At 44.6% G+C, this 72089-nt stretch overlaps 1 protein-coding gene across 1 annotated transcript; it reads right to left on the bottom strand.

Moving 5' to 3' along the window:
• Nucleotides 1-47146: 47146 nt before the first annotated feature.
• On the bottom strand, nt 47147-47542 carry LOC126199596 (protein GVQW3-like). Its single transcript, XM_049936522.1, has one exon. It carries the CDS (start codon nt 47540-47542, stop codon nt 47147-47149), a length of 396 nt encoding a protein of 131 aa, XP_049792479.1.
• Between the last annotated feature and the right edge of the window lie 24547 nt (nt 47543-72089).

The following is a 72089-nucleotide window of genomic DNA, read 5'->3' as shown; positions in this document are numbered from 1 at the left end:
CCTGAAACATACCAAAGACTTGATTTCCAAGAAAATGCTTTTCCTTGAGAGTGGCGTTTCTAAAACTGCAATAAATAAGTAATAAATCCATTGACACAATCACCAACGTATTTAATTTTATAGCTTTGACTAAAGAGCATAATTACACTAGTGTTGAGTGTAAACGGCGAGTGTTTATACAAATAAATCTGTAAAAAAATCGACACTGACAATGAAATTAATAAATATGTATTATATCAGTTGACAGTACTCACTTATTTCTAAATCGTAACAAAAACAATATTGTCTGACAAAAGGAAGCACCCTTCAGGAGGTATACGAGTATTTATTGTATCTGGCATAACAAAAGACACGGCTCAAATACTGAGTTAAAACACAGAAATATGTTTCTTATAGCTGCGCCCAGTTTTGCAACAAAGGAATGACTGGCATCCCCTGAGTAAAGAAATTCTAGAGGATTATGAAGAATGTGTCAGGAAACCACACAAAAATAAAAATAATTGCCTTTCAGAAGGTGCGTAAATACATGTTTTTAGGTGTTTTGGATAAAAAGGCGGGTTTAAGTTGGTGCATGATACTTTGCATGTTCTTCGCATGGTTACTTTTATTGGACACATAGGTAGGATAATAACGACAAACTACATTTTAAGTCTGTAGCACCTGAATTTCTTCTATGGAAGAAAACAAACGCTAATCATACTTTGGAAGAGGTTCAAATGACTTTGAGCACAATGGGACTTAACTTCTGAGGTCATCAGTCCCCTAGAACTTAGAACTACTTAAACCTAACTAACCTACAGACATCACGCACATCCATTCCCGAGGGAGGATTCGAACCTGCGACCGTAGCGGTCGCACGGTTCCAGGCTGTAGCGCCTAGAACCGCTCGGCCACTCCGACCGGCTTTGGAAGAGAGCGGAGGGGTGGGGACGGTGAGGGGGGGGGGAGGAGAAGGCGGAGCCTCTGGAAGCTGCCTCATACAATTGCTGATTGTTACAACCTTCAGATTTTCAAAGTCTTTTATTTTTCTCTTGGCGTGACTTGTTTCTTCCTGGTTCAGTATGAAAGGAATTTTAATAGGAGCCAATAGAATGAGGTGGACGTGAGCAGTACTACTGATTGTAATATGTACTGATCGTACTGAAAATATCCACCGGTGTTTGAAGGACGTCGCAGCCAGAACTAAAGCTGCATGGGTGACTAAAATTAACCGAAATGGAGGCGCAGACATCAGACACAACACCACTTCAGTAAAAGCGTATTACTTCATCATTGTCCTGCTGCTTCACCGAGCGAACTTTGGTTTCGTATTCGTCAGGGCAGCGGTTCAAACAGCCTTTGGTCTTACAGATTTAGGTTTTCTGTCGCTTCACTGAATCGCTTAGGCAAATACTGGAATGTTTCCTCTGAAAAGGTCACGGTGGGGTTCATTTCCCAACATAGGCGTCTGCTCCGTCTCCGACGAACCCATCATCGATGGGCCATTAAATATTCCTTGTTGTTGTTGGTTGGCTGACCTGTGGGAGGGGACCAAACAAAGAGGTCATCAGCCGCCTTGGATTAGGGAAGGATGGGGAAGGATGTCGGCCGTGCCCTTTCAAAGGAACCATGCCGGCATTTGCCAGAAGCGATTAAAAGAAATCACGGGAAACCTAAATCAGGATGGCCGGACGCGGGTTTGAACGTCGTTCTCCCGAATGCGAGTCCGGTGTGCCAATGCGTGTCTACTGCGCCACCTCGCTCGGTCTTTTTTCCTTCATAGCACTTCAACCGCGACGTAGCTACGAAGGGACTTTGAAAATTAAGTTGAACATTAATATGCCAGGCCGAGTACTTTTATTGAATGCTCCACTACACTTGAAAATAATACATACATGACACTATATCTCACTCACAAAGCCTCTGTAAACAACCGTTCTGCCCATCGTTCAGATAGTCGACGATAGAAATGCTGACATTGCCCAGGAATCCATTCGAGAACTGTAACGTGTGAACCGTGCGCGGCTCGTGTTCATTCCGTTTGTTGTTATCATCTTCTCTTACCGTACTGCCGCCTCGTTTTCTTATTCCATTTACTAGTGTCACTGACTTTCTGCCTTACCTGCCCGTGAGTGTCAGCCTTACTATCTCTGGTGCACTGTCTTACTATCTCTGGAGCGACCGTTAGTATTTCCGGGTCGTCATCTGTCGGGAGCTCAGGCGGGGCGCAGCAGCAGTTCAGTCGGGACGCAGCAGCAATGAGGCGCGGACAGCCAGTACTTGCCGACCGCTGGCCACACACATGAACTGTGTGACGGAAGGACATTGGAGCGGGAACGACCGCCGGATGGTCGTTCGGTTGGTCGTCTCGTTGGGCGACGTGTATTTGGTCTTTTGACCGTTTCTGGGCCTCGTTAGTTGGTCATCTTGCCGGACGTGGGTCGGTTCCTTCCTTCTGCAGAGATGTCGTGGCCAATGGGCAAGAGTTACCTATGCATGGATGGGTCCGAGCCAGGGTTCGCGGGTCGTCGTGTCTCCGAGTTCCGAACGGACATGGAGTTGAGTCGGGTTGGAGCTGCAGTCAGCTTCGGACAGCCAAGATTCGCCCGACCGTCGGCGACACACGTAGCTTTAGTGGGAACGACCTGGGTTGGTCGTTCGGTCGGTCGTCTCATCGGACGACGTGCATTTGGTCGCCGACCGCTTGTGGAAACTCTCTGTGTGTCGAATTGATTCGTCCTTGTTGTTCCGCAGTGGTTGCTTTTACTATGGTTCGAGTTCTTGTGGAAGTGTGTTTACGTCGAAATGTGTGTAGCTTCTGATTTCCACTGAGTAGATGAATGCTGTCTGCGTCCTGAAATTGACAGTTTTTTCGGTTGCGACAAAGGGGAATTGATTAGGTTGTTGGTTGGTTCTTCAGCCGTCTCTAGGCCGTGCTGCCTCCCGATTATTTAGTTTTATGCTTGGCTGCCTGTCTCACCTAAACTGTTGTTAGAGTTTACTCCCCAGGCCGACCCTTGGAACACTTCTGAGCACCACTGTTTGTTGTTTGTGATTGTCATTTTATTTGGTCGCAGGTACTGTGCCAGGCCTTCAGCCGTGTATTAGTATTGTCTGTTTTATGTTTAATATATTGCCTTCAGCCGAACTTCATAACAACTTTAAGATTAGTCTTTCAGCCGTGTCTCATTTAAGATTCTTTTTGCTCTGTAATTAGGCCTTCAGCTGCGTTTCTTTCAGAATCTGTGGCTTTAACATGTAAATCCTTGTCTGTAAGTTTTGTCTTTATTTATCTTCTTGAAACGGCCTTCAGCCGTGTTCTGTAAATGTTTATCGTAAGGTTGTCTGTAATTATTCTTGAGTAATTGCTTGGGCCTTCAACCGACAAGATACTTCAAGTTTTCTTACGATGTTTTTCTGTTGTACTGTGTAAAGGCTTATCCTTTATTATGTAAAGAAACTGGGCTTTCTGCCGAAGAACTAACTTGAATTTTCCTTAATAAGGCCTTAGCAGAAATTTGTAAATGCATGGCTTTTAAAGAATTTCCTTAGATGATCTGAAATATTATTTCGGCCTTTAGCCGAGAAGATATTGTAATTTTACTTATGTAAGGCCTTCAGCCGTTGCTCTAAATCCTGGTGTTTTAAAAGCAATCATTCAGACTTATTCTGGAGAAGTTACTTGGGCCCTCAGCCGTGAATTGGTCTCTGTTGTTTTAAAGAGAAAACTGTGCACTGGTTTGAGGAATAAAGTTGCGTGTGTTCTTGTATAACTAACAGTAATTGACCTTGGCCCCTTTCCACAACCTGATCCGCTCTGTCCTGCGAAAGCGGATTTCAATGTGAACGTCCTCATCTTTGGAAAATATCTCCCCCCCAGCTTGTTCAATAAATGACAATGGCATGGTGCAAGATGTAGATTATGCGATCGTATCACACACGTCTGTGCTGCCTTGATCAAATAGTTGGCGCCATTTCACTGTGGCTGGATACGACACTGAATTTCGTCCTTGTGTCACCGGAATTTATCGTTAAATCTGTTTGCAATTTATACGTTTTCCGCTCAAGAATCATATTCTCCCGCGTATTTCGACTTTGAAATACGCTTTCGATGTTGTATCGTTTCACTCCCACATTCGTACTGCAGCAGAACTGACTCTCCAGGAAATCCCCAACATGTACTCTTCTGACAGTGTGACACTCTTGCTGCGCAATGGTCTTAGCGTGGGACGAGAGGTGGAACTTAATTTTCTGTAGTCCTTACCGGCGTGTCGCAAAAACCGTCAAGCGACTACGCCACCCGGCAACACACAGCCGTCGGGTTGGCTGCCTACTCAGCCCCTGTGACTACACGACGGTCCGACTCCGATACTCGCAGCGCGACCTGCAGGGGGGCCTTCGCGTTTAGGTTGGTTAGTTTTTAGATTCGGAGGAGGGGACCAAACAGCGAGGTCATCGGTCCCGTCGGGTTGGCTAAGGATGGTGAAGGAAGTTGGCCGTGCGCTTTCAAAGTAACAATCCTGGCATTTGCCTGAAGCGATTTGCCGAAATCACGGAAAACCTAAATCGGGATGGCCGGACGCGGGTTTGAACCGTCGTGGTCCCGAATGCGAATCCAGTGTGCTAACCACTGCACCACCTCGCTCGGTCCTTCACGTATACTGGGCCACAGTACAGAGGGCATGTAAACCAGAAAGAGAGGTCGCTCATACCACGAACCTTTAGCGGCATCTGCCGATGTCACGGACAGGCAATCAGGAAGAAGTGTACCTCCGCCGTGCGGGTATTTAGGACAGCGTCCGCGACGATCACGGCAGTTACAACGCAGCCAGGCGAGAGAGGAGGTCTGCTCCGGGTCCAGGACCGCCGACAGCACGCCGCCGTCGCCGCCGAGGGACCCCGGAATCGGCTCTCGGGCCTATTGGTATTCTGTCAGACTCACTTGGCAAGACTGTAGAAACTGTGAACTCGTGCAGACTGTAGCTTAATTATTAATGTGTTCCAATGTGCTCCGCTCGAGGAGAGCGAGGATAGTCAAATCGTAAAGAACTAACTCTGTCTGTGAAAACCTTAATTTTGTTGTTCCAAATACTTCCGTTCAGTTGAGAGATTATTTCTCTGTTAGGAAAGAGATACAAAGTTGGTTACTTGTTTCTTTTGACGGTCAAGGAAGACCATTTGTGTTGAATTCATTGTGTTCTTAAATATAGAGGATAAACTACATGGTGTAGCGTTCCATGTTCAGGATACTTCATTTATTAATTTGTAAACTAGATCATCCATAAAATGAAGGCGATTACTTTAGAATATACTTGACACTTGAATGCAAAGTAAACTCTTGTGTGTGCCGGCCGGTGTGGCCGTGCGGTTCTAAGCGCGTCAGTTTGGAACCGCGTGACCACTACGGTCGCAGGTTCGAATCCTGCCTCGGGCATGGATGTGTGTGATGTCCTTAGGTTAGTTAGGTTTAAGTAGTTCTAAGTTCTAGGGGACTGATGACCTCAGTAGTTAAGTCCCATAGTGCTCAGAGCCATTTTTGAAACTCTTGTGATCGTGTCTACCACTTCGTCTACGTACAGTCATGCTGAGAAACTGAAAGCTAACAACAGCAATAATTGAACCGTAATTTACTTTGGAACTGCGGGTGTCCATCCATACAGTCATTGCTCTAAAGCAGCTTTTCCTAATATTTTCGGCTAGTGGAGCCCTTTTTAGGTCACTTTTATAGTGGAAGAGGCATCCAGTAAGTAATGCAACACTTTTTTTGAAAGCAGGTTGGTTTTATTCACAATTCCAATACACCATATTATTCCCAACGCTTGTGGCAACAAAACAAGTTTTCAGCACAATCCTCGTTAAGTGCGGCGGCCTTACGCTACATTACTAGGAGGGTCTGTATGCCTCCATGGTACCACTCTACTGGTAGACCGCATCAATAACTACCCAATCACACACGTACTGCTTCCCGCGCAGTGCATCCTTCATTGGACCAAACAGAGGGAAACCGGAAGATAAGAAATCCAGGCTGCAGGGTCGATGAAGACGAACTGTTCAATGAAGTTTTGTGAGCACCTCTCGGGTGCGCAGACGCCTAAGAGGCCTTGCGTTGTCGTGCAGAAGGAGAAGTTCGTTTACGTTTTTGTGATGGAGAATACCCTTAAGTCATTTCTTCAGTATTCTGAGGACATGTGCGGCCGGCCGACAAGCGGGAGATCGGACAGGATTGCGCGACCTTGTTGTGATGATGACGGACGCCTCTACCAACGACTCGCCGTGGTTTTGTTCAATGCCAGGTCTCCGCAGACATACTGCAAACGCCTGTGGTGAATATTGTGAAGCTGTGATGCTCCGCAAAAAAAAAAAAAAAAACCTATAGGTGCTCAAGCGGGAACATTCATTAATATCCCACAGCAAATTTCGCCTTTTTTAAACAGAAAGTGGCCGATAAAAAACGTGTTGCATTATTTATTGAATGCTCATAACATATTTTCAAGGGCAGTTTACTACAAAAATGTCAAAACTAGCCCAAAAATACTTAAAGAAACTAAAATTTGATATAGCATAACTTGCTAATAATGATAATTGTGCATTGAGATGAATCTCTAATACAAGTAGCATGATGTAACAGTGCGAACCGAACTAAATTCTTTTGAGGCAATTTCATTAGTATGGCTCTTGCCCTACCAAAAATATCTTTGGCAAAAGTGGTAGTTGTTGAGAACGATGCAGAAAAATCAATTTCTGCAACACCAGGCTTCAGACTGTTTTTTTTGAAGCCATCTCCCGATACTGCAACAAAATATCGAAGACAATGTTAAGACTAAACCTTTTAAGGCTGAATAAAATTGTAATCTGGTCATATTGAGCTTAAAGGGAAAAAAAAGTTAAATTTTTCGTTCTAAAACGCGACGAATTCTTAAAATTGAAAACATTTATGTTTCAAATCACAAAAACAATGAACTATAAACATCCATAGAAATTTCTTAAAGACGAGGCAAGATTCCGAAATTTCCACTTTTTTATGTAACTTTCTGTGAGTTTAGATACTTGTCCTGCCCCAAGGATGTGCACACAATTCATATTACACTACTGGCCATTAAAATTGCTACACCACTAAGATGATGTGCTACAGAGGCGAAATTTAACCGACAGAAGAAGATGCTGTGATATGCAAATGATTAGCTTTTCAGAGCATTCACACAAGGTTGGCGCCGGTGGCGACACCTACAACGTGCTGACATGAGGAAAGTTTCCAACCGATTTCTCAGACACAAACAGCAGTTGACCGCCGTTGCCCAGTGAAACGTTCTTGTGATGCCTCGTGTAAGGAGGAGAAATGCGTACCATCACGATTGATAAAGGTCGGATTGTAGCCTATCGCGATTGCGGTTTATCGTATCGCGACATCGCTGCTCGCGTTGGTCGAGATCCAATGACTGTTAGCAGAATATGGAATCGGTGGGTTCAGGAGGGTAATACGGAACGCCGTGCTGGATCCCAACGGCCTCGTATCACTAGCAGTCGAGATGACAGGCATCTTATCCGCATGGTTGTAACGGATCGTGCAGCCACGTCTCGATCCCTGAGGCAACAGATGGGGACGTTTGCAAGACAACAACCATCTGCACGAACAGTTCGACGACGTTTGCAGCAGCATGGACTATCAGCTCGGAGACCATGGCTGTGGTTATCCTTGACGCTGCATCACAGACAGGAGCGCCTGCGATGGTGTACTCAACGACGAACCTGGGTGCACGAATGGCAAAACGTCATTTTTTCGGATGAATCCAGGTTCTGTTTACAGCATCATGATGGTCGCATCCCTGTTTGGCGACATCGCGGTGAACGCACATTGGAAGCGTGTATTCGTCACCGCCATAGTGGCGTATCACCCGGCGTGATGGTATGGGGTGCCAGTGGTTACACGTCTCGGTCACCTCTTGTTCGCATTGACGGCACTTTGAACAGTGGACGTTAAATTTCAGATGTGTTACGACCCGTGGCTCTACCCTTCATTCGGTACCTGCGAAACCCTACATTTCAGCAGGATAGTGCACGACCGCATGTTTCAGGTCCTGTACGGGCCTTTCTGGATACACAAAATGTTCGACTGTTGCCCTGGCTAGCACATTCTCCAGATCTCTCAAAAAACTGAAAAAGTCTGGTCAATGGTGGCCGAGCAACTAGCTCGTCACAATACGCCGGTCACCACTCTTGATGAACTGTGGTATCGTATTGAAGCTGCATGGGCAACTGTACCTGTACACGCCATCCAAGCTCTGTTTGACTCAATACCCAGGCGTATCAAGGCCATTAATACGGCCAGTGTTGGTTGTTCTGGGTACTGATTTCTCAGGATGTATGCACCCAAATTGCGTGAAAATGTAATAACATGTCAATTCTAGTATAATACATTTGTCCAATGAATACCCGTTTATCATCTGCATTTCTTCTTGGTGTAGCAATTTTAATGGCCAGTAGTGTATCTTCAAGTATTGATAGCATAGCTCTTAATACAATTAAAGAAGATTACAGTGATACCTAAACAATAGGCATATTTCAATAGCACATGCGAAGTACATTTGCCTTCATTATTAGTCCCAATTTAGCTGCCGCCTTTATTGATACAACGTTCTAAAACTGAAGTCTTAGGTATTTTTATCTGGGAAATACTAGTTATGAATTGGAAAATATTAACAAATGTTAGTTACTGTTTCAATAATATTACATATCTTAATACTGAAAATCATACATCTGAAGCTAAAAAAAAAGTGGTCGACTGAGAAAGTTTCAAGAAATATAACCAACAAAAACGTGACATCAACATTCGTCTACGTAAAGAAACAGTGAATATACTATCAAAACGGTTATTAAACTTCACGTCATTTCGTTAGGATACGCAGTGTAAGAGATGACTTGACAACACGCTACCGAGCAAGTTATTTATATGGCTCAAAGACCTCTTATGGCTGCGAAAGACTGATGCTTAAAAACTCTGTGGATAGAATGTGAAACATTACGTGTGCAATTGGCTTACTTCTGACTGGAAATTGCGGAGAGTTGGATAGCAGTGGAACTGTAATTAGTGGCATTGTTGTAAGCTGCCATATTGAACACGGAATGAAATTTTATTAATTGTGATAGTATTTCATCCCACACAAGAAGATGCTGTATACTGGAAAATTATAATTTCATGAATGGAAAAGGTACGTTCAGTTCTTTGGTTATTTTATCTCCTCGCTTGTTTGTGGCTCGGAACATTATTTGGTGTGTCGTAGCTCGTAGAGAACTTTGTCTCTTGGGAACTCAGTAGAGCCTGCACCACGATCGTTTATGCTGTATTTTAAGATATTAAATTCTGGACTTTATCAAAACTGATACACAACTTGGACACTGATTCCCATGCTGCAGAGTGAGTACATCATAGCACCCAAGAAGGCTTCCCCTTCGGCGTACGTTGAGCATCTAATTACTTTAAGAATTTTCAGAGTCGACGATCGCAGGAATTCTGCATAGCCACAGAGATTTTATTCCAGGTGGAGTAATTAACTTTATACCTGGATGATTGGGAGATAATTGTGTTAAAGTACTGGGGAAGTGAATTCTCTCTCCCAAACGTTTCCATTCAAGTAACTAATCATATTAATTGAACTTCAATTTTGTGGGGAGAGAAACTGTCCAGCCGTACCATCTGAAGTGCATAATTCGTAGTCTTTGACTGCAGATGGTCCTGTCTTGCAGAGTCTGAGAAGCCTTCAGTTTCTGTAGAGGACATCTTTTCGACCATCTTATTTCACCCTTTCGTCTTTTCCTCAGCCCATTCTATGGTTTTTTTGTTGACTGATTTGTTTGGTGCCATAGATTAAGTATATATGTATAGACCTACATTGTAGCATGGCTGTGTCCTTCAAGGTCCACTAGACTAAATCTGTAGCTAGAGTATAAAACTGAATATAGAATCAGCAATCCAAACTGATCTTACACGGCCATTGCCAAACTATAAATTACTGTTACGATTCCGTTGTAAAAGAAAGGGAAGGGCCAACATCATGGATATTGGTGATGAATGACAGGCACGTATTCTGCTTGCATTCTCAAGTTGTGCTGGGAACTGGTTTGGGAATTGTAACGCTAGGGTGTTGGGTTGGTCCGTTTATGTAATTCGATTAGGGCTATACGTGGAAGCTACAGGGAAAAGATTGAGGACACTATCTTACCACAGTTGCGTAAAAATTCACACACAGCTTGAGAGCAGTACAGCGCCGAAACTGCCGCTGTATCAAGAAGAAACCGGCAGTTTTCCGTGAACAGCTGGACATATAAGAAAACAGTGATAGCTAATGTCACAATATTTCCCGTTCTACTCGGCACTGTTAAATCTGCAGTTTGCTAAGAGTTCTTTCTTGGATAAAACATTTCTGCACAGATTCCAGGAGACGCCAAAAAATGACGGTCTATGAAAAAGTAGTTAATGCTTCTTGGTGACGTTGGTAATATGGCAAACAGTGGTAGATAAAACTCAAACAAACCATTAATAGTAATTTATAAGCAGATATTGTGTTTTATATAATTTTCTTAAACTGGTGGGAGTGGGGGGGGGGGGGACTTTCAAAATGTTATGCAGGTAGTGACCATCCTTCTCTTTTTAGGATAAAATGTACAAAATCTTCTCAAAATAAGAGTAATACAGTAGGTTTAGACAGAACCATTTGTATATGTACTAAACCTGCGAAGCATAATGTGACGCTTCTTTCTGAAGGTAGAAAACAGACATAAAGGGGTCTGCAAGGAGGGTGGTGGGAGAGGGAGGAAGGGGGAACCTTACCCGCTCTCCTACAATCAGGAATACAGAACTTACTTATTTATTTCATAGCTCAATGATTATTTTGTCAGATGCACGCCAGATTTAATTTATGGCAATATAATTTCAGATGATCAACTTCAAAAATCAACATCCATTATAATTTTAATAATAAAAAATACTGAGGATAATCATCAAATAAAGTTCATCTGAAAGTACGAAAGTGATCAACCATAACAAATACTGAGTGGCCAATGATCAATCCCCTGTAATGTAATAAGTTTTCTTTGTCATTTATAAAACGTAGTTCTTGCCTCACGGCATCTCGAAACTAACTCAGTTACATCAAATATGATAATTTTCATGTCACGGTCGTTTGTTTCGTACACTTTATGAAGTATTCAGTCAATCATATTGAACTAAGTGAATTGCAAAAAGCGGCCATATTTGGTAAACTTATTCAGTATTTGCGTATTTATGAGGACTTGTATCCTTGTATATCTAGATCTTAACCATATTTTAATATTTTTGTCATCTTTGTGAGTCACTGTAATTTTAACCACTGAGTTCTCAATTAATTAATAAAGAGATCTTCTGAATATGTATTTACCGCAGTTTATTTGGTCTACGAGAACAACAAAAATTTCACTCTCATGTCATCATTCAGAATTCATATGACAATATTGTTTTTGGTTCCTGCGGTCTTGATTCTTTGCTTACACTCATGTAATCTTACACGTAAATTTAACAGAGACGTTCCACTAAACGTACACAGTTGAACACAAATTGGGGCACGAAATTTATTTTGACGTCGCTTTCCAAACATTTATGTAGAAAGTATTGAGTCACCAAAATATGCGTCGTTGATGTTCAGCTGTAATGTTTATGTGATGGTGACTTGTCTAAATAGACAAGTGTACACAGTCTACGAATTTGTTTGGAAAAGGGCTAAAACAGATTACAGCCCCAAGATGAAACTGCGAATTTCGACTCAATTTTACTTTCAGTCCCTGTTATGGGCACGCAAAGACTAATATTTTGTCATTTTGGAAGTTAAACAACGTTCACATTCTATTTCGTGTTCTTAGAAAAGAGACAGCGCTATGCTGCATTATTACTTATTTGCTGTTGATCTGAAGACGTCAAAAAATCTAGGAGGAAGAGTGTATTTGAAAGGACGTCAGTTGCAGTAAGCAAAGAACAATGAGTATAATATAAAAAACTTTCCAAGATGTCGCACGAAATTCGCCAAAGGTTATAGTGGTGGCGCATTTCAGTCCGACGTAGATGCCAACGAGTCGTTGCTTGAAACTGCATTTGGTGGTAGCATATCTGTCGGTGACAATACTGCTGACCTTTTCTGTGAAGGGATGTGTGCAGAGGAATGCGGCGGTGCCGTGCATGCTCTATGAAAAGAGGTCCCACAAAGAACGTTGCTAGATTGACATTTATGTGTGTGGTGTTTGTACATGGATCAAATGCTTTTTTATAAGTTTTAAAATTATATAGATCTTGATAAACGGAATTCTTAAGTAAATTTAAATGTTCGGTTGATATTTGTGTAGATTACTGCATGTAGAATTTTAGGACTAAAATTAATTTAATAAAAATTTCTTTCTTTCAATTCTTGGATAATTTTCTGAACTTATCCCATGGGGTGCATACTACAGCACAATATTTTCTTCGAAGGTAGCGTAAAATTTTGGAAAAGAAATTATATTTTTTGGTCTCATCCATAACACCTCAAAAATTGGTGAGGTCAAATTTTGACTGAAGCTGTGCACGTACGAAAAGCTTCACAACTGAGCAGAAGAACAATCGAAGATACTTGTGCATTGATCTTCTTGAGATGATTGCCAATGACCAGAAATGGATCAGTCGGGTGATCACAGGTGATGAATCCTGGATTTCTGTGCTCGGTCGTGAGACAAAGCGGCAAAGTGAGGTGTGACACAATGAGACAACTCGTCGACCGCAAAAAGTTAGAATCAAATCAGAGATCAAAACAATGCTGATTTGTCTTCTTGACTGTAAGTGTATAGTGCATAGGGAATTTGTTTCTTCGGGTCAAACTGTCACCCAAGCATTTTGGAAAGATGTCCTTGAAACACTCAGGAAAAGGGTGAATTGAGTGAGACCGGACACTGCAGACAAGTGGATGCTGCATCATGACAACGCCCCAAGTCACACAGCCACTTCCATCACAGAAGCCATTCCTGTTGTTCAGCAGCTGTTATGTTCACCTGAGTCCTTGTGAGTTTTCTCTTTTCCCTAAAATGAAAAATGTCTTAAAAAGACGTCATTTAGGGACTCTTGAGGATATTCAAAAGAATGCGACATACGTTAAAGGCTCTGCCAGTGAAGCCCTCCAGCACTGCTACCAAGATTGGGAACGACGACTCCGCCAGTATATAACTGCCGAAGGAAACTGCTTTGAATGGGGCAGCATTGTTTCAAAAAAGTAAAAAAAAGATTGGTATATAAAACGTCATTACTTTTCTCACACATCTCTTAAGCTCTTCGAGCAACATCTTTTCCTAGTCACTGAGGGAATTTCATATCTTTGAGAAGTCAGTTTTTTTCTCCGAGGCAATGGGAAGCTTTCACTGGTTAAAAGCCACGAGGCGATCTTTGTTTGAAACAGCAGTCTTCATTTTAGCCTCAGTTCGAGTTCTGTACTGTGGTCTGATGGAGAGGTGCTATGTTCTGGCTTGGGGGATTTGCTCTGGGTTGCGCCTGTGTTGGTGTGGAGATTGTACGCTGATCAAAGATTAGAGTGAGATCATTTCAGTTACTTGTCGTGGTGAAGTTTAGGTGAACTGTTTTGGTTATTTTGGCACTTCTTACTGACGATTACTTCGTGGTTATGGAAGCGCCAGTATTCTTCCGCATGCTAAAGTGAAAACTCGTAGGTTGCTCAACTTGATTGAATGAGAGGTGATTATAGCGACGTATATTATCTTTTCAATCTGTCATGCTGTAGACTCAAAGTTATCATCCACTCATAAATTAAGGAAGCGTTATTGCCTTGTTTAGGGCCGTAAACTAAGAACCTAATTCTCGCTCATTCATTGTGAAACACAGTTGCTTTGAGAACCCATGTGGGCTGGTAAAGAAGATTCTTTCGTTTTGTAACAGTTCATGTTTGTTAATGAACTTTCTTATGATTTATTCCAACTTAAACGAAATATTTTCTTTGTCACATGTACCTTGTAGAGAACCACGTTGCGTGGTCTCCATCTCGTTGTAGCTCATGGATTCGATTGAAGAACCATGAATATTTTGATGTATCAGAGGTCACATATTGAACTGCACCTCACAAAAAGTTAGTAATAAGTTTGCATGCTGTCGAGCTACAGAAGCAGACAAGGTAGGTCGACGAGTTCTGCTTCGACGATCGCTGTTTACAGAATATGTAGCGAAATCATTTCACGCGTTACTATGATGTCATGTCGAAATGACATTCGTAAATAACATGGGAGATTTTGATGGGCCCTAATCTTTTTACACGTACGATAATGATTACAAAGCTGAGGAAACATCGTCATTAGTACCGCTGAACACTATGAGCAGAAGGCAAACACTTATTCTTAATCACTTTGTTGATGAATCTTTACTTAGTGCTTAGTGTTCAAATGATAGCTACTGAAGCCCATTTTCAGCTGCACTAGGTTATGTAAGTGTGCGTGTGTGTGTGTGTTTGTGTGTGTGTGTGTATTTCCATTTAACATTGCGAGTCAGACTGAATATCCAAACTGTTTTTTGGTGGACATTATTATATTATGTTATGAGATCAAAGATGCTGTTGTGTTTGATTATATTGGTTATTACTACGGGTCTATTCTGGTGTGATTGACGTCTTCAGTTATCTGTGAAAATTCCATAGTTTAGTATAGTATTTCAATAATTAACCTACTATAGAATTATGGTTTACTACTTATATCAGTTGGTCTTGATATCCATATGACATCGATGCAGATTCGCTATTCCATAAGTTCACTCCTTTGAAGTTGCTGGAGCTACAGTAGATAATTTTTATTGGAGCATTTATTTAGGTAGTTATCGAAATACGAATATTTCATAATGATGTTACGCGACAGCTGTATTGAATGTTGAATAAGCGAAGTCAAATGCTTACATGCTGTTTCCTTGTTTGCTGGTCTCTGGATCATGTATCTGTTCTTATCAGGTTTATTATATCGCTTGTATAGTTCGAGTCTTCCAGTACCTACTGCAACCTACATCCTTCTGCATCTGTTTAGTGTATTCACCTCTTGGTCTCCATCTACGATTTTTACCCTCCACGCTACGATCGTATGTAATTTTATGCTATTGTTTTTATGGAAATGGTTGCACCACGTAATGTTGTGGTTCTCGAGGTGTGTAACAGTTCTCGGATGCTGTATTCGTAAATGCATGCTTTCCAGTGGTCATTTTTTATTTCATGATAACATGATCCCTGTTCGTAGATTTTGTTTTTCAACTCATCTCTTGTCTCGAAGGATAATTTCAATAAAGTTTTCTATTTAAAATTTGTTTCAAATAGATCTGTTCATTTAGAATTTCTTGAGGGAAATTTTGTGTGTGTGAACGTCTTTCTATTTCTTCAAGAATGCACATTAGTGGTCCTTTTTGTGTAATGCGTAAAACATTGACGGCCCGCTCTATATCATCCGCTGTGTGTAGTTCTGTTTTCAAGTGGTGGAAGAAAGTTGATGCGTTACTGCCGTTATTTCTGGTGTGTTCTCGGTATCCAGTACTGAAATCTCACAAAGGTTAACGTATATAGTATTTATCACACACAAAATTATCCTCACGATGTTCTTAATAAACAGATCAATTTGAAACACAAATAATACATAAAATTTTTTATTGAAATTATCCTCCCAAACAAGAGATGAGTAGAGAAACAAAATCTACCAATATATCGCAGAATATTACCACGAAATTAATAGTAACCACTGGAAAGCACCCATTTTCGAATAAAACATCGGAAAATTTTCAAACGCCTCTCGCACCACAACATTATCAGGCATAACCAATTCCACAAAAACAGTAGGATTAAGTTACATGATCGTAGAACCACATAAAATCGAATCATACAAGCCATATAATACCGCTGATTAGAACGAAGGTTGTTGTTGTTGTTGTTTTTGTTGTGGTCTTCAGTCCAGAGACTGGTTTGATGCAGCTCTCCATGCTACCCTAACCTGTGCAAGCTTCTTCATCTTCCAGTACCTACTGCAACCTACATCCTTCTGAATCTGTTTAGTGTATTCACCTCTTGGTCTCCATCTACGATTTTTACCCTCCACGCTGCCCTCCAATCCTAAATTGATGATCCCTTGATTCCTCAGATTATATCCTACCAAGCGATCCTTTCTCTTAGTCAAGTTGTGCCATAAATTCCTCTTCTCCCCAATTCTATTCAATACCTCCTCATTAGTTATGTGATCTACCCATCTAATCTTCAGCATTCTTCTGTAGCACCACATTTCGAAAGCTTCTATTCTCTTCTTGTCTAAACTATTTGTCGTCCACGTTTCACTTCCATACATGGCTACACTCCATACAAATACTTTCAGAAACGACTTCCTGACACTTAAATCTATGCTCCTTCACTACTTTAAGTGTCTCATTTCATAATCTAATTCCCTCAGCATCATCCGATTTAATTCGACGACATTCCATTACCCTCGTTTTGTTTCTGTTAATGTTCATCTTATATCCTCCTTTCAAGACTATCCATTCCGTTCAACTGATCTTCCAAGTCCTTTGCTGTCTCTGACGTAATTACAGTGTCATCGGCGTACCTCAAAGCTTTTATTTTTTCTCCATGGGTTTTAATTCCTAATCCAAATTTTTCTTTTGTTTCCTTCACTGCTTGCTCAATATACAGATTGAATAACATCGGGGAGAGGCTACAACCCTGTATCACTCCCTTCCCAACCACTGCTTCCCTTTCATGCCCCTCAACTATTATAACTGCCATCTGGTTTCTGTACAAATAGCCTTTCGCTCCCTGTACTTTACCACTGCCAACCTCAGAATTTGAGAGAGGGTATTCCAGTCAACATTGTCAAAAGCTTTCTCTAAGTCTACAAATGCTAGAAACGTAGGATTGCCTTTCCTTAATCTATTTTCTATGATAAGTCTTAGGGTTCAGTATTGCCTCACGCGTTCCAACATTTCTACGGAATCCAAACTAATCTTCCGGAGGTCGACTTCTACCAGTTTTTCCATTCGTCTGTAAAGAATTTGTGTTAGTATTTTGCAGCCGTGGCTTATTAAACAGATGGTTGGCATTTCGCCTGTCTCATACATCTTGCTCACCAGATGGTAGAGTTTTGTCAGGGCTGGCTCTCCCAAGGCCGTCAGTAGTTCTAATGGAATGTTGTCTACTCCCGGTGCCTTGTTTCCACTTAGTCTTTCAGTTATTTGTCCAACTCTTTCACGCAGTATCATATCTCCCATGTCACCTTCATCTACATCATCGTCCATTTCCATAATATTGTCCTCAAGAACATTGCCCTTGTACAGACCCTCTATATACTCCTTCCACCTTTCTGCTTTCCCTTCTTTGCTTAGAACTGGGTTTCCATCTGAGCTCTCGATATTCATGCAAGTGGTTTTCTTTTCTCCAAAGGTCTCTTTAATTTTCCTGTAGGCAGTATCTATCTTACCCCTAGTGATATACGCCTCTAAATCCTTACATTTGTCCTCTAGCCACCCCTGCTTAGCCATTTTGCACTTCCTGTCCTCATTTTTGAGGCGTTTGTACTCCTTTTTGCCTGCTTCATTTACTGCATTTTTGTATTTTCTCCTTTTATCTGATAAATTCAATATCTCTTCTGTTACCCAAGGATTTCTACTAGCCCTCGTCTTTTTACCTACTTGTTCCTCTGCTGCCTTCACTATTTCACCTCTCAAAGCTACCCATTCTTGTTCTATTGTATTTCTTTCCCCCATTCTTGTCAATCGTTCCCTAATGCTCTTCCTGAAACTCTCTAAAGCCTCTGGCTCTGTCAGTTTATCCAGGTCCCTTCTCCTTAAATTCCCACCTTTTTGCAGTTTATTCAGTTTTAATCTACAGTTTGTAATCAATTGATTGTGGTCAGAATCTACATCTACCACTGGAAATGTCCTACAATTTAAAACCTGGTTCCTAAATCTCTGTCTTACCATTATATAATCTGCGTGACACCTTCCAGTATCTCCAGGCTTCTTCCATGTATATAACCTGCTTTCATGATTCTTGAACCAAGTGTTAGCTATGATTAAGTTATGCACCGTGAAAAATTATACCAGTCGGTTTCCTCTTTCATTCCTTACGCCCATTCCATATTCACCTACTACGTTCCTTCTCTTCCTTTCTCTACTATCGAATTCCAGTCACCCATGACTATTGAATTTTCGTCTCCCTTCACTATCTGAATAATTTATTTTATCTCACCATACATTTCATCAATCTCTTCGTCATCTGCGGAGCTAGTTGGCATATAAACTTGTACTACTGTGATAGGCGTGGGCTTCATGTCTCTCTTGGCCACAATAATGCGTTCACTATGCTGTTTGTAGTAGCTTACCCGCATTCCTTTTTTTAAATTGATTATTAAACCTACTCTTGCATTATCCCTATTTTATTTTGTATTTATAACCCTGTATTCAAGTCTTGCTCCTCCTGCCACCGAACTTCGCTAATTCCCACTATATCTAACTTTAACCTATACATATCCCTTTTTAAATTTTCTAACCTACCTGCCCGATTAAGGGACGTGACATTCCACGCTCCGACCCATAGAACGCCAGATTTCTTTTCCTGATAACGACGTCCTCCTGAGTAGTCTCCGCCCGGAGATCCGAGTGGGAGGAGTTATGACGTAGAAAACACCAAAGAAGCAAACAGTCTGTAACCATGTAGCATCGCTGACTGAATTGTCAATGAAGCTGTCACGAAATGTCATTATGAAATAAAGTTTCATAATTCGACAATTATACAAATAACTTTGACATCTACTATAGCTCCAACAACATCAAAGGAGAAAACTTATACAATAGTGTAACAGCAGCTGAGATATCTATGTCATATGGATATTAAGACCACCTGATGTACGTAGCAAACCATAATTTCGTAATAGGTTAAGCTATATATTTAAAAATTTGAAAAATTGTACCAAATTATGTACTTCTCAAAAATAAATTGAAGATGGAATTCACGCCGCAACACATCTATAGTAATAAACAACATCATCAAACACAATAACGATTTTGGTCTCCTAATATAATACAATAATTTTATTGTATGACACATACCATATAGCGGACCCAAATGAGTATAAATTATTTTCTGGTGCATAATATTTATACTTTACTAGATAGCTTAACGGTTCAGGGCTTAACAATCACTGCATGTGGGAGTACACCACACATAATTTATTGCTGTGCTTTTTGACTTGACACAGTTTAGCTGGCTGGGTGTTTATCTTCGTGCGACGACTTGGCAGGATACAGTACGAGCTGCTTGGTGTATTTGTGTTACTGTGCTCGGTGATGAAGGTATTTAATCCTGAGGAATTCATAATATACCTGACCAAGCGGATAACGTAGTTCGTATATAAGTTCTTTCATGTATGGTGCAAAGAGAAGTAGTAAGTTAAAAAATTGTGGAGATGTGCAAGTAGACCTACAGAGAATCTACACGAGGTGCAGGAATCAGCAGTTTGCCCTAAACGCAAACAAACGTAAGGTATTGCGGATAGATAGGCACAAAGACTCATTATTGTATGACTACAGCGTTGCAGAATCACCGCTGAAAGCAGTGGCAACCATTGAATACCTGGGAATATGCGTCAGGAGAGATTTGAAAGTGGAACGACAGCATAAAGCTACCTGTGAGTAATGCAGATGGCAGACAAAGGTCCTCTGGAAGCCTTCTCAGGAAGTGTTATCCGCCCCACTATGTAGCTAGCTTAAGAAACCTTCTTTCGACCAAAACTTGAACATTTCTCCTAGTTTTGGGAACCATACCAGATGGGACTTATAGATAAAACGGAGGAACCAGAGAAGAGCTGCGAATTTCGTCACAGGTTCAAGTCAAATAGTAAACGCGGAAACCCCACGGAGACGCTCGTCCGACTCCAGTGGCAGGCGCTACAACGGAGGTGTTGTACATCACGGTGCGGTCTACTGTTACAATTCAAGAGAGTACGTTCCTCGAAGAGTCGCCAATATATTGCTTCCTCCGTATGTCTCACAGAAAAACCGTTAAAGTAGAATTAGAGCAGGTGGAACTCACACGCTGGCCTACGAACTAGCATTCTTCTTGTGGGCCATTCGCGACTGGAGCAGGAAGTGGGGGAAATTGACAGTGGTGCGCAAAGTACCCTCTGTCACGCACCATAAGGCGGCTTTTGGACTGTAGGTATAGATGCAGACGTAGATTTTTTTCTTCATTTGTGTGGACATGTTGTCTGTAGTAGCTTTACAATTCCTGAGGATATTTTTGTTGTGTCATTGCAACTACAAAAATGTGTGTTTTTCTCACCAGACGCGTTTCGCTTTATTGAGGTAAAGCATCATCAGTGGTCTGTAATTAAGTTGTTTAAACTTTATATGAAACTTCCTGGCAGATTAAAACTGTGTGTCGAACCGAGACTCGAACTCGGGACCTTTGCCTTTCGCGGGCAGGAGCTCTAGCAACTAAGCTACCCAAGCACGACACTCACCCCATCCTCACAGCTTTACTTCTGCCAGTTCCTCGTCTCCTTTCTTTCAGGAGTGCTGGTTCTGCAAGGTTCGCAGGAGGGCTTCTGTAAAGTTTGGAAGGTAGGAGACGAGGTACTGGCAGAAGTAGTGATATGAGGACGGGGCCTGAGTCGTGCTTGGGTAGCTTACTTGCTAGAGCTCCTGTCCACGAAAGGCAAACGTCCCGAGTTCGAGTCTCGGCCCGATACACAGTTTTAATCTGCCGGGAAGTTTCATATCAGCGCACACTCCGCTGCAGAGTGAACATCTCATTCTGTTTAAATTTTGATTTGCTTTAAAATCGAAAAACTGTTCGTTACCGATATGTTGATTTGGACTTACGGTGATTTCCTTTGATTTCTCGCCTACATCGGGAAATGCCATCTGCATCAAAATGTTAATAATTTAATTACAAACTCTTGATGATGCTTTACCTCAAAGGGAAACGCGTCTGGCGATAAAAAACATGTGTTTTTGTATTAGATTTTGTTTTTAGTCTCAGGAAATTTCATTTTACCGCCGGGGGTAATTTTATCGGTGGGCACTGATGCGGAGTGCCGAAGCACATGTGTGGTACAGCACGCCGAACGCTGGTTGCACGTGCCGGACGCCGCCAGTGACGCAATGCCGGGGAAGCTCACGTGTGGTGCGCGATGCTCCGTGAGACCGTCGGCCTCAGCACGTGGCCGCGTGCTGCGCCTGCTTGCGTCCCATACACGAGACCAGGGAGTGTCCTCCGTGTGGCGTATGTCACCAAGTGCTGCACTCTGCCCACACGTGTAAAGAATGCTGAACACAGCATAATTTTTCAGTTACTAAACAAGCGTGTAAATCTACGAGGGGTAATGCAACACATTTTTCTTCTGAAAAGAAGTTAGTTTTATTCAGGAGTCAAATACACTATATTATTCCCCACTCATTCGGCTACAAAACCCTGGTTTTCAACAGACTCTCCGTTCAATGCGAAGGCCTTATGCCACCTTACTGGGAGGGCCTGTATACCCGCATGGTACCTCTTGCCGCATCAATAACTTTCCCATTAACCACGTACTGCTTCTCGCGGAGTGAATCCTTAATTGGGCAAAAAGAGACGAAACAGATGGAAGTCGGAAGGTGTGTAGGTGGCGAGGAATCCAGTGAGCACACACCCTTCAGTACCCCTATTATTGGGCAGGTGTAACAGCACTACCAATCGAGACGTCCAGTTGAACAGCGAAGTGTTAGATTGTGATCCGTCGATCACCTCCAGTGACAGTACCCTCACATTGCAAAATTGCAAGAGTCGCAGCTGTTTGCAGCCACGTCTGCACAACCTTGTTCTGATGGTGACAGATTATTCGCCCCACGACTCACCGTGCTTTTGTTCACTGCCGAGTAATCTACAATGGGTCGCCAGATGTCTTTCCTGTCGCCACCCTGTTATCCACTTCCTCCCCCCCCCCCCCAGGACGGAATATGTGTACTGTAACTGTCTGCTTCAGTGTTATCATGTGAAAGCGATGATTATCTAAATGTCTGAGAATCATGTAACTGAGGCGGCACTTTGGTTCCAGCCCAGTATTCTGCAAGCACCTATTCGTATCTGTGATACTCTAGTTTTCCACCAAAAGAAACCCTGTCTCGCTTGGAAAGTACCTACGTTTCAGACGCCATTTTGAAGGCTACGTATAGTTCTCCCACCTGTTAAAACTTCAAAAAACTGTAGGGGCTGAAACGGATGTGACTGAGGAAGTTGGGATGAGGGGTACACTTAGCATGGAAGGTCAAGGTCCCTATACTGTCATTCCTTAAACACAACAACTACCAAATCAATAAATTAACAATTTATTCAAAGACTAAATAATACTCAAGAAGCGAGTTTATTATTATTATTACAGTTCACTATTGCATACATAATAAGCAGTTCATTCCGAAGCTCAGTTTCGAAAATGCTATTTCGTTTACCTCCAAAGCACTCCACTCCATATTTACTTTTATATTTTTGCTTCTTACGTTGTCGATCCAGTCGTCGTTAATCTTCTCGATTCATTATTTATACATTAAGTTAGTTTTACTGGAATTCATTTTCGAGCCTAATCTTAAACATAGCTTCCATTTGTCGCTTATGTTAGCCTGCACTTTAGAGTAACAGTGTAGCAACATCAACAAAGAAAGGAGGCATAGATGTGATTCAAAAACATGTATTGCATCATCGTTTTACCAGTAGAGTTGGGTGCAAACTTGCTCTCCAGTTGTTGAAATACTTTCGGTCAGATGAAAACTTCTCGTCTGACCGCTTTCAGCTCTGAATTACTCAATATCAGGATGAAGTCTAAGGCAAGGAGTAAAAGCGATATATTCTTCAGTATATTAACATACTTTCATTACTGTCTTGTTTCCCAAGGTCTATTGGTATAGACTTTGCTGATATTTAATTCGAAGCTTTCCAAAATCTGGTAATCCCAGACAAAGTTGTAATTCATACTTCTGCTCAGTATCTCAACGGTACAAATTGCCACTTGTAGGCGCAACTACATCACAGAGGTAGAGTCGTGGAAAGGCCAGACTAAGCTTTGGTTGCAGAAGAGGGGCAGGAGCCTTCTCAGTAGTGGCAGAGGCAACTTCTGTTCAACAATTTCGTTCTCCATTTGGAAATGTCCCGTTGTGCCATACGCATATCTCAAGCAAGTTTGTATTATTATTATCTAATCTACTGTTTTCCTCTGTTATTAATGATAATTTTTGCAAATACCAATTACATAACACCTTGCTTTTTACCTTAGGTAGTCCATAAAATATGCTGTGACGAGTAAGATCTATGTTTAAGTGAAATGTTTTTGTATTGACATTTTTGGTAGACTATGTCATACCTGAAAATATATCTGAGTATTGAAATAATAGTTGCACGTCAAGATAGTAAGGAAATTGGAAAGCCTGGCATTGCTCAACCACACAGAAGTATCAACATGAGCCAGGCATCAGGCATAAACATTTCGACACAGTTAATTGGCCACCAGGGAGCTCGGTGGAAAAGCCCAAGACAAGTACACAAGTACAGACCCGCTTGCCTCCATTACTCTCGTGACATTACGTAAGAAGCATTAGGTAGGACGCAGTAACAACTATCAAGGGTTTAACGAAGCAGTTACGATTCTGAAACAAATAGATTAAGTCAATACAGTAAAACTGAAGACTGCTGATGACTCTTAATGAGTAAGATCAATTCAGTCATTACAAATGATGCACAGCAGAGTCGTTCCTTGACACCATAAATATTCCACCCCATTAGCCTAAAGGCAGTCAATAAGTGGGATCAATGACATTCTTGTCGTCTGCACTCGATTGTCTATTATTACACTTTAACGCTTGTTGTGTGAAATTGTTCCGTATCAGTTATACTCTTGCTGCCTGTAATGACGATCATTGATCCGCAGCCATGGATGACTATGGACCAGCATCTACACTCCTGGAAATTGAAATAAGAACACCGTGAATTCATTGTCCCAGGAAGGGGAAACTTTATTGACACATTCCTGGGGTCAGATACATCACATGATCACACTGACAGAACCACAGGCACATAGACACAGGCAACAGAGCATGCACAATGTCGGCACTAGTACAGAGTATATCCACCTTTCGCAGCAATGCAGGCTGCTATTCTCCCATGGAGACGATCGTAGAGATGCTGGATGTAGTCCTGTGGAACGGCTTGCCATGCCATTTCCACCTGGCGCCTCAGTTGGAGCAGCGTTCGTGCTGGACGTGCAGACCGCGTGAGACGACGCTTCATCCAGTCCCAGACATGCTCAATGGGGGACAGATCCGGAGACCTTGCTGGCCAGGGTAGTTGACTTACACCTTCTAGAGCACGTTGGGTGGCACGGGATACATGCGGACGTGCATTGTCCTGTTGGAACAGCAAGTTCCCTTGCCGGTCTAGGAATGGTAGAACGATGGGTTCGATGACGGTTTGGATGTACCGTGCACTATTCAGTGTCCCCTCGACGATCACCAGTGGTGTACGGCCAGTGTAGGAGATCGCTACCCACACCATGATGCCGGGTGTTGGCCCTGTATGCCTCGGTCGTATGCAGTCCTGATTGTGGCGCTCACCTGCACGGCGCCAAACACGCATACGACCATCACTGGCACCAAGGCAGAAGCGACTCTCATCGCTGAAGACGACACGTCTCCATTCGTCCCTCCATTCACGCCTGTCGCGACACCACTGGAGGCGGGCTGCACGATGTTGGGGCGTGAGCGGAAGACGGCCTAACGGTGTGCGGGACCGTAGCCCAGCTTCATGGAGACGGTTGCGAATGGTCCTCGCCGATACCCCAGGAGCATCAGTGTCCCTAATTTGCTGGGAAGTGGCGGTGCGGTCCCCTACGGCACTGCGTAGGATCCTACGGTCTTGCCGTGCATCCGTGCGTCGCTGCGGTCCGGTCCCAGGTCGACGGGCACGTGCACCTTTCGCCGACCACTGGCGACAACATCGATGTACTGTGGAGACCTCACGCCCCACGTGTTGAGCAATTCGGCGGTACGTCCACCCGGCCTCCCGCATGCCCACTATACGCCCTCGCTCAAAGTCCGTCAACTGCACATACGGTTCACGTCCACGCTGTCGCGGCATGCTACCAGTGTTAAAGACTGCGATGGAGCTCCGTATGCCACGGCAAACTGGCTGACACTGACGGCGGCGGTGCACAAATGCTGCGCAGCTAGCGCCATTCGACGGCCAACACCGCGGTTCCTGGTGTGTCCGCTGTGCCGTGCGTGTGATCATTGCTTGTACAGCCCTCTCGCAGTGTCCGGAGCAAGTATGGTGGGTCTGACACACCGGTGTCAATGTGTTCTTTTTTCCATTTCCAGGAGTGTAGTAAATGAGCTGTCACTGATGGGTAGTCCCAGAGTCTACCAACACCAATCCGGTTCAGGGCACCAACTGTTCTGAAACTTCATCATCGTTTTTGAGATGGGCGACTGAACTTGTGGCCCAGGATCAACATTCAGCATGACTTCGCAGCATCCGACATTACAGTCCATCTGATGGGACAATGCGGGCAGTGACCTGAGGCTAGCAGAGTACTCCAGGATGGCGTGTGAGCCAAATGCGCGAACCAATGGGTGGGCAACCAGCCGCGCTCCGGGTCACCGGCCTGTACTCGGGGCTGATGCGGCGATCTTTGGTAGCCCTGAGCCTGCCTCTGGGTTTAGAAGATTCCATTCCAGCTTACGAAGTGACCTACCATTATAATATTACTGGTATTTTAAAAAATAATGTACCATCTCAGGAGCATTACCACCAGGAAAAGTGATAAATATAGATCACTTTTCCTGGTGGTAATGCTCCTGAGATGGTAGAATGATGCATAGAAAATTTTTACTTGTTGATAATGAAATTATATTCCGCCAACCAGCATCAGATTCTCATCAGGTCGACGAGAACGTTGACTGGCGGTTTTGTTTAGAGGCCAGTGGCCGATCTCAAAATTACGCAGTTTGTGTAATTACTTTGTCCGGATAGTGATAGAAAAGATCAATAAAACTGATGGGACGCTGAAACAAAAGTTTGATAAAATAAATGCCGATTGAACACTAGTAGCGTTCGACTGTGGCCGCCAGACAAGTCGTCGGCAACTCTCCTTCGCTGCTGCCTGAAAAATTTCTAAAATACAACAAGCAAATTGATATTGGCATTAATGCAAGAGGGAAGTAAGTCCTTAATTCAAACACGGCTACTGTAATTAAATCAGCGTAATTATTTAACCAAAAGTTACTGACACGAGAGCGACACTTACATTTTGTGAAACAGCCATGAAACAAACGAGAGAGAGAGAGCTCATAGCTCCTGCTTTTATATAGTCCAAAAACAAATTACGGCGACGGCTTTCAACTTGCTTTATAGAGAGTAGAGTTTCAATATGTAAACATTTCTCTGGAACATCCTTTTTGGAACAGCAAAAAAATACATTCGTTGCATTAAATCGTGATCTTTTCTCTTTACTTTACAGATTTATTTACACAGAGAAAATTTATTCTTAATATATTTTAGTCCTAATTAAATGACTGGGACGTAGTCTCATTCAAAAAGCATCATTTCACTATCCCAGAAGACACGGAGACAAGACGAATTGTGAGGAACAAAAGAAATAATATTTAAACTGACGACGCTTCACAAGTTCGCTGGCCTCCCTCCCGACGAAATAGTGGGGGTTTCCAGCCTGGGAGTGGATGACCTCTACGTAATTTAAGCAACATATCAAAACAACTGTAACTGGTAGCGGTCTCTATAAATCCTGTTTGTAAATTTTAACAAGCTGTCACAATCGAATAATAATTAAAATGGCTGTGAATTATCCTCCTGTCAAAAGTTACACATTTGTCCTATTTGGAGAACTGTAATAGGCATTCTGTTAGTAATTTTGCAAATTCTGTTCTGTTAATGTATAGCGTTAACCATTTCTATGGAAATACCAAGATTTACTGATGCTCCGGTGCCAGAGGCCACTGAGATCACAATGTGCCCCAACAGCTTTAAATAGGGTAGAGGATATACACTTAGTTGTGCAAGAAATGGGTGCTTCATGCTGAAAGGAAACATAAGCTAAGTGATCCAACATCGAACGAAATCAACATCGCTACCAATCAATCAACGCAGACTTTCACAGCTAGTGTTTGTGACATTCGCGAGTTTTGTTGTATGTGTATCAGAAATATACTTTGGATGATGGCCTTACGCCCATGAAAGAAACATCACCAGTGCTTGTCCATCATAAGACATCAACATAATCTCTGCTAGCTTATGGAAGTTTCCTGACTTCGTGGCGTCTCCATGACACAATTCTGTCAACTAAAGACGGCTTGAACTCTTCTGGTGACACTTTTGGTGAGGTGTCTAAATGTTGTAGAGGGAGAGAAGGTAGTTATGTCTGGAGCGAAGTCTAATTCATCCCACGGGTTTCCCTCTGGGTCCACATCGGGACTCTTAGCAGGCCAGGCCGGCCGGAGTGGCCGAACGGTTCTGGGCGCTACAGTCTGGAAGCGCACGACCGCTACGGTCGCAGGTTCGAATCCTGCCTCGGGCATGGATGTGTGTGATGTCCTTAGGTTAGTTAGGTTTAAGTAGTTCTACGTTCTAGGGGACTGATGACCTCAGAAGTTAAGTCCCATAGTGCTCAGAGCCATTTGAACCATTTAGCAGGCCAGCCCATTTCAGAAATGTTACTGTCCACATACCATTGCCTCATAGATGCTGCTTTAAGGCACGGAGCATTGTCATGCTAATACAATGATCACCTCCGAACTGTTCCTCTACCGCTCTTTGTATACAGTGCTGTAAAATGTGATTATATTCTTCGGAATACAGCGTTTTCTTAAGCACAATAAGGGGACCACACTCTAACCACGAAAATCACCCCAAAACGCGCGCGACCGCTACGGTCGCAGTTTCGAATCCTGCCTCGGGCATGTATGTGTGTGGTGTCCCTAGGTTAGTTCGGTTTAAGTAGCTCTAAGTCTAGGGGACTAATGACCTCAGATGTTAAGTCCCACAGTGCTCAGAGCCAGAGCCACCCCAACACCATTGAGACGCCCTGCTAAACCCGCAGGACAGGACAGGTAGTTTAGGTTGTGGAAAGGGGCCAAAATAAGCGGCTGTCAGTTACACTCGAACATACAACCTTTTATTTGGTCAAACATTACAAGAGCCAAGAATTTTTTTTTTAAATCACAGTTTTAGTTTTGGAACTTAATTAGCGACTGAATGCGCCGTAAAATCTAAAGCCTTAAGGCCAAGACCACTTTAATTTAAAAACGGCTGAAACCCAATAACTTAAAGCTCAACCAAAATCAGAAAATTAAAAGGCAAAGCCTTATCTTAAAACAGTTCCTTAATTAGGCTGAAGGCCCAAAGAATCTGACACTTTAAGAGCAAACAAGTTAAATTCAAAATCGGCTGAAGGCCCAACACTTAAAGACTCAATAACATTAATTTTAAGAAAATGCCAAAGGCTTTACTTAAAACAGTTCCTAAATTAGGCTGAAGGCGCAAACCATCTGACCCCTTAAGGGCAAAACAACCTTAATCTAAAAATCGGCTAGAATCAATATAAGTACAAACAACAAGAACAAACAAGAGAAGGCAGTACGCCCAAGGGCGCTCAGAAGTTCCTAGGGCCGGCCTGGAATTCAAACACTAACGCTCGCTTAAGTGAGACAGGCAGTCGACCCAACCATTGTCGATCCAACGACAACCTAGCCGACAGACAGTCAATGGACCACCGACAAGATAACCTCCGCTTCACCTGACCAGCACACAACAGGGAGTTCAATGGAACAAGGTAGAAGGTATTGGCACCCACAACCAATTATACATTGAGCTGTCAAACTACACATCATGCTGGACAGCGACAACACGATGAGGAAATTACACTGTCTCAATTTACGTCAACGGCCAGGGCAGGTAACTGGAATGTTAACGGCCACAAGGCAAAGGATTCCGCTGGTGCACTTCAATTCAAATAACCAAGTACAGTTAAACTCCACTGGAGGGTGGCTAAAATTTGTCAGCTTGAAAGCACACGTTGTTGCTCGCGGGACTATCACAACAGCCGACAACGAACTCCAAACGACACAATGTGAACAGTCGTGACTTGCCGGTAGATTAAGTCAAAACTGAACTTTCGTGTCCAGGATTGGTGTGCCACGAACCTCGGAGCAATGGAACAGCACCACACACTCCGACACCGCATAGAGGCTGCCAGCGGGTCCGGCCAAACTACGCGCCACGGACGTTTCCTCGCTGCTCCACGCCAACCGACCAACAGCCCACAAACAGCCCAACCAGAAACTGTAAGCGCCAGGCCAAAGATAGTCCAAGGTGCGAATATCGATACACAGCGCTGCTGCCACCCACAGAAAGTATAACAGCATAGTCGCGATAACTGCGGGAGACTAAACACAGAATAGCAACCAAGGTTTAATCCAACGCATAGCATGAGCCAGGCACGGCCCAACCACAACACCACCTCCTCTGCACTTCACTGTTGGCTCTCACTGAACATCATTGCAAACCCAAAGCCTACCATCGGATTTGTACAGTCTACATCTACATCTACGTGATTACTTTGCTATTCACAAATAAGTGCCTGGTCGAGGGTTCAATGAACCACCTCCAAGCTGTCTCTCTACTGTTCCACTCTCGAACGGGCACACGGGAAAAACGAGCACTTAAATTTTTCTTTGCGAACCCTGATTTTTCTTATTTTATCGTGATGATCATTTATCCCTTGTAGGTGGGTGCCAACAGAATGTTTTCACAATTGGAGGAGAAAACTGGTGATTGAAATTTCATGAGAAGATCCCGTCGCAACGAAAAACGCCTTTGTTTTAATGATTGACACTCCAATTCACGTATCATGTCTGTGGCACTACTCTCCTATTTCGCGATAATACAAATCGAGCCACCCTTCTCTGAACTTTTTCGATATCATCCGTCAGTCCCACCTGATACGGATCCCACACCACACAGTAGTACTCCAGAATAGGGCGGACAAGTGTAGTGTAAGCAGTCTCTTTAGTAGATCTGTTGCACCTTCTAAGTGTTCCGCCAATGAATCGCGGTCTTTGGTTTGCTCTGCCCACAATATTGATCTATGTGATTGTTCCAATTTAGTTTCTTTGTAATTGTAATCCCTAAGTATTTAGTTGAATTTACAGCCTTCAGATTTGTGTGACTTATCCCGTAATCGAAATTTAGAGGGTTTGTTTTAGTACTCATGTGAATAACTTCACACTTTTCCTTATTCAGAGTCAATTACCACTTTCCGCATCAAACAGATGTCTTATCTAAACCATTAAGCAATTCATTTTGGTCAGCTGATGACTTTACAAGACGGTAAATGACATCATCATGTGCAAATAATCTAAGAGGGCTACTCAGATTGTCTCCTATGTCGTTAATATAGATCAGGAACAATAGAGGGCCTTTAACACTTCGTAGGGGAATGCCGGATATTACTTCTGTTTTACTCGATGACTTTCCATCTATTACTACGAACTGTGACCTTTCACGAATCCAGTCGCACAACTGACGCGATATTCTATAGGCACGCAGTTTAGTTAGAAGGCGCTTGCGAGGAACGGTGTCGAAAGGCTTCTGAAAATTTAAAGATATGGAGTCAATTTGACATCCCCTGTCGATAGCACTCATTACTACATGAGTATAAAGGACTAGTTGTGTTCCGCAAGAACGATATTTTCTGAATCGTAAATCGTTTTCTTCGAGGTACTTCATAATTTTCGAATACTGTATATGTTCCAGAACACTACTGCAAATCGACTTTAGTGGTATGGGCCTGTAATTCAGCAGATTACTCCTATTTCCTTTTTTGGGTACTGGTGTGACTTGAGCAACTTTCCAGTCTTTAGGTACTGAAGTTTCTGTGAGCGAGCGGTTGTATATATTTGTGAAATATGGAGCTATTGCATCTACTTACTCTGAAAGGAATCTGACTGGTATTCCATCTGGACCTGAAGCCTTGCCTTTATTAAGTGATTTAAGCTGCTTTGCTTCACCGAGGATATCTACTTCTATGTTTCTCATCTTCGCAGTTGTTCTTGACTGGAATTCGGGAATATTTACGTCGTCTTCTTTGGTGAAGGACTTTCGGAAAACCGTGTTTAATAAGTCTGCCATGGTGGCACTGTCGTCAGTGACTTCACCGTCGTTATCGGCACACTCCGCTGCAGAGTGAAAATATCATTCAGTGACGGTATTGGTTGCGTCTTGCCACTGGTGTGCCTTTTATATGACCGGAATCTCTTTGGGTTTGCCGGCCGCGGTGGCCGAGCAGTTCTAGGCGCTTCAGTCCGGAGCCGGGCGACTGCTACGGTCGCAGGTTCGAATCCTGCCTCGGGCATGGATGTGTGTGATGTCGTTAGGTTAGTTAGGTTTAAGTAGTTCTACGTTCTAAGGGACTGATGACCTCCGATGTTAAGTCCCAAAGTGCTCAGAGCCATTTGAACCATTTTTTTCTCTTCGGGTTTCCTGCCAGATTCCGAGACAGAGTTTCGCTGTGGCATTGAAGCACACGCTATATTTCGAACTTTTGCAAAACTTTGCCAATCACAGTGTACAGAGTGCCTCATCACTCGTTTCCAGTCGTCCATTGTTCAGTGGCATTATTCTTTACACCACTTCAAGCGTCGCTCAACAATGACTGCAGAAATGAGTGGCTTGTGAGGAGCTGCTCAATCATTGTAACTTGTTCTTTTTAACTCTCTACGCTCAGTCACTGTGCTAGTCGTGCTGGTGGTAACACTTTGGATCTCACGAGTGATTCATTCCTCTGATTTCATGAGATTTTTTAAATCCACCTCAACAATGCTCGACAGTTGCTGTCCATGAGTGCAGTGACTATGGTTGGCACTATTTGCAGCCGACCGCGGCCGTGTCAAAGATATCGTGGGGTCAGGTAACTCGTCGACACGTGATCTGAGGAGTGGGGAGTAGCAGACAGGCAGCGAATAGGAGTGGACTTTCCGTCTGGGCGACAGAATTGTGTTTACACGTTGATTATATTGAAACGGCGCCGAGAGCAGGCTATTAGCTTTTGAGGGAGTGTCAGATGGGTTCTTAATACACTCCTGGAAATGGAAAAAAGAACACATTGACACCGGTGTGTCAGACCCACCATACTTGCTCCGGACACTGCGAGAGGGCTGTAAAAGCAATGATCACACGCACGGCACAGCGGACACACCAGGACCCGCGGTGTTGGCCGTCGAATGGCGCTAGCTGCGCAGCATTTGTGCACCGCCGCCGTCAGTGTCAGCCAGTTTGCCGTGGCATACGGAGCTCCATCGCAGTCTTTAACACTGGTAGCATGCCGCGACAGCGTGGACGTGAACCGTATGTGCAGTTGACGGAGGGCGTATAGTGGGCATGCGGGAGGCCGGGTGAACGTACCGCCGAATTGCTCAACACGTGGGGCGTGAGGTCTCCACAGTACATCGATGTTGTCGCCAGTGGTCGGCGGAAGGTGCACGTGCCCGTCGACCTGGGACCGGACCGCAGCGACGCACGGATGCACGCCAAGACCGTAGGATCCTACGCAGTGCCGTAGGGGACCGCACCGCCACTTCCCAGCAAATTAGGGACACTGTTGCTCCTGGGGTATCGGCGAGGACCATTCGCAACCGTCTCCATGAAGCTGGGCTACGGTCCCGCACACCGTTAGGCCGTCTTCCGCTCACGCCCCAACATCGTGCAGCCCGCCTCCAGTGGTGTCGCGACAGGCGTGAATGGAGGGACGAATGGAGACGTGTCGTCTTCAGCGATGAGAGTCGCTTCTGCCTTGGTGCCAATGTTGGTTGTATGCGTGTTTGGCGCCGTGCAGGTGAGCGCCACAATCAGGACTGCATACGACCGAGGCATACAGGGCCAACACCCGGCATCATGGTGTGGGGAGCGATCTCCTACACTGGCCGTACACCACTGGTGATCGTCGAGGGGACACTGAATAGTGCACGGTACATCCAAACCGTCATCGAACCCATCGTTCTACCATTCCTAGACCGGCAAGGGAACTTGCTGTTCCAACAGGACAATGCACGTCCGCATGTATCCCGTGCCACCCAACGTGCTCTAGAAGGTGTAAGTCAACTACCCTGGCCAGCAAGATCTCCGGATCTGTCCCCCATTGAGCATGTTTGGGACTGGATGAAGCGTCGTCTCACGCGGTCTGCACGTCCAGCACGAACGCTGGTCCAACTGAGGCGCCAGGTGGAAATGGCATGGCAAGCCGTTCCACAGGACTACATCCAGCATCTCTACGATCGTCTCCATGGGAGAATAGCAGCCTGCATTGCTGCGAAAGGTGGATATACACTGTACTAGTGCCGACATTGTGCATGCTCTGTTGCCTGTGTCTATGTGCCTGTGGTTCTGTCAGTGTGATCATGTGATGTATCTGACCCCAGGAATGTGTCAATAAAGTTTCCCCTTCCTGGGACAATGAATTCACGGTGTTCTTATTTCAATTTCCAGGAGTGTATTTGCTGCGGTGAAATTCGAGTGCTTACCAGGTGGGAGCAGTTCTTTCCAGACATGTATTATGGCGTACGGCTGAGTGTGCCTGTGAGAATGTCCCCACAAGGAAGTAACAGCTCCATTCGGTAAGTAGTGCTGCGCTCGGGCAGTGGCGAATGGGCGCTCGCGAGTGATGCTTGTCGCGTCACGTTTGAATCTGACGATGTTATAATAAAGTGGCCCTGGTGTGGAGCCTATTTTACGGTACGTTATGGTCACGCACCACTGACATTTCCTGTATATGCTTGTACTTGTGCAACTTAGTCTTTAAGATTAATGCAGCCGCTACAATTGTAGTCTGAGTAGTAATCATTTCTGCTTCCTTCAAATTACATGACATGTATCACAGTTGCGTGTTTTGAGTGGCGTCTGTTCTTTCGGATATTCATGTATATCATGCTTACGGTGCTTCGTCAGAGTTAATTAATAATATTGTCGTGATCGTTTTGTTCAGTGTTACCGAATTTTTAATCTACTTGAGGCACCAAGAAAGATTGCGGTTTATGATTTGTAATGCCGCCGCAAATGTAAGGCTTCTCAAATAACCGTAAGGCTCGTGTTAAGACTGATGTTTCACTGTATTTTCTGAGGCGAGATTATATGTCTCGATGGGCCTTATGAATATTTATTGGAACTGTTGCGCCTCACCTTAAAGCAGACTGTTTTCTGAGCAAGATTCAAAAAATGACTGTTGCAAGGCAAGCGCTACTGTCAGTCTCTTTCTTTATGTGTGATCTACCTGTAGCCTGTTTCTAGAGTACGCATGTATCAGGAGATGGACTGCATCAAAGGAAAGACAACACGTTCAAGTGTACACCATGAAGCTGGTTCACGCTGTAATGAAAGTGGATGCCAGTGGCGCCACAGGTCGTTCAGAGATGGTCGGCTTATGCGGAATATATGACGTTAAATTGCTGTGAGTTTCACTGCCTTCAAGCAATGTGTCATTATTGTAAACTTTATCATTCACTGTACTGAATTGTTTTGCATCTCATTTACAGAATTGAACAGGTTTTAACTAACGTTTTTGCAGTTTTACTTAATATGTTGTCATCGTGGAAGATTTTCTGACTTTTGGTGAAATATCTATGAATTGTTTTGTTATATTTCTGGGGTAACTCATCTTAACAACTTCGTGACTTGACATTTTTACTAACTATTTTCAATATTTTGAAGAGTAAATAAAAATGTGTAAATTTTAAAGGTTTTTTTTTTAAGAATAAATTACCGTTATATGGAAGACCAAGAAATAAGTGCTCCGATTAACAAGGGTGTAAGACAGGAATGTAGTTTTTAACCCCTGCTATTCAATCTGTACGTCGAAGGAGTAATGATGGAAATAAAAGAAAGGCTCAAGAGTCGTATTAAAATTTCGGGTGAAAGGATGTCAATGATTGGAGTCCGAGGACTGCAGGTGTGCTCAGTTTTTGTCAAGTCTTTGAAGGAAGCACTCGGATACGAATTCACGGTATCCAGGTCCTGATGGCTCCAGTTTGCTAACACCGATACATTTGAAAGTTGTAAGGTTTTGAGGACAGAACAACAACTGTATAAGATGTAAATATTTTTGGTTTGATGTTGCAATATTATCACAGAAATACACGAATTTATATAGTTTACAATGTGACAATGTTATGACAGTTATCAAACGAACGCATCTCATCCTCAGAAAGTGAAATAATACTAAACACAACAATGGTAAATTTTAACTAGAAGTTTCTTTACAAAATTATTCTTACTACAACGTGATGATGTTGGCCAGTACTACCATAAATCATCCGAATCCGGTTCAAAGTTAGGTACTGTTTAGGATGACAATCAAGTCTATAGAGGTTACTTACTTTTGTTACAAGTTGATCAAAAGATTACGCAAGATCGCTCGAGTTTACAGTGGTCGCAAGCTGGTGAACCAACAAGTTCACGCCTCTGCTCACAGTATTTACATTAGCTTCGATGAGCTGTCTCCCGCATGGCTGCTCTCGTCCTTTGAAATTCCTATAAAAACTAATTAAGCCTTTGCTGCAGAAACTCTCCCTATGTTTCTCTTTATGCGAGAAAACATGTACTCATCCCTAGTCTTGGAATGTGGCGATATGCACGCGCATGGCTGGAGCAGTGTGCAGATTAAAATGCCCTCTCAGCCCTCGCAAGAACAATTAACTAACTGGCTGCTTCGTTTCTCCACAGTTGGAGCTCAACGACACTACAGTAAATATCTAGCTGAATGTCAGCTGCAGTGAACACAGTGTTCACACAAATTTCTCCTCTGCGTCATACAGGAGTCTTATGTGCCCCGTTCTGCACTTGACGCCAGTTCAGAGAAGAGTCCCCGAAAAGTTCGCTCTTGTCTTTCTCGTAGCCGAACTGTCTCCCAAACTGGGTTCTTTTGTTCTTCACGTCACGGGTTTTTTCGAACAATAGGAGCGTTCCTCTTATTTTTGTAGAAACTAACACTGCCAATCGCAAGGGTACTACCATTAAACAGCGTCGAAATCATGGCACTTTACTCCTTCCTAGTTCGTTTCCGCCAATCGGACGTTTTGTGCCCACTCCAGACGCCTAAAAGTTACATGCGTACATCACATGTGTATTACTCGCTGTTCACGTAATCAACAGCGTCACTGGTTTTGTTCGTATCCACTTGGAATTCCGAAACGCAGTTTTCTAAAGCTTCTGTATGTCCTTCTTCTGGTGGCCTGTTACTTACTCTCCAGTATGCATCACCTGTCCGGTCGCTGACTCCCGCCATGGGACGCCCCCTAAGAGGTTTTCGCGGTGCTCCCATGCTGTAGCCTCTGCTTCTGCCTGCGCCTGCGTCCACACAAAACGTTTCCTCTCGCTGCTTGTTTCACCTTCAGCTCATTGACAAGCATTATATAGGAGCGGTGTGTTAATACCGTCGATTGAGTGCCACCCCTTTTGCATTACATACTTATAGGCAAATCCGCTCATTACCGCCGAAGTAAGTTAGGTATCTTATTCACCTTCCCATTACGACGTATAAAACTCTTATGTAAGGTGCGAAATTGACTTTCATTTATTCTGCATCTTACAAAGTCTATGCATTAATCGCACATGGGGCTTGGAAATGGCATACTAAAATGCCGAAACTGGTTGTCAAAATTACTTCTGAAAACGTTTAGCTGTTTGGCGATTTTCTTGGTAAATACTTGGATCCATGGGTTTGTGGAGTCTGCGCCACATTCGAACCCTACCATCAGCTCTTACGAACTAAAACTGGAACTCATCTAACCAGGCCATTGTTTTCCAGCTGCCTAGAGTCCAACCGATAGGGTCAAGAGCCCAGGAGAAGTGCTGCAGGGAATGTCTTGCTGATAGCAAAGGCACTCGAGTCGGTCGTCTTTTGCCATCGTCCATTAACGCCTAATTTCACTGCACTGTTATGATGGATACATTCATCGCAAGTTCGACGTTGATTTCTGCAGTTATTTCACGCAGCGTATAACCTCCCCCTTACTAATCGACCTATCCTGCTTGCGATATAAAATATGACCGTGGATCGCGTGAATACCTAATGGAATTTTTCTAATTGGATAAGGCTATCTTTCCCGAAGAAGTGATACCGATAAGTAGGGGGAAAGTGTAAAATCGATCTTTTGGATAGAAAAGTCTACTAAAAATAAAAAAGTAATTAAACTGAACAGGGCTACAATTTGGAAAAATGAAAGTTGTTTTGTGCATTCACTCACGAACAACACTGGACAGAAAAGGGGTACCACTGATCATGAATCCAAAAGTTACACTAATGAACGAAAAGGAAATAATTACGGTCGCCAGCCCACTAGGGCGTCTTACATCCAAAATCCTGTACAAGATGGTGGGAAAGCAAAACATTTATTATTAAACACTGACGTGGCAACTGAAGTTTGTCACGTTTTTCGACACTAATTTTAAGTGAGTATGTAATGATAAAGAAAAATGAGAAGTCACTTTTACGTTAAGCTTGTCATTAAATTTTGAAAAAGGCAATCGAGTAATGATTTGAAAGTATCCACTTAAACTGTATGTTAGTATTGAACTTCGTTACGTGAACAATGACTTTCAGAGACCTCAACATAATGTCATCAAAGAAATTTAGAGAAAGGCAAGCACATTTTACTTTGCAGTTACTTAATTTTCAAATTGGATTTCATATTATTGTCTGAACAACTGAGCCTTTTTTACTGACTTGAACAGAATTAAATACGTACTACAATACGTACCAAACCAAACAGCCATGTTCTCCAAGCTATATGTAAAGTAAATAACATTTCCGCAATCTTAATTTGTGCATTTTCTTTATTTTTGGATTTTTTCGAATGATAGATTCTCAAACTTCGGTTAGCATATAAGGGAAAAATGGAACAAGGCCCCTGCTTGGTAACAATGTCTGGGGGCAATGAGGACACAATCTCCCTGAATTTAACTGATTATTATTTAAATCACATTCAGTTGTGCTGCTGGGTTAGCCGTTAATACTTTCTACAACGAACAGTCTTACTTCAGCGCTGTGCGGGCGATGAAACTCGGAGCCGACGGCGAATCTGTGTTCCTGGAACTGCTGCTGTTGTTGAAGAATGTAGCATATTGTGGAGCGACGGCTAATTACAGGAACGGGCAACTGTAATTAATACAGCCTCTTCCGCCCGTCCACTGTCCTTCCTCCTGCTACTAGTCATCTGGTGGGCACGCGTACATGATGCCGCCGAAATGGTACTCTCTACTGCGAGAGCGTAACACCACACTTCCACACACTACAAGCGCTGGAACCCGTCTCCCGCTCTCTCCGCGCGCTCTGCGCAACAACCCCTTACCCAAAGATTTTGCAACGCACAAGCACTGCTATTATCGTCGATGCAAATAACAGTTCCTTTGGCTTCTTCCCAGAGCTTATAAGTTTCACAGTAAAACACATATAAATACAATGAAACGTCAACAGACTTCTACCTAAATGTACACTTACAATGAAGCAATGTCCTTACTTATTAAAATAAAGCATTTAAATTACAAATATTTACATACAGTTCAAAAAGAAATTATGTATTTCGGTTGCAGGTGCCTTGCATCCTGCATTTTCGGTGTTACAAGCGTTGCTTGCCTCTACGCAAACGCCTCTGCTCTCGGTCGTTAAGTGAAGGCAGTCGGACACTCCGTTGTCCGCGATGAGAGGTAATGCCCGAAATTTGGTATTCTCTGCACACTCTTGACATTGTAGATATCGTTATATAGATTTCCCTAACGATTTCGGAAATGGAATGTGTAACGCTTCCAGTACTAACTACTATTGCGCGTACAGAACCTGTTAATTCCCGTCACGCTGTCGTAATGACGTCGTAAACTTTTTGACATGAATCACCTGACTACAAATCACAGCTCCGCCAGTGCACTGCCCTTTTATACCTCGTGTACGCGTTGCTACCTCCATCTGTATATGCGTATACCGCTATTCCATGAGCTGTCACCTCAGCGTACACTGTAGTGTTGAGAGCCAGTGCACAGAGTGAAGTTCCTGCCGTCGCCTTTGGCAGCAGGGCTACTGAGAACGAGAGTGATCCCTCGGTTGGCAAGGCGTGTGCTGCCGTTTGTCAGTGGGGGCGGCGGCAAGCTCGCTGGCTGGCGCGCCGGACGGCCCGCCCGGATCAATGCAGCCGCTATCTGGTGTCTGCCCTGCCCTGCCCGTGCCTCCGCCTTTCTGGACCTTGCTGGAGCGGCCTGTCTCCCACACTGACTGCTTTGCGGAAGGACGAGTGGTTCTATATATATATATATATAAAAACTGTCAACAAGAATACACTGATAAGCCAAAACGTAATGACCACCTACTTAACGGCTAAACGTCTGTCTTTTGAACGAAATACTTCACTGATTCTGCGTATCAGGGATCTGACATTTTATCGGAAGGTTTTTGGAGGTATATGGAATTAGACGTCTACGCACAGCTAATGTAATTCGCGTAAATAAAGGGCGCTGACTTGCGTACGCCGGCCCGGGTGGCTGGGCGGTTCTAGGCGCTACAGTCTGGATCCCCGCGACTACTACGGTCGCAGGTTCGAATCCTGCCTCGGGCATGGATGTGTGTGATGTCCTTAGGTTAGTTAGGTTTAAATAGTTCTAACTTCAAGGGGACTGATGACCTCAGATGTTAAGTCCCATAGCGCTCAGAGCAATTTGCGCCATTTTTTGACTTGCGCACGCGGTCATGGCATCCGATAGTGACACAAATGGGTTGCCTAGGATTTACATCAGGGGAAACTGGTCGCCGAGGCATCAATATGAGTTCACTATAATGCTCCTCAAACCACTGTAGCACTGTTCTGCCTCCGAAACATGGACAATTATACTGCTGAAAGATGACATCGCGCAGCGCGGGATTAGCCGAGCGGTCTGGGGGGCTGCAGTCATGCACTGTGCGTCTGGTCCCGGGGGAGGTTCGAGTCCTCCCTCGGGCATGGGTGTGTGTGTTTGTCCTTAGGATAATTTAGGTTAAGTATTGTGTAAGCTTAGGGACTGATGACTTTAGCAGTTAAGTCCCATAAGATTTCACACGCATTTGAACATTTGATGGCATCGCCGTGGGGGCGGATATCAAGCATGAACGGATGCAGGTGGTTAGCAGCTGTCAGCGTGTCTTCAATTACTACCACAGGTCCCAGGCAAGCGCAGAAGTATGTCTCGCGGAGCATAATAATGCTCCCACCAGCCTGCGTCCGTGGCGCGCTGGGCGTTTCGAGCCACCGTTCACCTGGGTGACGGCGTTAGACGAGACGACCATCGACGTAGTGTATCAAAAATGTGATTCATCCGAAGAGCGACGGTCTGATCCCGGTGGTCCCGTCTCCACTGCAGTCGTAACTGACGATGTCGTTGACTCAACATGTAAACACACGGGGGTGTTCTGCTCGCGAAGCTACGAAGGTGGTTTGAAAAGTTCTCGAAATCACCACGAGAAAAAAAACCAACCTTTGACGCTTTCCACATGCCAGAGACTAATCTCCAAGGTATCCATGAAAAACGACAAATGTAATGTAATGTTCACGTGATATTCATTGGAGTTGCCTGTAAACACGTGCGACGTCAGTGCTCTTGGAAGAGAGCTGTGGCGGTGCCGTGGCTCTGTTGTGGTTCATGTGTAGCAATTTGCGAAGATGGAAAAGATCGAGATTCGAGCAGTGATTAAGTACTTCGTAAAGAAAAGTATGAAAGCAAAGGACACTCATGCCAATTTCTAGAATACTCTGGGGGCCTCTGCTCCTTCATATTCAACTGTTGCCAAGTGGACAAATGAATTTAAATTTGGTCGTTAGAACTTAGATGGTGATCCTCGCAGTGGCCGGCCAAGATGTGTCACTATTCAAGAAATCATTGCAAAAGTGCACAAAATGGTCATGGGCGAACGCCGATCGAAAGTGCGTGAGTTGCTCACGTTTTCCAGATGTTATCGAACGGGTATGTCACATTTTAACTGAAGAACTAGAAATGAAAAAAATTATCTGCAAGATGGGTGCCGCGACTCTTAACGCTCGATCATAAACCCATGAGAATGAACATATCGGAACAATGTTTGGCTCTTTTTCGGAGAAACGAACAGGATTGTTTGCGCCGGTTTGTGACCACAGATGAAACTTGGGTGCACTGATTTACCCCAGAGACAAAACAACAGTCAAAACAGTGGAAACATGCTGATTCTCCGCCACCAAAGAAAGCAAAGACAATTACTTCGGCGGGAAAGGTATGGCGTCAGTGTTCTGGGATGCGAAGGTGAATTTCTTTGTAGATAATTGGGCAAACAATTACTGGAGAATACTATGCCAACCTCCTGGACAAACTGCAACAAAAACTACGCGGAAAAAGGCCAGCTTTAGCAAGGGAGAAAGTCATCTTCCACCAAGACAATGCGCGTCCGCACACACGTGCCGTCGCCAAGGCAAAATTATACGAACTAAGGTATGAATTCTTACCACACCCGCCTTAATCACCTGATACGGCTCCGTCAGACTCCCAAAACGGAAAATTTTTCTTGGTGGACGAACATTCACTTCAAACGAAGAATTGGTACCCAGAGTTGACAACTATTTTGTAGGCCTGGAGGAAACTCATTTTCGAGATGGGATCAAGGTACTGGAACAGCGTTGGACCGAGTGCATTAATCTACAAAGAGACTACACTGATAATTAAAAAAGTTTCATTGATGGAAGAACTTTTTTTCTATTCTGTTCCCAGAATTTTTCAAACTACCCTCGTACATGTTCAACAATGTACGATAAACAGTATGTTACGAAAAATTTGTGCTTGCACCAGCATTGTGCTCTTTTGGCTGAGATGCCATAGATCAACATCTACTTTGCAGAGCAGACAAGCCTCCGAACCCAACGTCCTGTGAACAGTCGTGGACGTCCAACCATTTAGCGCCTAGTGGTAGTGTCACTGTCCTAGCTCTTTCTGTAGATGCTCACGACAGTAGCACGTGAACATTCGACCAGCTTCGCCGTTTTCGAGGCACTCGTTCACAGGCTCTGCTTAATAATAATCTGTCCTCTGTCAAAGTCGCTTATCTTAAGGGATTTCCCCATTTGCAGCCCATATCTTCGCTGGGGTGATCCCCGACAGTGTCTGCTCCGCTTAAATACTTTTGCTACCACGTCACGTGCCCGCAACTCCACCAGGCGATATTCACTTTTGTTACCGCGTCACGTGCCCGCAACTCCACTAGGCGGTATTCACTTTTGTTACCGCGTCACGTGCGCGCAACTCCACTAGGCGGTATTCACTTTTGTTACCGCGTCACGTGCCCGCAACTCCACTAGGCGGTATTCACTTTTGTTACCGCGTCATGTGCCCGCAACTCCACCAGACTGTATTCAACGTCGCGGTGGGCAGTGGTCGTAATGTTCTGGCTCATCAGGGTATGACGTGATGTACAGATGAAAGTTATGTGTTATATCTAGTATGAGAGATGCTTTTGTACGAAAATATGCCGGCCGGAGTGGCCGTGCGGTTCTAGGCGCTACAGTCTGGAGCCGAGCGACGGCTGCGGTCACAGGTTCGAATCCTGCCTTGGGCATGGATGTGTGTGATGTCCTCAGGTTATTTAGGTTTAATTAGTTCTAAGTTCTAGGCGACTGATGACCTCAGAAGTTAAGTCGCATAGTGCTCAGAGCCGTTTTTGTACGAAAATAATAACAATCATTACTGTATGATGAACCAGAGACTGAACTATGCACTGCTGTTATCTTAATCGCAGGATTCACAGTTAGTTTTATTATCTGAGATCTTCATGCTATTCATATTATGAAGAGCGCCGTTAATAAAGTTCACTGTCTTTGTTAATAGTTGCCTTTTTGATTGGTATTTATAATGTTTGAAGGCATGATTAGTAAGGACTGCTGTGCAACAAAAGGTGTGTAAAAGCTACTAATAGTTTTAAAGACGTATTAAAAATATGTGTTGAAATTATTTAATGTATATTGATAACATTCCATGTCAATAACCCAACCCTACACCCGCCCGGGTAGCCGCGCGGTCTGACGCACACGAATTCCGCCCAGCGGATTAGTGTCGAGGTCCGGTGAGCTGGCCAGCCTGTGGATGGTTTTTAAGGCGGTTTTCCATCTACCTCAGCGAATGCGGGCTGGTTCCCCTTATTCCGCCTTAGTTACACTATGTCGGCGAATTCTGCGCAAAAACTGTCTCCACGTATGCATACACCATAATTACTCCATCACGCAAACATTTGGGGCTGCACTCGTCTGATATGAGACGTTTTCCGTTTTCGGGGGGGGGGGGGGGGGATGTCCATTGGGGGCCGAATCGCACAATGACACTGGGTTCGGTGTGGGGCGACGGTTGGGTCTGTGGACTACTGTGGCCTGTTGTGGGGTTGTGAACCATTGGGGGCCAAGGGACGAAGCCTCTCCGTCGTTTCTAGGTCCCTGGTTTAATACACACTACACAATACGCAACCCAACCCTTTTCAGAATTTAGCTCATTTTCCAGCAACAGAAGGAATATTTGCACTGTGCGGCTGGTCCCTGCGGAGGTTCGAGTCCTCCCTCGGGCATGGGTGTGTGTGTTTGTCCTTAGGATAATTTAGGTTAAGTCGTGTGTAAGCTTAGGGACAGATAATCTTAGCAGTTAAGTCCCATGAGATTTCACACACATCTGAACAACAAGGAACATCACTGAGTAGCTGCAGCCACCGCCATTACTAGGTGCATTTAAAATTATCTCAACTGTGTGAAAGACGCATAACTTAAAGTAGAGTAAGTTAAACACTTTCTCTTTCAAATAAAAATTTTAAACATTGTTATAGGCTGGAGTCCAGCAACCGAGCGTTAACTTAATTACAGAATATACGTATTTCCACCTCGGCTGCGTAAAACTGTTGTCAAATTGACAATGATTTCGACAGCTCTAAGGCAGTCTTCATCAGAAAGAAAATGAAGACTGCCTTAGAGCTGTCGAAACCATGGTCAATTTGACAACAATTTTATGCAGCCGTGATGGCTATACGTGCATTCTGTAATTACACTTTTCAAATTACTTTTTCAGTTGATTGATTAAAAATAGCACAGATATGCTTTGGCCTGATCTTGTGTAGGGAACATAGAATCTTGTCTGAAGAATTTGGATATTTTTCTCAGTTACTTACACAAGGAAATCAGACTAGTAGCATCAGAATTTTTACTATTTTCAGTATATTTAAGAAGAGTAACAATTATTTATTCACGATTATATGACAGGCTGTATACTTCTCTTGAATGTATACTACCACTAACTGAAACCAATCAAATAATCTTTCTATAAAGGAAAGACATTATTTTCATTTCAAGAATTAATCTCATGCAGAGGAGATAATAGTAATATTTACTGTAGTGAAGTTTAAGTACTATTTTTAAAATCATACATAAAAAGTTCAGTTACATCCAGAAGTAAGAGAGACATTATACAGGCATGGCGTACATAGCTCGAAGAAACCTTTTACGCCACATGTCTGCGAACATGTGTCCAATTACCTACAAGTGGAGCAGGGAATGAAAGACAAAGCCTTATTGAAGTAAAATATTGCTTCACTGTGAAATAAAGACAAAACAGCTAACCAAAATGAAGACAGTGTGTTCAAATCTGCACACCTTTGCACATATGTGCAATTGAAATGGCTCGACAGAGGAACACCACTGGACCTGACTCTTCACCAATACAACTCTACGAGGGGCGTTCAGTTAGTAATGCAACACATTTTTTTCCTCAGAGCACATTAGTTTTGTTCAGGATTCCAATGCACCATATTATTCCCCTCTCTTTTGGCTACAAAACCAATTTTTTCAAAATAACCGTCCTTCAGTGAGAAGGCCTTACGGCACCTTACTCTGAAGACCTGTATGCCCACATGGTACTACTCTACTAGCCGACGTAGAAGAAAACGGCTCGCTACATCAATAACCTCCCCGATCAAAAAAATGGTTCAAATGGCTCTGGGCACTATGGGATTTAACAGAACTACTTAAACCTAACTAACCTAAGGACATCACACTCATTCATGCCCGAGGCAGGATTCGAACCTGCGACCGCAGCGGTCGCGCGGTTCCAGACTGAAGCGCCTAGAACCGCTCGGCCACATGGGCCGGATCCGCATCTCGTGGTCGTGCGGTAGCGTTCTCGCTTCCCACGCCCGGGTTCCCGGGTTCGATTCCCGGCGGGGTCAGGGATTTTCTCTGCCTCGTGATGACTGGGTGTTGTGTGCTGTCCTTAGGTTAGTTAGGTTTAAGTAGTTCTAAGTTCTAGGGGACTGATGACCATAGATGTTAAGTCCCATAGTGCTCAGAGCCATTTGAACCACATGGGCCGGCACTGTACGAATGCCTGAAAAGGATCGATGCTTCGTGCAGGGAGTGGCAGCTGACCCTCAACACAAAAAAATGAAAGGTATTACGTATATATAGACACAACGACCTGTTATTTGTTGATCACACGATTGCAGAACAATCAGTGGAAGTGGCTAGTTCCACAAAATATCTAGGAGTGTGTATACGGAGTGGTTTAAAGTGGAACTACCACATGAAACTAATAGCAGGAAAGGCAGATGCCACACAGAGATTCATTGGAAGAATACTCAAGAAATGTAGTGCATCAACAATGGAGGTAGGTTACAAAACTCTCGTTTGACCAGTACTTGAATATTGGTCCTGTGTGTCGAACCTGTACCAGACAGATTGAAAGAGGAGAAGAGAAGATCCAAAGAAGAGCTGCACGTTTCGTTACAGAGTCATTTAGTATTTGACTTGCTGATGAAGTTCTGAAAGCGTACGCTCCTAGAAGAGCCCACAAATATATTGCTTCCTCCTTCCTATAGCTCGCGAAAAGAACGTGAAGATGAAATCAGAGACACTCGAGCGCACGCTGACGCTTATCAGTAGTCGTTCTTCCCGCTAACTATTTGCAACTGGAACAGGAGGGGGGGGGGAGGGAGGAGTGGCAGTAGTTCACAAAGTACCCTCTGCCACATACCACAAGGTGGCTTGTTGAGTTTAGATGTAGATGTGCTACCAAATTTGCTGTTGAGTGATATTCAATGGCGTTTTCCTCCTCCCCTTGCGTGGTGCCATGTGTGGACCCTCCTCAGTATATGCCGAAATCTGTCCCACTCACTGTAGGTAGCTCTCCTGATAATAATTATGATAATTGGGATAACGACGTCAGCGGCTGTCGCATGCCATTCTAATCCCCGCCTCCTGCAGGAAGCTGCTTGTGGGGGGGGGGGGGGAGGGAGTCGCTGTGACTCGTCCATTATCGTACACTTCATTGCCGAAACATTGACTGTAGGACTGGAGACACAGGGTGTTTAAAAAACACACATATTCTTACATGAGGTAGTATTGGTCAAAACTAGAAGGATAGTTCTTATAACAGTGTGTCCAGAAACCAGTACTCATTGAGATACAAGCTCTGTTAGAAATGTATCCGACCTTTGTCCGGGAAAGGGACCTGTCTTACCTGGAGCGTTGGACACCTAATTACCCTCGGAGTAGTTTCCTTGGAGTCCGCATACTTCTCCTAGCGGTGCCGCCATTGTTGGAAGCATGCCGGAAAAGGCTCTTTCCTGCTATTTGGTTGTCGTTGCTGTAATAATGTCCTCTTGTCTGAAATCGCGTTCCTTTCATTGGTCTCTTGAGTTTGGGGAACAGCCAGAAGTGGCAGGGGAACATATCAGGAGAGTAAGAGGCCTGTTGAAGCACAGGAACCTGGTTTCTCGCCAAAAAAAGTTTGAATCAAGTGCGATGAATATGCTGGAGCATTGTCGTGATGGAGGCGCCTCTGTCTTGCACCACACAGTATCACACAGGTGACGGAGAACATCCTCCTTGTACTCTTTGGTGATTGTTTGACCCTGTGGTGCGTACTCTTGGGTACCACGCTGCGGGAGTCAAAGAAAGCAGTCAGCATCATTTTGATGTTGCTGCGCACTTGGTGGCCCTTCTTTGGACTTGTTGACACGAATGCTTCCACTGCGACGACTGGGATTTGGTTCCCGGGTCGCACCCGTCCACCTAGGACTCGTCGCCAGTGATTGTTACGTTCACGAAGTTGGGGTCACTATTTGTGGCGTCGAACATGTCCTGTGAGACTTCAACATGAAATTGCTTTTGCTCTGCCATCAGAAGCTTCGGCAGGAAATTCGGCGACTCTTTCTTAATGGCCAGATCTTCGGTCACAACAGGATGAGCCGAAGAAGTGCTGATGGTCACCTGTTCCGCAATTTCTCTGATAGTGACGCGACAGTTCCACATCACCTCAGCGTTCACTTTAGCAATGACCTGGTCATTTCGGCATGTTAATGGTCGACCAGAGTGTGGCTCGCTCTCCACCGATGAGCAGCCGTCTTTAAACTGGTTGTACCACACCTTAAACTGTGTGATGCCCATAGCATCGTCATCGAACGCCATCTAAATCTTTCGAATGGTTTCTACCTGGCTGTCGTCCGTTTCTGGCAAAATTTAATGCAGTAGCCCTACTCCAGTCGTTCCGTCATTTCCACTGCAATGAAAAACCGACGCGCGTACTACACACTACCTCACTCCACTGCTCCTTGCCAGCAATTGGCACGATCGACGAGCGGCAAAAAGGTCACGCATGCGCACGAAGGTTCAAGGTTGGCTCATGCAAGTGTACTAGAGTCAAATCAGACCTCGTATTGGCCAAACTGTCCTTTCATTCCCACCTGTCTCTTACGTGGAAGTAGACACTATAGCTGGTGCTGAATGTGGTTACCACACATCTCTACACATCCTTCAGCACTTCTTCGTGGTAAATTACACCCTCTTTCAACAACACTTGGCCCCATTCAGACTGCCTCACATGCATTGTCAGTTGAAGACATAAAGTGATCATACACTCCTGGAAATGGAAAAAAGAACACATTGACACCGGTGTGTCAGACCCACCATACTTGCTCCGGACACTGCGAGAGGGCTGTACAAGCAATGATCACACGCACGGCACAGCGGACACACCAGGAACCGCGGTGTTGGCCGTCGAATGGCGCTAGCTGCGCAGCATTTGTGCACCGCCGCCGTCAGTGTCAGCCAGTTTGCGTGGCATACGGAGCTCCATCGCAGTCTTTAACACTGGTAGCATGCCGCGACAGCGTGGACGTGAACCGTATGTGCAGTTGACGGACTTTGAGCGAGGGCGTATAGTGGGCATGCGGGAGGCCGGCTGGACGTACCGCCGAATTGCTCAACACGTGGGGCGTGAGGTCTCCACAGTACATCGATGTTGTCGCCAGTGGTCGGCGGAAGGTGCACGTGCCCGTCGACCTGGGACCGGACCGCAGCGACGCACGGATGCACGCCAAGACCGTAGGATCCTACGCAGTGCCGTAGGGGACCGCACCGCCACTTCCCAGCAAATTAGGGACACTGTTGCTCCTGGGGTATCGGCGAGGACCATTCGCAACCGTCTCCATGAAGCTGGGCTACGGTCCCGCACACCGTTAGGCCGTCTTCCGCTCACGCCCGAACATCGTGCAGCCCGCCTCCAGTGATGTCGCGACAGGCGTGAATGGAGGGACGAATGGAGACGTGTCGTCTTCAGCGATGAGAGTCGCTTCTGCCTTGGTGCCAATGATGGTCGTATGCGTGTTTGGCGCCGTGCAGGTGAGCGCCACAATCAGGACTGCATACGACCGAGGCACACAGGGCCAACACTCGGCATCATGGTGTGGGGAGCGATCTCCTACACTGGCCGTGCACCACTGGTGATCGTCGAGGGGACACTGAATAGTGCACGGTACATCCAAACCGTCATCGAACCCATCGTTCTACCATTCCTAGACCGGCAAGGGAACTTGCTGTTCCAACAGGACAATGCACGTCCGCATGTATCCCGTGCCACCCAACGTGCTCTAGAAGGTGTAAGTCAACTACCCTGGCCAGCAAGATCTCCGGATCTGTCCCCCATTGAGCATGTTTGGGACTGGATGAAGCGTCGTCTCACGCGGTCTGCACGTCCAGCACGAACGCTGGTCCAACTGAGGCGCCAGGGGGAAATGGCATGGCAAGCCGTTCCACAGGACTACATCCAGCATCTCTACGATCGTCTCCATGGGAGAATAGCAGCCTGCATTGCTGCGAAAGGTGGATATACACTGTACTAGTGCCGACATTGTGCATGCTCTGTTGCCTGTGTCTATGTGCCTGTGGTTCTGTCAGTGTGATCATGTGATGTATCTGACCCCAGGAATGTGTCAATAAAGTTTCCCCTTCCTGGGACAATGAATTCACGGTGTTCTTATTTCAATTTCCAGGAGTGTATTTTTGGCACTTTATTTTACAAATCCGTCTTGATCACACAAACTTTTACACTGCACTATTACCGGTTTCGGCTACTGCCATCTTCATGTCTGTTACAAACAAAAACGGCGTGTAACCAGCTATAATCCGTTCTTCATCAGAATAAACGCCGGCCACTGTAGGCGTGCGGTTCTAGGCGCTTCAGTCCGGAACAGCGCTGCTGCTGCGGTCGCAGGTTCGCATCCTGCCTCGGGCATGGATGTGTGTGATGTCCTTAGGTTAATTAGTTTTAAGTAATTCTAAGCCTAGGGGACTGATGACCTCAGATGTTAAGTCCCATAGTGCTTAGAGCCATTTGAACCATTTTCTGAAGAATAAACTTGATGCAAACCAACACAAAAGCGATGATTGGTCAGAAGCTGTAGCACACGTACTCTGATGTTGTTACGCTCTTGGAAGTACGTCCTACTTGTCTATTAGATATCTTATTACTAAGTTAGGTTAAATGAAACTTTAAGATATTCAAATGTATTAACAGCCATCAAAGTTTTTCTTAATCAAGCTTTAGGGATGTAATTTTTATTTCAAAAATCGTGTACAGTCACAGCCTCTGCAGCGTCGTGCTCTGATTGTCGCGCTGTTAATGCACAGAATAAAATGGCTGAAGCTCCTTTCTGTTCCGTATTGAAACACACGCGTGGAACACGGTTAAAAAGTGCCGAGAAATACGCTGTTCTTGATGTTTTTCATAAATTTTCGGAGATAATCAGCTTTTAAGTTTTCGCAGAGTTGTATGTATAATGCAGTTTATAAATTAACTCGAATTAAACGGGTAGCGCAGTTGGCAGCGTAATGAGGTTTGAACAAAATGCGGTTATTCGTCCGTTGGTTCAAGTCTTCCCAGTATCATCTTTTTCTCGTTTAATTTGAAATACATACATCTCATTATTATAAAATTCATAATCATTTTTATGAATAGTGCACGTCTTCTTGTTTCTAATTACATATTGGACGCGAAATTCCTGTTTCCATTTCAAATACAAATTCTTAATTATCGATGTTTTATGAAAGACTGTCCATAAAAGTTGTTTAAATTAAGAAAACAGAACAATTTAATTTTTTAAGGGAAAATGAAATACCAAATTGTCTTTATTTGGACTATGTCCAACGTTTTACACCACAGAGGTGGAAAAGTGTCGAAGAAACATGAAAAACAATCAGTGTCACAGCATCGAGCACATCATACAAATGCTGCATTTTTTTTTACATTTGATACTGTACTATTACAATATGAACCCAGCAGAACTGATCTGGAGCCAAGGTGCGGGATTGGGCCCGAGAAGCAACAAGACTGTTAAGCTGCCAGATTTACTGGAACTAACGCACGCAGCTTTTTCACCCGTCACTGCCGAACGCTGGCGACATGTAGAACGTCTCGTCATAGAAGAAGAAGAGAAAATGTTGTGCCTGGTTGGTTTCGTGGATTCTGTTGCTGATAGGCTCGTTATCAACGGAGCAGCTGACACTTCCAGAACTGAAATGTATTTCTCGGTTTCGGATAAGGAAGGAGCTAATAGATTACCAGATGACTGATTTTAAGTAATACCTTCAGTGACTTCAATATTTAACTATACGGTGAAATCCTTCAATACTCTCTTACGTTACACACAACTTATGCAGAAAAACTACCCAGTGGTGAAGTCAGGGATGTTCATAATTCTTGTTTTTAATTACAATAGTACGTTAGCTAAAAACGATAACGTGTTGTGGTCTTCGTCTAGTCGTCTAAGGAGCGTATTATGGGAGATTTGCATTCTGCTTAAAAATTAAATGACATTCGAAGCTGTATTGCTCCTCTGCTCGTCTCTTTTTTCGTGTGGACTGCACGTTCACTGCTGGCCACGTCACTGCAGGCTAGCTGCACCAACCGACAGGTCAGTGCTGTCCAAGTTAAATGCTCTGGTAAAGCTGTTCTCCCGTATCATCGCTAAGTTGATGTGCGCGTAGCGCGCAGCACAACGCGTACCTTTATTATCTTACTTCACAGTACTCAAGACAGCTTGGCTGCAGTCCCGCGGGAAACGGAAATCCAATGAGGTTCCAGCAAACGCGGAAGAACACACAGTGCAATGTTTACATCAGGTTTATTCTTATTATGAATGCATTATAAGTTCAGTTTGCTGACGCTAAATCTATGTAAGGCCTGGCGCTACACAAGAAAGATAAAAAGTGTTCACATGATTAACAGCCATATACAGGGTGTCCCAGCGATCTTGTCCACCCAAAATATCTCTCGAACAATAACAGCTATTGGAAAACGACTTTCACCGATATCAATGTAGGGCTGGGGCCCATGAATGTACATATATGGAAACATTCTAAAACGAAAGCATATGTGTCTTTTAACACAAACTTATGTTTTTTTAAATGGACCTCCTATATTTTTTCTTCAGCAATCCACAGCATGACAAAGCACATACACAATGGCGTTGATTGCATCGCAATATTCCCATTACATCCCGAGATATTGAGACGCGAAGTTGACGCTTGAAACACCTGACATGCGCTGCTAGCGCACGTCCTGAGGCTCAGACGTGAACCCCATGCTACCCGTAATCGCGATTTGATTGACATGTGTAATTACACCTCCATACTTATCAAGAGGTCCGAAACGAATAATACGGTCTGCTGCCATCAACTCTCATAAGCACATAATGGTTTCCCTCTTGCACGTTTTACGTATCTACTTACACAATATGAACCAGTACCGATCGGTGTACACCAGTCAGGTTGTCTTATTTATCCTGCACACCCAAAATAAGGTTTATCTAATGCGTTATATGACCCATTGTGCCTGTCGCGCAGGGCCTGGCTCTACCTAGTCAAGTGCGCAACGTAGTTCCCACTACTGCCACAGTTACCACTTCGCCTTGTTTATGATTTGCGACCCATGCAAACTCCTGTACTCCACCACCCTCCGAGCATCCCATTTGTTGTTGCTTTGGCGTGCAGTACACCGCTTACCAGTGTAGTCGTGCATCAGAGTAATCTAGTGACGGCACGGAGGTAGTACACATTGTGTATAAACTTTGTGTTGTGGAACTTATACTGTACAGTGTAATGTACACACGTGAAGATATGGTGCCGGCCGCGGTGGTCTAGCGGTTCTAGGCGCTCAGTCCGGAACCGCGCGACTGCTACGGTCGCAGGTTCAAATCCTGCCTCGGGCATGGATGTGTGTGATGTCCTTAGGTTAGTTAGGTTTAAGTAGTTCTAAGTTCTAGGGGACTGATGACCACAGATGTTAAGTCCCATAGTGCTCAGAGCCATTTGAACCATTTGATTTTAAAGATATGGTAGAAATGCTGCTGATCTATTGAGAATGTACGTTGACGGGAAATATGTTATGAGATTGCTTGTTTGTTAATAGTACTGTTAGCGAACATTATGATTATTAAGTTAATATGTCTGTTTTCTACCCTACTCTACATACCTGTACTGTACCCTGTTGTAGGTGGACGAAATGCTGTTCAGGCGCTGGATGTTTGGTCGTCTCACATCTCGTCTACGTGAAACGGGAAGCTTAAATCCAAGACCTCGACATCGTCCTAGAACACGCACAGATGAACGTGCTGAAGTTGCTGTGCTCGCTACCATAGCTGTGAATCCTCAAATCAGCACACGTCAAATTCAACGTGAAGTTGGTGTGTCGAAATCAAGTGCACAGCGTATTTTTAAACGTCATAAATTTCATCCTTACCATGTTCATTTACAACAGGATCTTCATGGAAATGACTTCCGCAATAGGGTAAAATTTTGTCGGTGGGCTCAGCAAAAACTTCTGACTAATCCAAATTTTTTTGCAGATGTTCTCTTTACCGACGAGGCATCGTTCTCCAACAAAGGAATTGTCAATATGAGGAATATGCATTATTGATCCGCATACAATCCAAAATGGCTCCGTCAGGTAGAGCATCAACGTCCGTGGAAAGTTAATGTTTGGTGTGGGATTATTGGAGATACCATTATCGGACCTTTCTTTATAAATGGCATCCAAAATGGCAGACAATACTCCAGATTTATACGACACAATCTTCCTGTTCTCTTGGACACCGTACCTCTGAACCGGAGAATGGTCATGTGGTATCAGCATGATGGATGCCCTGCACATAATACCTTACGAGCACGACGACTTCTGAACCGTAAGTTCCCTGGTAGGTGGATTGGACGAGGTGGCCCAGTTAGGTGGCCTGCCCGATCTCCGGACCTTACACCGCTGGATTATTTTCTTTGGGGAGCAGTGAAGGATGCTGCTTACCAACATGAACCAACAACACCAGAGGACATGAAGCAACGCATTATTGATGCTTGTACAGCCATCAAAGAGGAAACAGTAGCACGAAGTAGGGCATCCTTCATCCGCAGAGTGACCCTATGTATGCAAGCCAATGGGAATCACTTTGAGCATGAGATGTGAACGCTATGTTTAGTATGTAGTGCTGGTATCACAGTGGAAGTTTCTACAAAGGGCCATTTTACCCAGTGATGTTAAGAAACATTTGTTTGCAACAATTTGTCATTTAACGCATTAGATAAACATAACATTGATAATTATGTGATAATAAAACTAACTGGTTAAACATGTTTACCTTCATCTTCTATGTCCTACCTGAACTTCCCAAATCAAAACATTTTTACCTAAACAACGGTAAAACTTTTAGTCCACTTGCTCGTTTCACTAAAACCATCAACATGAATTTTACTATTACGAGTGAATGATTAACTGTCATTTGCGCTAGATCTACAGTAAAGTAAAGTTTTAACGTTGAACGGCATTACCTTTTTAGTAACGGATTAACGATAAGCGAAGTTAACTTTGCGACTAACGTTGCGGTACACAGATATCTAACAGAACCGCATCACCCTAGCCTATGGGATAAAGACCTGCTGGAATGTACGACGTTAATGCAGGATGGCAGCAGACCGTATTATTCGTTTCGGACCTCTTGATAAGTATGGAAGTGTGATTACGCATGTCAAGCACATCGCGATTACGGGCAGCACGGGGTTCACGCTTGAGCCTCAGGACGTGCGCTAGCAGCACATGTCGGGTGTTTCAAGCGTCAACTTCGCGTCTTAATATCTCGGGATGTAATGGGAATATTGCGATGCAATCAACGCCATTGTGTATGTGCTTTGTCATGCTATGGATTGCTGAAGAAAAAATATAGGAGGTCCATTTAAAAAAACATAAGTTTGTGTTAAAAGACACATATGCTTTCGTTTTAGAATGTTTCCATATATGTACATTCATGGGACCCAGCCCTACATTGATACCGGTGAAAGTCGTTTTCCAATAGCTGTTATTGTTCCAGAGATATTTTGGGTGGACAAGATAGCTGGGACACCCTGTATATTAGGCTTACATACCATAAAATATTCTGATGTGGTATCAACGTCAAACTGAACATATAGGAGCATAGTCGACTCTTGCGGTGATCAGAACGCGTGTGGTATTCATTCAAGGAAACTGAGTCCAGCAGAGGGCACTATAGCTATGGTACATGATTAACCAGTATCGCAAATGTAATGCGGTATGCGTAGTCATTAATTAAAATTGTTTCACATGGCAAAACGAGCGTCTGACAATAAAACATGTACTGACATACTATACGTGGAATTAGATTCATACTTAAGACCCACGTAAAAAGTACAAATACAAATAATGTGAAGCTCCTAGCCTGGCAAGGTAAAACATACAATTGTATGAAAGGCAATATAGAAAGTATAAGTTTAAAAACATCTATAAAATAAAAACTTGCAGCCTGAAAGATCAGTTACCGCAAATGTCAGGTTGGAAGTCCATAATTGCGAAAGGGTTGCTGGTGCAATATTTTGTGCATGAACTGACCTCTCAATTATGTTCTGTAAATGTTCGACGGGATTCATGTCGAGCGATCTGGGTGGCCAATCCGTCACTCGACCTGTCCAGAATGTTCTTCAGATAAATCGTGAACCATTGTGGCCCGGTGAGATGGCGCATTTTCATCCATAAAAATTTCATCATTGTTTGGGAACATGAAGTCCATTGACAGCTCCAAATGGTCGCCTAGTAGCCCAACATAACCACTTACTGTCAATGATCGGTTCAGTTGGATCAGAGGACCCTGTCCATTCCAGGTAAACACATCCCACACTGTTATGGAGCCACCACTAGCTTGCACAGTGCCTTGTTGACAATCTGGGTCCATGGCTTCGTGGGGTCTGCACCACATTCAAACCGGAGCATCAGCTCTTACCAACCGAAATCGGAACTATTCTGACCCTGCCAAGGTTTTCCAGTCGTCTAGGGTCCAACCAGCATGGTCTTAAGCCCACCAGAGGCGCTGCAGGCGATGTCGTGCTGCGAGCAAAGGCACCAACGTCGGTCGTCTGCTGCCATAGACCATTAACCCTCAATTTCGCATCAGTGTCTTAACGGATGCGTTCGTCGTACGTCTCACATTGCTTTCTACGGTTATTTCAAGCGGTGTTACTTGTCTGTTAGCACTAATAATTCTATACATACGCCTCTGGTCTCATTAGTTAAGTGAAGGGCTTCGTTGTCCGAGATGACAATAATGCCTGAAATTTGGTATTCTCGGTATACTCTTGTCATTGTGGATCTCAGAATATTGAATTCCCAACGATTTTCGAAATGGAATGTCCCATGGGTCTCGGTCCAACTATTACTCCGCGTTGAAAATCTGTTGATTTACGTCGTGCGGCCGTAATCACGTCGGAAACCTTTTTACATGAATCACGTGAGTACAGACGACAGCTCTATCAATGCACTGTCCTGTTATTCGGTGGAGGAGGAGGGAGGAGATTAGTGTTTAACGTCCCGTCGACAACGAGTTCATTAGAGAAGGATCACAAGCACGGATTAGGGAAGGATGGAGAAGGAAAGCGGCCGTGCCCTTTCCAAGGAACCGTCCGACATTTGCCTTAGGCTATTTAGGCACATCACGTAAAATCTAAATCAGGATGGCTGGAAGCGGGTTTGAACCGTCGTGAACCAGTGTAATAACCACTGCGCTACCCTGCTCGGTGTTATACCTTGTGTACTCTGAACTAACGCCATCTCTATATGTGCATATCGCTATCCCATGACGTTTGTCACCTCAGTATAAAGCAGAGAGCTTTCTTGCAAGGTTAAATAGCTTGCGCGAAATCAGTACCTCTTTCGTGCGATCGGTTTATGAAGGACACGTGATACGTGAAAACAGCGGTTGGATGAATGTTGCTCCAAGCAATGACGTCAGCGGACAGTGTTTACTAGCTTGTTTACGGCTCAGCTGCAGCTCAGCTGTCGAGTGGGGTCGCGTGGTGTAAGCGCAGCCGACAAACACACGCAGCTGGTCCAGCAGGGCTCTGAGGTAACAGGGACACGATCTGCAAACTGATGACGTCACTCAGAGAGTCGGTCAACGACGAGACTGCTAAACCCAGCAGTTGGATTTGGCTGCCGAAGCGGCGTGCAGTACATTTCCTTGTTGGAGAAGATCCAGTGTCATCGACCATTTGGCAGTTCGGGTCTCGTGGTCATCAACACTGATCTCTTTACGGATATCCATCCTATTGTGTGGACGAGTGACTTAGCTGATGATGTGTATGAGAAAAAGTACCACCAAAGCTGTATCTTGAGAATGTGTTTAGTGAACGACTGGTTTCGGCGGCACATTACCCCCATCCTCAGGTCCCACCAGTGACAAAAGGGTATTATAGTTCCTGCGCTCATTTACTGTGGAGTTTTGATAGCTTTCCTCAGGAATAGAGACGTCTAGGGAAAAGTAGCCCACGTGTACTAGTAACAAGGAGTTCACAATAAAGGCGACGCGCCCGGGTTCCCGCGTTCGATTCCCGGCGGGGTCAGGGGTTTTCTCTGCCTCGTGATGACTGGGTGTTGTGTGCTGTCCTTAGGTTAGTTAGGTTTAAGTAGCTCTAAGTTCTAGGGGACTGATGACCATAGATGTTAAGTCCCATAGTGCTCAGAGCCATTTGAACCAAGCCAATAAAGGCGACAAGGAAATCCAATACTCTTTTGGCAGTGGTGGAGCCTGAGGATGGTGGTAGCGTGCCGCCGATTAACTCTGCTGTCGATTAACTCTGGTTCACCACCGGCAAGTAGTTGCCCAGCCTACTCCAAGCTTGGACATAAAGCTACCTGCTTGTTTTAGTGTGAGTTCGCCTGGAATTACTTTTTCATTATCATTTGCGGCTGTGGGGATAATCCTTCTAGTGAGTACTCCACTTCGGCAGCTGCGCGGTCACTGGCGGACTGATACGTAATGGGGTCCGGGTTCAATCTCCAGCTGGGTTGAGATTTTCTCCTCTCGGCATCTGGGTGTTGTTGTTACGTTCGTGTCGTCGTAACTGATATTACCCTATTGAGGTGACTGAATGGGCACGGTCCGAAAGCCAATAAATTAAAAAAGAAAAAGAAAGTTTGAGTATGCGTTGAAGGAGGATAAGAAACGAAGACAAGTGAAAAAGGAAGGCAAGGAGATTATAGTTTAACATTCCGTCGACAACGAGGTCATTAGAGACGCAGCATAAGCTCGGGCATAAGCTCGTATTGGGAAAGAATATCAACCGTGCTTTTTCAATGGCATCATCTCGGAATTTGCCTGGAGCGATTTAGGGAAATCACGGATGGGCGTGCGTGGCATTCTCATCGCCCTTCCGAATTCGAGTCCAATGTGCTAACCACTGCGCCACCTCGTTCAGTGACGACATGTTGCAATGGCCTACCGTAGAGAAGAAGGAGAACTAATAAAATGGTTCAAATGGCTCTGAGCACTATGGGACTTAACATCTGTGGTCATCAGTCCCCTAGAACTTAGAACTACTTAAACCTAACTAACCTAAGGACAACACACACATCCATGCCCGAGGCAGGATTCGAACCTGCGACCGTAGCAGTCGCGCGGCTCCGGACTGAGCGCCTAGAACCGCGAGACCACCGCGGCCGGCGAGAACTAATATTGCGAAACAAGAGAGAAATGTAGTTTAATGGTGGTAACTGAAAAAGAAATGCAATAAATAAATTTGATGTTTACTACGCCTCTCACCTCTAAAGGGAGCGAAAGAAGACCAAAACGCGAGAGCCAAAGAAAAGAATTCTTACACGACGCTAGAAGATGTTCCCCGCGCTGTCAAACAGCTCAACGAAGATCGCCATAAGGTCATCAGCCGTGGGGTTTAACAGAAGTAAAATATAAAAACTCATACATTCCTAATTTTTTAAAGACGTCTGCGTATTGTGCAGTTAAATTAAAGAATGAAAATCCGGTTTTGATGCAACTTCTGAACGTTTTCTTCTTTTTCAGTTTAGATCTCAGAAAGGGGAAGGTGACAGTGAGGTTCAGTTATTGTTTCTACAGGTACTGGCGAGTAATTATAGCTATATCGCGAAGAATAAATTATTTCCTTTTATATCAACATATATACCCTTCAAGAATTCTTACGGTGCATGAAGAGATACCGCTGTCATTGTTTCTTATTGCTTTTAAAGGGTCGAGTATTTCGTGATGAGAATGGACGTCGGGAAATTTCCGTCGTAGTCATTTCGAGAGTTACGTGTGGGAGGTAATAATATATTGCCTCACTATTCTCGGAACGTGCGCCATACGAATTTTAGCAGCGAACCTCTCTGTGACACTCGACGCTGCTCTTACAAAGCTGTCACTGGAGTTCAGTGAGCACTCCGTGACTCACTGGAGATGAAAGAGATTGTTCTTCTTTAGATCTCCTCTGTTAATCCTACTACGGAAACAAAGAAAGCTTCATCATAGGTTTAAGAGTAGTCGAATCATAGCTGATAAGGAAAAGCTGAACGAAGCGAAAAAGAGCGTAAAGAGAGCAATGAGAGAAGCATTCAACGAATTCGAACATAAAACATTGGCAAACAATCTAAACAAAAACCCTAAAAAGTTTTGGTCATATGTAAAATCGGTAAGCGGATCTAAATCCCCTATTCAGTCACTCGTTGACCACGATGGCACCGAAACAGAGGACGACCGAAGAAAGGCAGAAATACTGAATTCAGTGTTCCGAAACTGTTTCACTGCGGAAAATCGTAACACGGTCCCTGACTTCAGCCGTCGCACGGACGCCAAAATGGAAAATATTGAAATAAACGATATCGGAATTGAAAAACAACTGCTATAACTTAGTAGCGGAAAAGCATCCGGACCAGACGAGATACCCTTAAGATTCTACAGTGATTATGCTAAAGAACTTGCCCCCTTTCTATCAGCAATTTATCGTAGATATCTGGAAGAACGTAAAGTACCTAGCGACTGGAAGAAAGCGCAGGTCGTTCCCATTTTCAAGAAGGGTCATAAATCAGATGCGAATAATTATAGGCCTATTTCGCTTACGTCAATCTGTTGTAGAATAATGGAACATGTTTTGTGTTCTCGTATTATGACGTTCTTAGATAATACAAATCTCCTTCATCATAACCAACATGGATTCCGCAAACAGAGATCATGTGAAACTCAGCTCGCCCTATTTGCCCAAGAAATTCACAGTGCCGTAGACACTGGCGAGCAGATTGATGCCGTATTCCTGGACTTCAGGAAGGCATTTGATACGGTTCCGCACTTACGTTTAGTGAAAAAAATACGAGCTTACGGAATATCGGACCAGGTTTGTGATTGGATTCAGGATTTCCTAGAAGAAAGAACACAACATGTCATTCTTAACGGTTCAAAATCTGCAGATGTAGAGGTAATTTCGGGAGTACCGCAAGGAAGCGTGATAGGACCTTTATTGTTTACAATATACATAAATGACTTAGTTGACAACATCGGTAGCTCCGTGAGGCTATTTGCGGATGACACGGTTGTCTACAAGAAAGTAGCAACATCAGAAGACTCGTACGTACTCCAGGAAGACCTGCAGAGGATTAATGAATGGTGCGACAGCTGGCAGCTTTCCCTAAACGTAGATAAATGTAATATAATGCGCATACATAGGGGCAGAAATCCATTCCAGTACGATTATGCCATAGGTGGTAAATCATTGGAAGCGGTAACGACCGTAAAATACTTAGGAGTTACTATCCGGAGCGATCTGAAGTGGAATGATCACATAAAACAAATAGTGGGAAAAGCAGGCGCCAGGTTGAGATTCATAGGAAGAATTCTAAGAAAATGTGACTCATCGACGAAAGAAGTAGCTTACAAAACGCTTGTTCGTCCGATTCTTGAGTATTGCTCATCAGTATGGGACCCTTACCAGGTTGGATTAATATGGTTCAAATGGCTCTGAGCACTATGGGACTCAACTGCTGAGGTCATTAGTCCCCTAGAACTTAGAACTAGTTAAACCTAACTAACCTAAGGACATCACACACATCCATGCCCGAGGCAGGATTCGAACCTGCGACCGTAGCGGTCTCGCGGTTCCAGACTGCAGCGCCAGAACCGCGCGGCCACTTCGGCCGGCTTGGATTAATAGAAGAGATAGACATGATCCAGCGAAAAGCAGCGCGATTCGTCATGGGGACATTTAGTCAGCGCGAGAGCGTTACGGAGATGCTGAACAAGCTCCAGTGGCGGACACTTCAAGAAAGGCGTTACGCAATACGGAGAGGTTTATTATCGAAATTACGAGAGAGCACATTCCGGGAAGAGATGGGCAACATATTACTACCGCCCACATATATCTCGCGTAATGATCACAACGAAAAGATCCGAGAAATTAGAGCAAATACGGAGACTTACAAGCAGTCGTTCTTCCCACGCACAATTCGTGAATGGAACAGGGAAGGGGGGATCAGATAGTGGTACAATAAGTACCCTCCGCCACACACCGTAAGGTGGCTCGCGGAGTATAGATGTAGATGTAGATCCTGTGAAGACCCCAGATTACAGTATAGGTCCAACGAGAATTTTGCAAGGTGCCTCTTTGCTGGTTGAGCTAAATTTCGTTTACAGTTACTCCATTTCCTCTCAGAATTGTTGCAGCAAGTCACAGTCTAACATAAGCCTTTCCCACGACTAATTTTATTTGGTCATTTCATTCCTACAAATTGGAAGGGGTGTGGCTCTTAGATAGAGCTCTGTCCTCATGACACGTTGATTCAATCAACATATTATTGACATGTGATCAGGACCGAAAACCTTTGAGGATTCCAACTATTTTGATGCGTTGATCCTGCGGTGAAACTGACGTTCGGCATTCCTTGAAATTACGCAAAAGAAATTTTGAAATAACACATTTTGTAATTATGGTGTATAGCTTGGTTGACGCATAACAATGACATCACAAGGAACCATTTCAAAAGAAGTTGCCACAGTTGAAGATAGGAGGAGTATCATCAGAGTATCTGAAATTCATTTTGATTAACAGTATGGCGGAAACATTGATAGAAGCCATACTGGAGGAAGTCAGATATATGCTTTCATTTCTGGTGGATATTAAGAACAAACAAACATCCTGTATCGCTTTTTATTGTTTCTTGAACCTCAGTATCATTTCAGACGTTAAATGAAGCCGTAGACACGAAGTCTGGACGAAACGACATCACCTACGATTAGTACGAGGCTGCTGGGAGTCACGGCCTGAAAGTGAAAATGAGAATTTATGTTTTGAAAAACATTTTTAACATAATCTCGCTCAACATTAATAGACTTCATCAAGCGTTGTTGCAGTGACATTAACCCTTCTCTGTATTGTTCTTGTGCAAGGGCTACAAAATAGTCGTCTACAGCTACAATCCCTTTTGGTTGGCGAAAAACGCTGACTAGCAAGGAATTCTGAATTTTTAGGAAGAAATGAAAGTCTTGGGGTGTCAAATCTCGCGAACAGCGCGCAAGTTCCAGCAGTTCATTGGACTGATGCCTCAATTTTTTCATTGCCAAGATGCTTTTGTGATGCGTTGTCTTGATGAAAGATAATCTTACTAATTTTGAAAACCAGTTTTTATTATATACAGTTAGCTCATATCGTATGACCACTGGAGTTGTGGATTTGAGGGTCTACTGGTGGGTGCTTAACTGAATGTTGGAATATACACTCCTGGAAATTGAAATAAGAACACCGTGAATTCATTGTCCCAGGAAGGGGAAACTTTATTGACACATTCCTGGGGTCAGATACATCACATGATCACACTGACAGAACCACAGGCACATAGACACAGGCAACAGAGCATGCACAATGTCGGCACTAGTACAGTGTATATCCACCTTTCGCAGCAATGCAGGCTGCTATTCTCCCATGGAGACGATCGTAGAGATGCTGGATGTAGTCCTGTGGGACGGCTTGCCATGCCATTTCCACCTAGCGCCTCAGTTGGACCAGCGTCCGTGCTGGACGTGCAGACCGCGTGAGACGACGCTTCATCCAGTCCCAAACATGCTCAATGGGGGACAGATCCGGAGATCTTGCTGGCCAGGGTAGTTGACTTACACCTTCTAGAGCACGTTGGGTGGCACGGGATACATGCGGACGTGCATTGTCCTGTGGGAACAGCAAGTTCCCTTGCCGGTCTAGGAATGGTAGAACGATGGGTTCGATGACGGTTTGGATGTACCGTGCACTATTCAGTGTCCCCTCGACGATCACCAGTGGTGTACGGCCAGTGTAGGAGACCGCTCCCCACACCATGATGCCGGGTGTTGGCCCTGTGTGCCTCGGTCGTATGCAGTCCTGATTGTGGCGCTCACCTGCACGGCGCCAAACACGCATACGACCATCATTGGCACCAAGGCAGAAGCGACTCTCATCGCTGAAGACGACACTCCATTCGTCCCTCCATTCACGCCTGTCGCGACACCACTGGAGGCGGGCTGCACGATGTTGGGGCGTGAGCGGAAGACGGCCTAACGGTGTGCGAGACCGTAGCCCAGCTTCATGGAGACGGTTGCGAATGGTCCTCGCCGATACCCCAGGAGCAACAGTGTCCCTAATTTGCTTGGAAGTGGCGGTGCGGTCCCCTACGGCTCTGCGTAGGATCCTACGGTCTTGGCGTGCATCCGTGCGTCGCTGCGGTCCGGTCCCAGGTCGACGGGCACGTGCACCTTCCGCCGACCACTGGCGACAACATCGATGTACTGTGGAGACCTCACGCCCCACGTGTTGAGCAATTCGGCGGTACGTCCAGCCGGCCTCCCGCATGCCCACTATACGCCCTCGCTCAAAGTCCGTCAACTGCACATACGGTTCACGTCCACGCTGTCGCGGCATGCTACCAGTGTTAAAGACTGCGATGGAGCTCCGTATGCCACGCAAACTGGCTGACACTGACGGCGGCGGTGCACAAATGCTGCGCAGCTAGCGCCATTCGACGGCCAACACCGCGGTTCCTGGTGTGTCCGCTGTGCCGTGCGTGTGATCATTGCTTGTACAGCCCTCTCGCAGTGTCCGGAGCAAGTATGGTGGGTCTGACACACCGGTGTCAATGTGTTCTTTTTTCCATTTCCAGGAGTATATATATATATATATATATATATATATATATATATATATATATATATATATATATATATATTTAGTGAGGAGAAGATGAACTACATAACGGAGGAGTTGCGCAGAGAGTAGTAGAAACAGGTATTTGGTTAGAGAAGGAGTGGGACAGCATCTGACGTTAGATCTTAGGAGCAGTAAGGTCTGTGGATATTGAGGACTCGTCATTACGAAAAAATGGATACGGTAAAAGTAAAATTACGTTCCACATTGGCCAAGGTAGACAAGCAACCAAACAATTAAAAGAAGTTTTATGAAGCACACGTATTAGATGAGAAGCCAAGATTAGGATGTTTAAAACTAACACAATATAAAGTTTTTTAAAGAAATTTCCGCCATTTGACTGTTCATTTATTGCACACCATCATGATTTCGGGTTTGTAGCTATTCTCAAGTGCATGTTGAACTGTCTGTGTTACGTCATTGCCTAAAGTACATATTTCCACAATGATGTGTCACATACACTGTCAATAGAATACTTCTAGGCTTTTGGCCGCATTGTCAAGACACAAAATTGTCCGGTGTTTCGGCCACCACTGCATGTGGCCTTCCTCAGGGCTTTGTGCTGAGGTAACAGCCCGGAAGAATTTTATTGGCAGTGACAACGGCCGCGGAAGCCTACGGTTACATGTCACGTACAATTCAACATGCACTTGAAAATGGCTACAAAGCCGAATTCATGACTGTGTATAATAAATGAACAGTTGACTGTCAAATGGGGGAAATTTCTTTAAAAAAGTTCTATATAACTTTGGTACCCCACGGAGGAAAGACCATATTGTAAAAAGTGTAGCAACGCATGGAGCAGAAACATGGGAAATAAAGAATTAAGAGGAACTTACTGTCAAGAAAGACGGAATTCAGGAAGGTGATATTACTGCACAAAATTTAAAAAATGAACACATACACTACTGGCCATTAAAATTTCTGCACCACGAAGATGACGTGCTACAGACGCGAAATTTAACCGACAGGAAGAAGATGCTGTGATATGCAAATGATTAGCTTTTCAGAGCATTCACACAAGGTTGGCGCCGGTGGCGACACCTACAACATGCTGACATGAGGAAAGTTTCCAACCGATTTCTCGTACACAAACAGCAGTTGACCGGCGTTGCCTGGCGAAACGTTGTTGTGATGCCTCATGTAAGGAGGAGAAATGCGTACCATCACGTTTCCGACTTTGATAAAGGTCGGACTGTAGCCTATCTAGATTGCGGTTTATCGTATCGCGACATTGCTGCTCGCGTTGGTCGAGACCCAATGACTGTTAGCAGAATATGGAATCGGTGGGTTCAGGCGGGTAATACGGAACGCCGTGCTGGATCCCAACGGCCTCGTATCACTAGCAGTCAAGATGACAGGCACCTTATCCACATGGCTGTAACGGATCGTGCAGCCACGTCTCCATCCCTGAGTCAAGAGATGGGGACGTTTGCAAGACAACAACCATCTGCAAGAACAGTTCGATGACGTGTGCAGCAGCATGGACTATCAGCTCGGAGACCATGGCTGCGGTTACCCTTGACGCTGCATCACAGACAGGAGCGCCTGCGATGGTGTATTTAACGACGAACCTGGGTTCACGAATGGCAAAACGTCATTTTTTCGGACGAATCCAGGTTCTGTTTACAGCATCATGATGGTCGCATCCGTGTTTGGCGACATCGCGGTGAACGCACATTGGATGCGTGTACTCGTCATCGCCATACTGGTGTATCACCCGGCGTGATGGTATGGGGTGCCATTGGTTGCACATCTCGGTCACCTCTTATTCGCATTGACGGCACTTTGAACAGTGGACATTATATTTCAGATGTGTTACGACCCGTGGCTCTACCGTTCATTCGATCCCTTCGAAACCCTTCATTTCAGCAAGATAATTGACGACCGCATGTTGCAGGTCCTGTACGGGTCTTTCTGGATATACATAAATAAAATAATAAATCTATGAAATCTTATGGGACTTAACTGCTAAGGTCATCAGTCCCTAAGCTTGGACACTACTTAACCTAAATTATTCTAATGACAAACACACACACCCATGCCCGAGGGAGGACTCGAACCTCTGTCGGGACCAGCCGCACAGTCGATGACTGCAGCGCCTGAGACCGCTCGGCTAATCCCGCGCGCGGCCTGGATACAGAAAATGTTCGAGTACTGCTCTGTCCAGCACATTCTCCAGATCTCTCAGCAATTGAAAACGTCTGGTCAATGGTGGCCGGGCAACTGGTTCGTCACAATACGCCAGTCATTACTCTTGATGAACTGTGGTATCGTGTTGAAGGTGCATGGGCAGCTGTACCTGTACACGCCATCCAAGCTCTGTTTGACTCAATGCCCAGGCGTATCAAGGCCGCTATTACGGCCAGAGGTGGTTGTTCTGGGTACTGATGTCTCAGGATCTATGAACTCAAATTGCGTGAAAATGTAATCACATGTCAGTTCTAGTATAATATATTTGTCCAATGTCATCTGCATTTCTTCTTGGTGTAGCAATTTTAATGGCCAGAAGTGTACTTAAAAGAAATAACCGGGCTCCACTTATGGATACAAGCGCAGCAAAAAGATTGAGATTGTATTCGCAGGCATGCCCTTTTGGTGAGGACAGGTAGTCTAAGATGGTGGAAAGGATTCCAGCTAACAGAAGAAAAGGACGCCGAACAAAAACATCAGGAGAGAGAGTTATAAGAGCCATGTCAGAGAAGAATTTGTACCCAGAAGATTGCCTTTGGTAGCAAGAATGCGAGAAACTACAAGGTTTATTGAACCGGAAAGTAAATGTTGGTAGATCTGAGCTGTATGGCGTAAGGAGTGATATATTGTAACAAGGATGTGCGGGACTTTACTCGGCCTGTGGTTTTGAAAGCAGGGGTAGAAGATGTTGGTAGAACTGTATGCGCAAAGCTGAAACGCGGCAAAGGCGCGAGACAGACCCTGCTGCAAGGGGAGATGAGCGAGGGGAGACCGGCCCGGGCGCGGACCCTCCCCGCGAGTTTTCTGCTGCTTAACGACGCCTGACGCCCGCATCCCCTTGCGCTGCAGACTCACGCTCCATTCCCTGGCGTAAGCGACCCTCCACCGACTGCACCCTCCGCCGTATCGAACGTCAGCCAGGTTCTGCAACAAGTTCCCTCTTGGCATACAGCCGTTCCTGCGATTATTCGGTGAATTATGGGTCCCAGCTACTCAGTATATCATACACTTAGTAATGACGGCTATAAAGGGCGAGTCACCTAATATGTAACACTCTTTCCATTCGTATTTCGTGAACTGTTCGAGATATCTAAACGATAATGAGATTTTCACTATGCAGTGGAGCGTGCGCTCATATGAAACTTCCTGGCAGATTAAAACTGTGTGCCGGACTGAGACCCGAACTCGGGACCTTTGCCTTTCGCGGGCATGTGCTCTACGGACTGAGCTACCCAAGCACGACACTCGCCCCGTCCTCACAGCTTTACTTCTGCCATTACCTTGTCTCCTTCCTTTCAGAAGTGCTAGTTCTGTTTCTCTGCCTCGTGATGACTGGGTGCTGTGTGATGTCCTTAGGTTAGTTAGGTTCAAGTAGTTCTAAGTTCTAGGGGACTGATGACCACAGATGTTAAGTCCCATAGTGCTCAGAGCCATTTGAACCATTTTTTTTTTTTTTTTGCTGGTTCTGCAAGGTTCGCAGGAGAGCTTCTGTAAAGTTTGGAAGGTAGGAGACGAGGTACTGGCAAAGCTGTGAGGACGGGGCGTGAGTCGTGCTTGGGTAGCTCAGTTGATAGAGCACTTGCCCACGAAAGGCAAAGGTCCCGAGTTCGAATCTCGGTCCGGCAAACAGTTTTAATCTGCCAGGAAGTTTCATATCAGCGCACACTCCGCTGCAGAGTGAAAATGTCATTCTGGAAATATCCCCCAGGCTGTGGCTAAGCCATGTCTCCGCAGTATCCTTCCTTTCAGGAGTGCTAGTTCTGCAAGGTTCGCAGGAGAGCTTCTGCAGAGTTTGCAAGGTAGGAGACGAGGTACTGGCAGAAGTAAAGCTGTGAGGACGGGGCTTGAGTCGTGCTTGGGTAGCTCAGATGGTAGAGCACTTGCCCGCGAAAGGCAAAGGTGCCGAGTTCGAGTCTCGGTCCGGCACACAGTTTTAATCTATCGAAACGATGTTTGCAGCAGCTTATAGCAGGCAGAGGGGCACATGATTCTCTTACACGGTTAATCCTTTAGACTCTTACATCAACGGGGATGCTGAAGCAACTACGCTACCAGAAAAAAGTGCACTGCCCTCAAGGACTGTGTACATTAACAACGGGGTATAATACGTGCATACTGAAAGGTTGTTGTGCTAGTGATTTATTTGCCACGGTCATCCGCGATCAGGTGGTGCTCAGGAGACCTACAGGCAATAAATGTGCACAGTTTAGAGGCGAACAGAATGCGTAACATTCGTACTGTGGTACAACCATGGTTCATAGACAATACGTAGTCCTATTCATCTTTTGGATTTGCAGCTCTTGTATTTCTTCCGTGTTTGCAGTTAAATTTGTTGGATATATGTTTCACCTTTAATGCAAAACGCTGTTACATATATATATATATATATATATATATATATATATATATATATATATATATATATATATATATATATATATATATATATATATACACTCCTGGAAATTGAAATACGAACACCGTGAATTCATTGTCCCAGGAAGGGGAAACTTTATTGACACATTCCTGGGGTCAGATACATCACATGATCACACTGACAGAACCACAAGCACATAGACACAGGCAACAGAGCATGCACAATGTCGGCACTAGTACAGTGTATATCCACCTTTCGCAGCAATGCAGGCTGCTATTCTCCCATGGAGACGATCGTAGAGATGCTGGATGTAGTCCTGTGGAACGGCTTGCCATGCCATTTCCACCTGGCGCCTCAGTTGGACCAGCGTTCGTGCTGGACGTGCAGACCGCGTGAGACGACGCTTCATCCAGTCCAAAACATGCTCAATGGGGGACAGATCCGGAGATCTTGCTGGCCAGGGTAGTTGACTTACACCTTCTAGAGCACGTTGGGTGGCACGGGATACATGCGGACGTGCATTGTCCTGTTGGAACAGCAAGTTCCCTTGCCGGTCTAGGAATGGTAGAACGATGGGTTCGATGACGGTTTGGATGTACCGTGCACTATTCAGTGTCCCCTCGACGATCACCAGTGGTGTACGGCCAGTGTAGGAGATCGCTCCCCACACCATGATGCCGGGTGTTGGCCCTGTGTGCCTCGGTCGTATGCAGTCCTGATTGTGGCGCTCACCTGCACGGCGCCAAACACTCATACGACCATCATTGGCACCAAGGCAGAAGCGACTCTCATCGCTGAAGACGACACTCCATTCGTCCCTCCATTCACGCCTGTCGCGACACCACTGGAGGCGGGCTGCACGATGTTGGGGCGTGAGCGGAAGACGGCCTAACGGTGTGCGGGACCGTAGCCCAGCTTCATGGAGACGGTTGCGAATGGTCCTCGCCGATACCCCAGGAGCAACAGTGTCCCTAATTTGCTTGGAAGTGGCGGTGCGGTCCCCTACGGCACTGCGTAGGATCCTACGGTCTTGGCGTGCATCCGTGCGTCGCTGCGGTCCGGTCCCAGGTCGACGGGCACGTGCACCTTCCGCCGACCACTGGCGACAACATCGATGTACTGTGGAGACCTCACGCCCCACGTGTTGAGCAATTCGGCGGTACGTCCAGCCGGCCTCCCGCATGCCCACTATACGCCCTCGCTCAAAGTCCGTCAACTGCACATACGGTTCACGTCCACGCTGTCGCGGCATGCTACCAGTGTTAAAGTCTGCGATGGAGCTCCGTATGCCACGGCAAACTGGCTGACACTGACGGCGGCGGTGCACAAATGCTGCGCAGCTAGCGCCATTCGACGGCCAACACCGCGGTTCCTGGTGTGTCCGCTGTGCCGTGCGTGTGATCATTGCTTGTACAGCCCTCTCGTAGTGTCCGGAGCAAGTATGGTGGGTCTGACACACCGGTGTCAATGTGTTCTTTTTTCCATTTCCAGGAATATATATATATATATATATATATATATATATATATATATATATATATATATATATATATATATATATATGTTATCCAAACATGTTTCAGCATCTCTGTGCCTTCAGCAGTGGGTTTTGTTTATTGGTCAACTGTAAAAGTGAACATATTTTGGGTTATAACTGATTTAACAAAATGAGGCCGTAAGACAGTTTTTGTTCTTACCTTGATTTTACATTACACGCTTTTGCAGGACCATTTGTTTGCTTTCCTGCACTAATAGCTTGTCATCTGCAGGCCAAACGGCGTAAATGAGAATTTCATCAGCGGGGGATAGGTTGACCGTTTGGTTTGCTGATGACAAGCTATCAGTGCAGGACACCACAACCATATAATGTAAAAACAAGGTAAGAACCGACTTGGTGCAGGAGAGGCAAGAAAGGACATTTTAATTTACATTGTCTATATACTTTACAAATAAATTTATAAAACTTGGTCAGCATGAGCAGGAAGGATTCAGGATTCACACTCATAGCAGTGGAAGTTGAAAAACATAAGAAAATAATTGTTTTTTTAATATGAAATTTCATCATTTTTTCACTTACTATTGGCTGCATTTGTTCCTATAGGGACACCTTTTTTCATAAGTAAGAGAGGTTCTTCGATGATTTAACAGCATACAAACCATACTTACAGGTGTATGAAACTCTGGAACTTATTTAATTCATGAGCTGTTACATTTTAAACTTCATGTTCAGGAAAAACTCAAATTTTGTAGTTAATTATCTCAGTTTTACCACAGTTTTTAATAGATTTGGAAAATTCTAGTGTTTCGTACACCTTTAAGTATGGTTTGTATGTTGTGCAAAATTCATCGAAGAATTTCTCTTACTTATGAAGAAAAGTCTGCCTATAGCAACAAATGCAGCCAACAGTAAGTGAAAAAATGATGAAATTTCACATGTCAAAAAACTTTATTTTGTTTTGCGTTTGAACTTCCATTGCTTTGAGTGTGAGTCCTGAATCCTTTCTGGTCATGCTCACAAAGTTTTATGAATGTATTTATTAATGTAAAGACAGCGGAAATTAAAACGTCCTGTGTTGCCTCTCCTGCTCCAAATCGGCCCGTCTGACGTCATACTCCCTTAAGGCCTCATTTTGTTAGATCAGTTACAACCCAAAATATGTTCACTTTTACAGTTGTCCAATAAACAAAAACCACTGATGATGGCACAGAGGTGCTGAAAAATGTTTGGGTAACGAGAAAAAACAGTGTTTTGCATAAAAGGCGGAATCTATATCCAGTTGAACAACTTCATCCATTTGAACGCGGTCGCATTATGGGCCTGGGGAGAGCTGGATGGAGTTATCGACGGCTTGCTGCACATGCTGGGCACAGTGTATCGGTGGTGTGTCTATGCTTTCAAAAGTAGAACAGGTTCTGGAAGTTCGCTTAGTACAGATGCTCGTCAGGTTCGCCGCATTGTGCGAGCATCGGTGGCCGACCGAACATCATCCAGGGACGAAATCTGGGAACATGTGGCACCTGCTGTGTCATATCATTAGGAACAGTCTGGTTGCAACAGGATTATGATCCAGCGTGTCTCTCGGCAGGCTAGCACCGACACCACGACATCGCCAAGCTCCGTCACTCTGTCGTCAAAGCATTGACTGGAGAATAGAGTGGCGTTATGTCGTCTACTGTGATGAAAGTTCTGAATGCATGAGAGTGATGGACGTGGACGTGTATGGCGCAGGCCTGGTGAGTTGCCTGCTCCACAGTGCATTCGCCCACGCCGCAGAGGTCCCATCCCAGGCTTCATGGGAAAGGGGGGGGGGGGCACGGGGGGGCGTCAGTTGCAAGTCGCGGTCGCATTTGGTATTTCTACGGTGAAACGAACCAGGGCTTGCTACGATGCAAAGGCTGCTATCCTCGTGCTGCCGCTGTTCGCGGTGTGAAACAACTGCTATAACAGAAAGGTCACCAGATCTCTCACCAGTTGACGTATAGGACATGGTGAGATAGGAACTTACTCGTTCTCCAGACCGTGCAAGAACCATTACCGAATTGCAACAAAAGACGCAAGATGCTGGGGATATTCTGTAGCAGGAAGCCATTCGTCACCTTCACCGC

This window comes from Schistocerca nitens, chromosome 8, assembly GCF_023898315.1.
Source record: "Schistocerca nitens isolate TAMUIC-IGC-003100 chromosome 8, iqSchNite1.1, whole genome shotgun sequence".
NCBI classification, from domain to species: domain Eukaryota; kingdom Metazoa; phylum Arthropoda; class Insecta; order Orthoptera; family Acrididae; genus Schistocerca; species Schistocerca nitens.
This window is presented reverse-complemented; position numbering and strand designations above follow the sequence as displayed.

What these genes read in the sequence shown, in the direction of transcription:
- LOC126199596 (XM_049936522.1), bottom strand. Translation starts at nt 47,542, where the DNA reads ATGGCGTTCGATGACGATGCTATGGGCATCACACAGTTTAAGGTGTGG.